Source organism: Cryptomeria japonica, chromosome 9, assembly GCF_030272615.1.
Source record: "Cryptomeria japonica chromosome 9, Sugi_1.0, whole genome shotgun sequence".
In the NCBI taxonomy this organism is placed as follows: domain Eukaryota; kingdom Viridiplantae; phylum Streptophyta; class Pinopsida; order Cupressales; family Cupressaceae; genus Cryptomeria; species Cryptomeria japonica.
This window is the reverse complement of record NC_081413.1, coordinates 112571750-112643838: the sequence shown is the minus strand read 5'-3', so window position 1 is coordinate 112643838 and position 72089 is coordinate 112571750. Positions and strand designations below refer to the sequence as shown.

At 37.1% G+C, this 72089-nt stretch overlaps 1 pseudogene; it reads left to right on the top strand.

Moving 5' to 3' along the window:
* Nucleotides 1-17913: 17913 nt before the first annotated feature.
* LOC131062738 (endoglucanase 25-like) lies at nucleotides 17914-41859 on the top strand (annotated as a pseudogene).
* The last annotated feature ends 30230 nt before the right edge of the window (nucleotides 41860-72089 follow it).

The following is a 72089-nucleotide window of genomic DNA, read 5'->3' as shown; positions in this document are numbered from 1 at the left end:
AAGATTGATTAGATTGATAAGATCAAGATTTAGTCTGGTTTCAGGAATGACACCTCTTGTATAAGACAAAGATGATCAAAGCGTCTGGTTTCAGGAATGATATATCCTGTATAAGACTTGATCAAAATGTCTGGTTCTAGGAAGGATTCATCCTATATAAGACATGATAGAATGGATCAGATGAGATAAAAAACTGACATTTTGTTGATATCCCGTTGCAGGAAGATTTAGATGCTGATGTGGGTTCATATTTGAGGGGGTAGCATAAGATTTGCGTTGGGTCGACAATATTTGGAGAGATGAGAGCCCTTGTTCTGATTGTGCATACACATATGATGATACATTGATGATTCTTGCGATAGATTTGGCCTTGGATAAGATGAGCTTTTGTGATCCCATGCAAGAATGAAATGCAAGCTAAATGCAAATGCAAAAAAAGAAATGCAATGCAGTGATCGGATCGGTCATGAAGTCATTGCTTTGTTTCATCATTGAGCATTTAAAATGTGGGAAGTGGGTGCAAATATCAATGGTATAATTGAACCATGATGACCTGAGCACTACTTTCCTGGGTTTTGATATTGCAAGTTAGCACAAGCATCGAGGTATAATTGAACCAAGATGACCAGAGTGTTGTTTGCATAAAACAGGTAGTATTAACCATTTCTATATGAAAGTCCGAAATGTCTTTGATGATATTCTGATGATCATTTCCTTAGACAACTTTGCACATATTAATGATTAATTTACAGATAGTAGACAAGAAAAATATCATGTTCCTTCCTCGTTCCTCTAGTCAAAGACATCCTGGAGTTACTCAGAAATCATGATAGCGAAAATCCAAATAAAATAGTTGAAACATTATTGCCAAAGTGTTAAAATCATGAGTCAAGATATATCATCCATTGATATGTGTTTTGTCATGTTTAGATTAATATCTGATATTTAATGGTTGACAATGCGATCTTATGTTCAATGTTGGATGTGTCTCAGTTTTTCGCTTGACAAGTGTTGTCTAACTGTTGTTCTACCTATTTGATTAAGCTCAAAATGATCTAAAGTTTTTGCCCCCAGCCTAGAAACAACCTTTATTATGATATATACAATGATCAAACCATGACAAGAAATCACCTGGGATGCCTGCGTATGTACAAAAGGCTTTATGATGAATATGAACAACGCTGATGGAAATGAATGCAAGCGGAAGAAAGCGAGAACCAATAGATGGAAGAGCTATCCGACAGATAGCGCCTGTTTGCCAGGTTTTCACCATCTGTTTTTATTGCACTTTTTCTCATATTTGATTTTTTTTTATTTTGCTTTTTTCACCGTTTTTTGGATTTTTCTGCTTTTTCACTGTTTTTGGATTTTTCTGCTTTTTCACTGTTTTTTGGATTTTTCAAACATAAAACTTCTTTAGATGCATGCTATTGATAGGTTCCTCGAGTTGATCACCGTCTTGTGTTGATAACTGATATGCTCCTGATCCAAATACTGTTGTGACCACAAATGGACCCAACCAGTTTGGTTCAAATTTTCGTTTCTTTTCTCGATCTGCCTGGTTGCGTGGATTTTCCTTTAGCACTAGTTCTCCAACTTGAAATATTCTTGGTTTAACCTTGTGATTATAACTTCGACACATTCTTTGCTGATATACCTTTAAATGGTCAAAGGCATTTTGTCTTTGTTCCTGGATCAGTTCTAACTCTTGTAGTCTAGACAGTCTTTGTTCTTCATCTGGGATGAGACCTTTTAGTGATACACGTAGAGAGGGAATCTCTACTTCAATAGGCAATATGGCTTCTAATCCATATACAAGAGAGAAAGGTGTGGCACTTGTTGGTGTGTGGATACTAGTGCGGTAGGCCCAGAGAGCAGGGTTTAGTTGAATATGCCAATCTTTCCCAGCATCGTTCACTATCTTTTTGAGGATTTTCAGAATAGTTTTGTTAGATGCTTCTGCTTGCCCATTCCCTTGTGGATAATAGGGTGTGGAGAATCTGTGCTAGATCTTAAATTTCTCACATAGCTCTTGTACATCCTGATTCTTGAATGGTCGCCCATTATCAGTGATAATGGTCATTAGTATTCCATAGCGACAGATGATGTAATTCAAGATGAATGCAACAATTTGTTTTCCTGTGATATTTGTGAGAGGTACTGCCTCGATCCATTTTGTAAAATATTTTGTAGCTACAAGGATGAATTTGTGACCATTTGATGAAGAAGGATTTATTTTTCCTACTAGATCAAGACCCCATTGATAGAAAGGCCAAGATGTTGCCAAAGCATGAAGTTCTTGTGTTGGTGCATGGATCAAGTTTCCATGGATCTGACATTGTTTGCACGTTCTGGCTACCTAAAAAGACTCTTGTTCCATAGTTGGCCAATAATAGCCCAAGCTTATGAGTTTTTTTGAAAGGGTAAGACCACTTGAATGAGTGCCACAAATGCCATTATGGACTTCATTTAAGGCCTTCTCAGATTCTTCTTGTTCGAGACATCTTAAGAGAGTACCGTCTAGACCTCGTTTAAATAGGGTATCCACGATGAGAGTATAATGGGAGGATTGGCAAATGGAGTTTCTCTTTTGGTTCTTTGATAGGTCAAGAGGTAAGGTGTTATCTTTCAGGTATGTGTAATTTTGGCCATAGCAGGAGGAATCATGTCCAATAAGTTGGCAGATGGTTTGGGAATCCGGACAATTATGAGAAGGGTATGACAACTCTTCAACCGGGAATTCATAACGCTCTTGATTTTCCTGTGTTTGTAATAAAGAAGCAAGTTTTTCTATGGCATCTGCTGCTTTGTTATCATTTCTTGGAATTTGTTCAAAAGTGATTTCAACAAAATATTTCTTGAAGTCATCCACCATCTTTTTGTAAAGCATCAACTTTTCATCTTTTGTTTGATAGTCATCATTGATTTGATTAATGACAAGTTGAGAGTCTCCAAAGACTTGAAGTTGTTTAATGTTCCATTTTGTAGCCATTTTGATAAATAGAATGCCTGCTCCTGATTTATGTTTTGTTCCTCTATTGATGTCTGCTCTTGATCCATGATGTGTTCCTCTATTGATGTCTGCTCTTGATCCATGTTGTGTTCCATTAGTGATGTTTGCTCTTGATCCATGCTGTGTTTCATTATTGATGTTTGCTCCTGGATTGATATTTGGGTGATGTATTATAAGATCTGGATTGAACCCTGGAATGTCTGCATATGACCAGGTAAAATTGATTTGCCATCTTTTGAAGGATTTCAAATATCTTTTCCTTGCTGGTTCTAATAAAGAGATTGTTACTGGATGTAGATCGATTGTGTCAATGATAACTGTTGGTTCTATTAGGATAGATGACTTCTCTTGATAGTATACAGGTAAGGTGTCAAATCTCTCATCTTTTGGCACCTTGAGGAGGTTTTCACCGATAGATGTGTCCTTTATTTTTACTTTTTCATGGTCTAATGTTGCCAATAAATGGTTTTTGGCATTATACCTGAAATTGTTTTCTTTATTTTCATTTTTGCGACTAGGAGATTTGACACCCACTTGACTTGAAGATACGTTAGCGGAATCCTTGGTGAAAGTTGTTGTAGGTTTGATTTCATTAAGATATAAGGATATGGCATGGTCATTAGGTAAGGTATCAATGTCATTATGTCCTTCATTTTCCTAATCCATAGGTTCAGGATAGCTTAAGGATAAAGGATCTCCAGGTTGATATGTTTCAGAGATATTGGGAGTCATGATAGAGATGTTAGAGCTTTCAGTAGGTATTTCCATGTCTAGGATGATACTCTCATCAGAATGACCTTGTACAAGAAAATCCTGATCGTCCTCGGTTAAGTCCATGTTAGCTGTATGTGATTCTGATTCAAGTAGGCTAGTTCCTAACATTTGTTCTGCATACGTGTGAACTACATCAACACCTACATCTACTTCTTCCCTTTCAATTTCAAGTTGCTCTTGTTTGTTGTTCCATGATAATGAATATTCTTTGTTCCCTTGATCTTTTAGCTGCATTTGTTCTTCCATGTTTGACAAAATTGATGCAAATGATTGTTCCTTGGATTGTGTGCTTGAATATGCTTCCTCTGTATTATGTGAAACAATGATCTCTCGAGCTGATTTCAGATTGCTCCAACACTGCAATGGATTTGAGTCTGCTAAGATAGTGATTTCCTCCCCATTGTAGGGAAACTTTAGGTACTGATGACATGTTGATGGAATAGCTTGCATATCATGTATCCATGGTTTTCCCAAGAGTGTGTTGTATGGTAATTCCATGTCTAGAACTTGGCATGATGCATCTTTCTGCAAAGGACCCACTCTGATGGGTAATACCACAACTCCTTTAGAGGAATTCTCTTCTTCATTATGTGCTTTGATTTTGATCTTTTTCAGGGGATCAACTGCATCTTCTAAATAACCTAGAGCACAGACAAGACTCAATGAGCAAATGTTTAAGCTAGCTCCCCCATCTATTAGGACACATTTAACTAGCATTTTATGAATGAGGACTTCAATTTGCAAGGAAGTGTTATGGGGATGTTGCAAGGAATCAATGCTTGGATATGAAGTGGATGGGTTTTGAATAGGATCCTCTGAAATAGGTTTGATGGCCATTATGGATATCCCTTGGGGAACATCATCTTTGGGTGTATTGTCTGGTGAGGATGTTATGGAAGGTTTTTGCACTTTTTTAAGAAGTATAAGAATAGATGCCTTTAGAGAGTTAATTTGCTTATGGGGGGATGAACCATTGCTAGATATAGGTGCATGATTGTGATCTTTCTCATCCAAATCTTTTAGGGATCTCTTTAAGAGGTGCATAAAAGAACCACCTTTCTTTGGATATGTATTTGAATCCCTGTTAAGTTTTGACATGGTTGGATTTTGATTCTGGATTTGTTTGATTTCTCCAATATGTTGGCTTGTTATGTGTTCTTGTCTTTTACTTTGGTATGCCATGTTTCTATGATCTTTAGGTATTTCCAATGTTTCAGTGATCTTATGTCTCTGCGCTGCAATTAAAATGGGCATTGTGTTTTGAATGTTTTTGTGATTAAATCTTGCTTAATGTGCTGCAATAAGTGATCAATTGTTGAGGAAATGATTTTTTTTTTAAGTATTTGCTTGTTTGCAAGTTTTTTGATCTTAGTTTTGGAGTACAAATTTTGTGAATTTTTGATATGACCAAGTTCAAATAGGAATGATATATCCTATGATAAAGAACGAGGTTATTCTGATCAAGCGTTGTAGTTTCATGATTAAAGGATGATAGATCCTGATGAGAAACTATGTTTGAACGATCAGTTTATCAAAGACAATGTGATGTTGCACTTTAAGGTGTTTGATCTTTAACTTGTTTGAGGTGAATACTTGAGACCTTTGTGTGTCTTGTTCTTGAGTCTTGTGTGAAGATAACCTGATTGAATGACCCAACAATATGACCTACGCTCTATGTTTGACTATTTGAGAAATGGGTTGTTTTGGTTTTCTGATTTTGATGCAGTTTACTGGAAATGCTGACAAAATGACCAGGAACTCTGCTATACTGACCAGAAACGCTGACAAACTTACCAGAAACACTGCTATACTGACCAGAAATGCTGGCAGATAAACCAGAAATGCTGCTATACTGACCAGAAACGCTATTGTTTGGACCAGAAACGTTGTTGTTTGGACCAAAAACACTACTGTTTGTACCAGAAACGCTGATGTTTGGACCAAAAACGCTGATGTTTGGACAAAAAATGCTATTGTTTGGACCAGAAACTCTGACAGACTTACCAAAAATGCTACTATACTTACCAGAAACACTAACATACAGACCAGGAACTCTGTTCTGCAATACAATGACTCTAAAGTTCAAATAATGATATGTAGGTTTAACAAATTGAGTATTTGAACTTAGGAGATTGCAATTTTGATCTAGCTTTGAGATTTTCAGACTCAGACAATGGGTATTAAGACCTAATAAGTACAAATTAGGAGATTTAATGTTGCAATATGAGCAATTTGATATGCAACTCATAAGAGTTGTTGATTAGACCAAAGGAGCTGACCTTTAGACCAAGAGAGCTATTGTTTAGACTAAGAACTTGTTGTTTAGACCAGAAACTCTAATTGTGCTCAACCTTGGAGAGTTTATGTGGAAAAATGAGAACGTTAACATTCACACCAAGAGAGATGATGTTTGGACTGAAAATGCGACTGTTTGGACCGTAGGTGTGACTATTTGGACTGTAGGTGCGAATGTTTGGACCGTAGGTGCGACTGTTTGGACCGTATGTGCGACCGTTTGGACCGTATGTGCGACCGTTTGGACCGTATGTGAGACCGTTTGGACTGTATGTGCAACTGTTTGGACCGTATGTGCGACCATTTGGACCGTATGTGCAACTGTTTGAACCAAAAGAGCTAATCTGTAGGTGCGACTATTTGAACCGTATGTGCGACTGTTTGGACCGTATGTGCGACCGTTTGCACCGTATGTGTGACCGTTTGGACCGTATGTGTGACCGTTTGAACCAAAAGAGCTAATCTGTAGGTGTGACTATTTGGACCATATGTGGGACTATTTGGACCGTATGTGCGACTGTTTGGACCGTATGTGCGACCGTTTGAACCGTATGTGCGACCGTTTGGACCGTATGTGCGATTGTTTGAACCAAAAGAGCTAATCTGTAGGTGTGACTATTTGGACCGTATGTGAGACTGTTTGGACCGTATGTGTGACTGTTTGGACTGTATGTGCGACCGTTTGGATTGAAAGAGCTAATCTGCTGTGAAACTTGTAAATTTGACAATGGATTATATCTTGACTTGACTTACAAACACAGAATTCAGATTGTATTTTTGTCTCAAAGGTTTTTAACAATTAAAAACACATCAATCAGTCTATCCTAAGGAGATTGACTGAGAATGAAAACCTTTGCTTGCTGACTTAGGTACACACCCAATAGCTAATCAAAATACGGTCGCTGAGTCTCACGCAATATTTTCTCAACGCTGTATTATCCGACTCCAAACACTAATGGGGGCATGATATGGCAAGTGTCTTGGGAGAGTTACTATCTCTCTTGCACAAAAATTATCACCCTTTCGGAGGTGAATCAGGTAGCTTCTATTTTTATGATTCTTAGTCAGGAATTCCATTTGAAATTACCCCTTGAAGTCACGCAAGCATGATTGAGACCTATAGCCCGACAAGGTACCGAAACAAACTGTAGTCATGTAAACGTGATTGAGACCGCGAGGCCCTACAAAATGCCTGATATGAGAGATATCAAAGAGAAAACTCAAATAATCCCATCCTCTAAGACTTTAATCATTAGAGGCCTATTTATTATAGTGAGTTGGAATGCTCAGGTCAAGCTGTACTCACTTGGGTCGTTCTCACAGGGTGATTACTTTTTCCCACTGTGATAGGCCCTCTAAAGATATGCAATTGAAAGCAAAGGATGAGTCTAGCTTTCTGATCACCTAAGAAAGGTGAGAGCATACTCGCCTATCATCAAGACACGTAAGACATGTTTGTTCATTTCCATTGTAATTAGTCTATGTGCCTAATTTAACAAATATAAGTGCAAAATCTTGCAGCTGCAAACAAAGTTAGTAGTTTATATTGCATTCTTTGGTGGTGAAATAGTTTATGACTCCAGTCTTTCACAGCGAAATAAGTACCTGCAAAACCAACAATCTGCAAATTAGGTTTGGGAAAATGACAGTCCAAAAGTAGAAATGAGGAATGCAACATACAATATTTGCAAAATTAAAAAAACAACTGAAAACACCATCAAATTGACCAAGAATGCTGCTCTGCACACTAGAAACGTTGCTCTGCACACCAGAAACACTATTCTGCAAACTAGAAATGCTGTTCTGTAAACCAAAAATGCTGTTAAACAGACCGAAAACACTGACAAATTTGCCAAAAACGCCACCATACACACCAAAAATGCTAAAGTACAAACTGAAAGTGCTAAAGTACATAAAAACTTAAAAATAGAGTTGAGGAATTTCCCATAAATGTCATTTGAGGTGTCGGAATGCCACAAAAGAGGCTAAGAACGTGATTCGGGAGACCAAGAAAGCTAATCTGCACTTCGAAAGAGCTAATCAACCTGTCAATGAAATTTCTTGCAAGCAAACTTGTTAAAGATCAAAGGGGCTTGGCCCCACGGAGGGTGCCAATCAATGTGATGCTAAAAATGTGGTTAGTATAAGAGGCATACACATATAATGAGACAATAAAAACATAATTGAAAGCTTAATTGAAAACTAAATGAAAGATGTAAACCATAAGACTTCCTTGAAATGTCCCATTTTCCTCTATTCATGAGGACCTTGAAGGTGTTGGATTGATGGGCTCTCAGCGGAGCAATGACCCCCAAAATGACAACTCAAGAGTTGAGTAGCTAATTGATCATGATTAACTATGGAGATGATATGAAATGCATGATTTAAGAACCTAGATGAACATGCTATGATAAATCCAAAGCTAATTACTAGATAAGTGAAATGCAAATGCCTATAGTAACAATGCCTAAATTGATATGAGATGGGATTGATATGCCTATAATAACAATGCATAAATTGATATGAGATCGGATCCTTATTGCTCCAAAATGAGGGGTATTTATAAGATTTCCAAGGCCAAAGCTGAGGTGAAAAGAATCGACAGTCCAGATTTGATTTGAAGATATCAAGGGCCAAGATTGAGGAAGTTGGAGAAGAGGTTGGAGGAAGGGACACTTGTCATCTCTATGGTGACAAGTGTCAAGGAGCCTTGCTCATGAAAGGGTAAGTATCCAAGGGAGGAGACATGTGGCAAAAGTGCCATGTGTCTCTAGGAGAGAATATCCACACCATGAGAGGTTAGGATAAGGAGGTTAGAATGTGCAAGATAGGATAGGGTTAGTTAGACCCAAGATTAGATTGAATGGGTTAGGTTAGGGGATGGTTAGGTTGGGTGGTTATAGTTAGGAGCCATGTGCTCATTTGAATTTAGAAATTCAAATAATAGAAAAATGGTAATTAATTTCAACAAACTTGAGTTTGTTAATCTTAATTAGGGATTAGAAGAATTGATTAGTATGGGGAGACATTAATTAATTGAGAATTAATTAATCAAAGGGGGATGTGAGATGAACTATATAAATAAATCATTTAGATTTATTTACTAGTAGATGAATAGAGAAATTAATTAAATTGCTTGTGAATTCAATTAATTGGGAAGGGGAATTAATCAAATAACTGTGTATTTAATTAACTATCTTCAGACCATTTTTAGGTGTATACAATAACTCCATCAAAGATGGACCTACCAGGAACAAACCCTAATTGTTCCTCCAAAATAATCCTTGGAAGAAAAGGCTTTAATCGGTTGGCTAAAGCTTTTGAGAAGTTCTTATAGATAGTATTGTAGAGTGAAATAGGCCTAAGGTCATTCATACTATCCACATTCTCCTTTTTGGGAATGAGAGCTAAGAAGGTGTGGTTAATTTCCTTAAGAAATCTACTCGATCATCTTGCTCCTTCCAAAGTGTCTACCAAATCATCACCTATAATATGCCAACAAGTCTAAAAGAAGAAAGCATGGAATCCATCTGGACCAGGGGCCTTATCCATATGGAGTTGAAATAGAGCCTCTTTTATCTCCAAATTTGTAAAATTTTGATTTAAAAGTAGATTTTGACTATCATTGATAATTTTGGGAATGTTGTTAATCAAACTAGTTTGAGCTGTCAGATCAGAGAGAATTTATTTACTTAGTAAATTGTGAAAGGACATCGTTTCTTATACTATACTTTTAGGGTCATCTAGAATCATGCCTGATTCACTTCCAATGTGGGTTAATTTGTTGATCCTATTTTTGGTTTTTGTTGTAGCATGGAAGAATTTAGTATTTTGGTCTCCTTCAAAGATCCAAGTCGCCCTAGACTTTTTCCTCCAAAAGCATTCCTCCTTTGTTAGAATATCTTCATACTTACAGAGTAACTCTTTTTATAACAAGAAGCTATTTTGGTTCATAAGGTTTCCTTAATGAATTTATCATTTAGTTTGGCTAAGGTTGCTTCTATGTCCCTCTTAGAAGCAAAGATATCCCCAAACTTATCCTTGTTCCATTGGAGAAGTTTACTCTTAACATATTTGATTTTAGCAACAAAATAGTATTATTTTGACCCCAAAACATCTACCTCTTTCTACCATTTTTCAACATTTTCCAAGGACTCATTTTTATCCACATTTTCTCAAACTTGAAAGGACACTTCTTAGGTTTAAAATCCCCCTCAATGGTTAGCTGGACTGGAAAGTGGTCTAACCCTAAAATGGGAAGGATGGAAGCCCTGAAAAGGTAGTTGAAGGCCAAGATATTTCCTTGAAATAGAAACTTATCCAGTCTTTCCATGATATTGCTAAAGCTCCACTTTCTATTATTCTAAGGTACCATTATCGGTTCTGATATCTATCATGTTGTGAATATTGATCCGATTTCTAAAATCTAGCAAAGCTTGGGGTTCTCTTCTTAGACCACTCGCTTTTTTTGAGAGATCTAAGATGGCATTGAAATCCCCTCCTAAAAAGAAGTTCCACTCCAGATGGGATGTTAACACCAGTCCCACTTCATGACACACAACTGCCTTCTCATGTGTCTGTATGGGACCATAAATATTGAAGAGAACAAAACTTAAGTTACAACTTAGATGCTTGACAAAGACACACATCCAGAACTTGTTATGACAATCAGATTGATTACAATCCATCTAGGGTCCTAGATAATGCCCAAACTCTCTGAGGTGCCTTTCGTAGGTATCACTTCCCACTCTAAACAACCTAATTTGTTTTTGAAAATGCCAATCTCAAATTGATTGAGTTTGGTCTCTTGGATTAAGGTTAGCTCTTTTTTTGAGGCGAGGATGCAATGCTTTATTATGTGTTGCTTGTTAGGGGAGTTTAGGTCCCTAACATTCCACATGAGGACCTTCATGGCTGGGTGGGAAGGAACTTCCCCTTCCCTACATTCATAATCGAGGTTATTTTAGCCTTCCCCGTAGCTTCCCTATCCATATTTCTAAGCTCATCTATGGATTTCCTACCTCTCTTTTTCTAGATTGTACCACAATCTAGTTTGGTCTTCCCTCCTAGACAAAAACCCAGCCCTAGCTTGCTCTCACCTAAGGATCCACCTTCAGCCTCAAGGGTTTGAATCCCTAACAAAACTGCTTCACCTTTGTCCAAAGATGTAAATTGGTCAAAGAGACAATCAGCCCTGAAGGTAGGATCATCCAACTCATTCATAACCAGGTTGTTAACAGTATTCTTGTTTATCTCTATCTGTTGTTCCAGTAAATCCAGTTGTTCTTATACATCCGTTTGGAACTCCTCTGCTCCTATTAACAAATTTTGTAATTCTACTTTATTATTAAGATATATTATCCTCTTATCCCTATTCTTAGTAGAGTTTAGGCTTTTGCTTGTGCTACAAGCTCCGCCACCAGAGTTTTCTTGATCTGGATCCCTACCTATTAGGGAGGGTGATTAAGCTAGTAGAAGAGAGGGTTTATTATTAGGATTCTTAGCTGAAGCTTTCTTGGTCTGTGAACTTCTTGAATTCCTTTTTCAAGACTTACTTTAATTCTCTACTACCTTATCAACTTTTGAAGGAGCCCTAAGGGGAGACTTAACATCTACAAGATTCAAGAGTGACTTTCCTTTCTTGTTTGGGATATTTGCATTTGAAAAAGAGAGTCCGTTATTAGAGACCTATTCATCCTCAAGGGAGTTGCATAGAAAAATATTAGAGGCATTGATTTCTCCCTCATCAAAGGAGGGATTTAGAGTCCACCTGCCCACTTCTGTAATTAACTCAATTGGGCCCAGAAGTGGGTTTTGAGTGTCAAATTGTATAAGAAGCTTAATTTATTTTGCCAGGTGTTTATACAGACCTTCAACCCCTATAAAGACTCCTAATTGCAAGCCTAAAAACTTCATGATTGTAGGGAAATGGAATTACACCGGTAGAGGACATATGTTGATCCATCTAATAATTTTCTTGGGTTGAAAATTTTTAGGGTTAAAATTTGGCATCCATTCAAAACACTGAAATACATAACCTTCAGTCAATTTCACTTCGTGTTTCAAAATTTCTTTTGTAATTTCATTATTATCATAGGTAATGAGGAAGTAATTCGAGCCTAGGTTATTCATCCATACCCAATTAGGAAATTCCTCTTTCCACCATTCTTTCATGTCATCAAAAACTCGATGTTGCCCGTTCCATAATACAATGATGCCCTTATTGTAGAAATAATCACAATATTCAAGCAAATGATCTGAGGGCATCCTGATGCTCTTCTTGTTTGATAGATTGTCATGAAGAACTTCATGATCAAAGATTCTTTCCTTTAGAGGCGTTGGATTATTTTTTGTTATAAATGGTTGAGTAGGAAGGGCTTTTCTACGAGGGTTGGAGAAAACCCTAGGGCTATTATGATTGCCCTGCAAATATCTATATGCCTACCAATGAGGGCTTGGCTGGCACATGGAAAAGGCAACATTTTCTGACCTTAACCACCTATCATTCAAGATCTTTCTATAATTTCAGGCGTTCCTCATAGAGATATTGACAATGCTAGATGAGTTGGGGAGAGATGACATGAAACACGTATATTTGGTGCCATGTAGGAGAGGACCGCCTAAAGAGGGGAAAAATATGGAAGAAGGGACAAAGGAGGTTATGATGCAAAGTTATCAAACAAGACAAAACACGAGTGCAAACAACCAAATTTATACCTTGTCTTTCACCTCTCCCTCAGATTGAGCTTGATGAAGTGGAAGATGCGCCCTTGTGATGCTCCACTTGATGTGCTCCTTGCTTGATCAAATGGATGTGGATTTCTCTCCTTTGCTCAACGAGATTGAGATATTGATTTGAGTTTGGGATTATAGTGGATTGGATAGATTTAGATTGATGGATTGAAGGATTATGAAGAAATGATGAGGATATGATAGAAGAGAATAGAAGAGAGAATTGACATCATGAGAATGATATAGAGGAAGTGGATCCCTTTGTGAGGAAATGATCCTCCAATTTATAGATTGGAGGAGGCCAATGAAGGGTCAAGATTGATTTGGTTATGGAGGGGTGAGATTGATTTAAGATGGAAGGCATGGATCAAGGGTGCCTTGGGAAAATAAACAAGAATATTAAATTCCTTGAGAAGAGGGGGGAAAGGAAATTTGAATTTCAAAATGAGAATGCATAGGGGGATTCAAAGATATTTGAATTTCTTTGAGAGGTTCAAGATTGATGTGACATGAGTGGGAATTTAAAATTGGAGGATAATAATAACTGGGATTAAGTGAGATTCTAGAAGAATTAATTAGGTTGAGTGGGATTAGGAAAAGTGATTTGTAGGAATCATATGACTAGGTTAATTAATTAGAATTCATTGACTGAGTGGGTTTAGAGGAAATAATTATTGGAGGGAATTTAGAAGAATAGGGGATTAATTAATTAATTATTGGACAATAGTGATAGGATTAATTAAATTAGATTTAATTAATACTGGGAGGAATAAGGATAACACAATTAAATCAATTAATTATGTTGACAAGCTTAAATTAATTAAATATTAATTTTAGGTGTCTACATTTTGCCCCTCTTTGATATAGCGTTGTGAAATGATGTTATATCAAAAAAGAATATAACATAGTGTAAGAAAAGGATAAGGACTAGTGGCATGATGCCCCAGTCATAAGATGAGGAAGAACAATGAGGAGGAGGGATGACGTAGAAGCAGTTGTATGCCCCCTCGATAGGACATGCAGGTTCTAAGAACACGAGTGTGCTCTCAAAATGGATGAGAAGACTAGGTGATGAAAGTGTTGGCATGTTTGATATTTATGTTGTGATTGTCATTGATGGACACACACTTGCTTTGGGAGCACTTTTTGTATGTATGAGTTATGCTCAACCGGTATTTTGTTCCAAAATAGTATTATGTATTATAGCCTTTAGGCTATCAGTTTTTGAAGAAATTGTCTACCGATACCAAGCGGTATGAAGATCTCAAGCGGTTCAAGAATCTCAAGTGGTACGAAGGAACTGAAGCAACAATTATCATTTTTCCAGTCTTCATTTTTGACAACCGATAATCGATTTAATGTTTGAACCAGTAATACTCTGTGATAAGTTACCAAGTGGTATTTTTGTGATGAGTTACCATCCACTGACACTTTGATGGTGATTTTGTGTCGTGTTATCAAATGTGTCTAGATACAATGAACCTAGGAACTTGCAATGTAATCCTATTGGACCGACATAAAATTAGATTCCTTTTTTTAAGGACATCATGTCTAGGGTTTTAAAAGAAAGAGTAGCTGTTAGGGTTTCTCGTGGTTGATGAGTTTTTGTATGTGCGATCTTAGGAGAGAAGATCAAGTTTGTGTGTTGTAACAGAGTGTGGATTTACTGAAAACTGAAGTAATATTGAAATGCATTAGAAATGAGCTATCATGGATCTAACCAAGCAGACTGTGCTATTTGCTAGATCATTCACTTGTTGATTACTCACATCTTCGACAAGTCTGAAACCCTTAACCGGGTAGGCCCAGAAAAGCCTTTGTAAATCCTCTAACAAGGTGGTTCACATCTATGGATCTGAAATCCTCTCACAAGGTAGTCTTTAATCAGACTTATCTCCTAACAGAGATTGAGATTCTTAACAGGATCTGTTCTGGTGAAGAACATTGTATGACCTTAACCAGTTTGGTTACTATTCTGCAGATAGTTACTTGTGAGTTTCATCTCACCGTGGTTTTTCCCATTTGGGTTTCTATGTCAAAACCTCTTGTGTTATGGTGATTGTGCTTCTGTGGGTGAATGCCTTTTTTGCTGTTTGGTTTGCATTTGTGTTAACAGATTTGTTAGTAAAACTGTTATACCGGTTTACTGCTAAACTGTTTAAGTGTTTAAGTTTAGTATTCTTTGGTATACTAATTCACCCCCCTCTTAGTATTCATCAATTGGTATTAGAGCCAACCTTTCTATAAGTTTAACCACTTGGAAAGAGATATGGGGGAATACACTGTGAGGGAACTTACTCATCGACTCACTCAAACTGAGAAAGCCTATGATGAACTCAAAGTCAAGTATAAGGCCTCTTTGGCAAAAAGGAGAGAGCATGCTGAGAAATTGATGGAGCTAACTGAAAATAGTTCCTCTGATGAAGCGAACATGGAAGCCCTAGTTGAAGAAGTTGAAAAACTGAATAAGTCTAATGCTAACCTAAGAAGGGAACTTGAAGGACTAACTATTAGGATGTGTCAAGAGCTTGAGAACTGGATAAAAGTTGAAGATCTGGTAAAAGACAAAGATCATGAGATCTCCATGCTAAAGCAAGAAATTAGTGCACTTACAGCTCATCTCCAAGAGAGTAAAGTGGAAAAAGAGGAAATGCAAGGTGAACTAAACATGGCTATTTCTAAGAATGCAACCTTGAAGGAATCCAACGTTGCTATTACAAAAGAACTCATCGAGTCAAAGGAAATACTTGCCAAATTCAATAAGAGCACTGTTAAGCTAGAACAAAAGCTTGAATCAGCAAGACCGGTGAAGAATACCATTGGACTTGGTTTTTCTAGTTATGAGGAAGGTGAGATCTCTAGAACAAAAGATGTAGCATCAAAGAAGCAACCGACATCAAAGGATAAAGGTAAGAAAATGTTCAAACTTGTTTTCTTTAATTATCTCAAAGAAGGACATACTGCTAATGTATGTAGAAATAAGGCTTACAATAACTTTCCTTACTTTCTAAACAATAAGCCTAGATCCAATAGATTCAATGGAAATTGCTATGCATGCAACAAGTTTGGGCATAGAGCATTTGAATACAGGTTTGTCATGCATGACACCGAAAGGTATCCTCAAAGGAGACAAGGTGTCTTTCCTAAACCCTCTGGGAACTGGAATCCAAACTGGTTTAATACCATAATCATCAGTTAGGAAGCGATTACTATCAAGCGGCAACCGGATGGAGAGAAACCTATTTGATGTGTCATGGTAGTGGTCACATAGCTACAACATGCAGAAGGAAGAATGGAAACATGAATAATGGACCTTGGAGAGCACCTGGAATGGTTTTCTATCATTGCAACAAACCGGGTCATACAACAAGATTCTACAGAATGAGAAAAAATATATTAGATGATATACCGGTCACTCCGAAAGAAAAGATTGATGTTGAAACTGTTCAAGAAGATATGAAGAAAACCTGGAAAAAGAAGCCAGAAGAAGTGTCTCTAGAAGAACCGATTTCTGCACCTAGTGTGGAAATCTCTAAACCGGCAAACTAAGCTACAGGAAAGCTTAGGGGGAAACAAATCGGTAAAATGTTTTGAACCCCCAGTTTACACCAGTAAAAGACCTTAACCAGTATGTGATACCTGTCAACTGGTGGAAGACTGGAAATAATAAAAGGAAAATTAGGGTTTATGCCCTAATGGTGGAGCATTTATAATGGTAGGTGGAGAATTCATTTAAAAGGGATTTTCAAGTCATTTTCACTTATCAAATTTTTGAGCAAAGAAGTTTTCAAGTGCAAAGCGACAAAAGACGATCTGTCTTGCAATTTAGAGAGATTTCAAAACCTTGAAGAAGAATCTAAAGATAACATCAATCGGTCAAGTGTAGAACTCAAAGAGGTAACCCAACAACTAAAGTAGTGAGTGGCAAAGCGAAATATGCAAGCCCTAAATCTCGACTTTTGAAGGTATTTTTTGAGTTTCTCTGTTTATCATGGCTTCAACATCACACTCTAGTTCTAGTGCACCCATTGATTCAGTAGGTTTCATCCAACAGAAGCCAAAATATAATGAACTATCCCAAATACCCGCTAGTGTTATAGTTGAGGAAGGTATTTCAGATTACATTGACTGTAAAATTGAAGACCTAGGATCTCTAGTGATCCATTCTCAGTTAAGTTTGTTCTACGAAAAGGACAAGAAGATCAAACCGGAATTCAGCATCTTGGAAAAGAAGAAGCTTCACAATGCGGTCTATTTCCTTGAAGAATTTACTGATGATCACATCCGCATTAAGAAGAGTGCACGGTGAAAAAATGTACTTAGAGCGGACACATGAGATCACACCGGAAGCAATTCATGTCGTGATTGGTTTCTGTAACGTTAGAGAAGTGCCAGCCCTAAGGAAGATCAACAAGACCGAAATGACCAAGCTCATTGGTTCTATGAGCGACCAATGGGGAATGACCATCAATACCATCAAGGACGATCTGGTCAAGTATACCTGAATGGTGATAGGTTACCAGACATTCCATGCTAGTAGAATTAACTTTGTCTCTACTGCAGTGGTAAATGCTGGCTATAGGATGATCATGGAAGATGCCTCGTTTGATTTATGCACCTGTATGCAAAGGCAACTACTAGTGAACCTGAAGTCAATCAAACAGGACAATGCCTTGAGATTTAAATTCAGACAACTATTGGTCGGATTGTTCTTCTACTTCCAAGGCTACTTTCCAGGAGTCGGTGATATTCAATGGTCTGTTGACCAGCTGGTTACAAAGAAAATCAGGGAAAGTCTTCAAGCAGTTGGAACCGGTTACCTTGAAGTCCTGAACAAATACTTTGATGAGTTCAGATGCAAGATGAGCCAAAGGGTGATAATATCTGGTGATATTGTTAAGAAATATGAAGAGGACATCTGCTTTATCATCCAAGTAGATGAGTGCTTAAAGGAGGCTGTTGAGCCCAGAAAGGAAGAAGTGGAGGCTATGGGTTATGAGGTGATGTATGACATGCTAGATGGGTATGCTTCTACCCTACTTGCCTCACTGCTTGATCCTAAGAAGAAAAGAACCGACACCTATCTAGAAAAAGTTACAATGGTTGAAGAGCCCTCTATGAAGAAAGGAAAGGAAGTGCCATCTGTATCAGCACCAGTTACTTCAGTGAGTCCTAAAGTGACCAAGTGGTCACCGACAAATAAGAAACCGGAAGTTGCACTCGCCAAAGTATTTGAGATAAAGCGGAAGACAAAGGGCAACACACCAGACTCAGACGATACAGAATCTGAAGAAAAACCTAAGAAGACAAGGAAAACAAGAAAGAAGACAAAGACAACCAGCAATGAATTGACATCATCAACACTGGTAAATATTGATATTTCCTCTTACAAACCTTTGACACATTGTCAAAGAACTATTAAGAATATTAGGAGAAAAGTGCTGAGTGATTTGGCAGACTATTTTGATGATTTCAATGATAATGAGAAGGAGGAAGTAGAACAAGAAGTCATTCAATATTTATGTATTAATGATCGGTCGCCATCAGAAATTAAATCTGTGACACCCGATTCTTTATATAATTCTTTAGACAATAGATGGCGCATTGCCATAGAAAAGGAACAGGAGATAAGAGAGGAAATATTTGCTCAATATTTTCCTGATGTGTCTAATTCCAAACTTTATGAAGTTATGGAAAAATATAAAGGCCTCTTCTTTATGCGAAGAAGGAGACTCTTGTTGCTAGAAGGGAAAGTCCTTGAGGTGGTAAAAGATACCCACTCTCATGCCCAGGTAGTCATTCAATATTTATGTATTAATGACCGGTCGCCATCAGAAATTAAATCTGTGACACCAGATTCTTTATATAATTCTTTAGACAACAGATGGTGCATTGCCATAGAAAAGGAATAGGAGATAAGAGAGGAAATATTTGCTCAATATTTTCCTGATGTGTCTAATTCTGAACTTTATGAAGTTATGGAAAAATATAAAGGCCTCTTCTTTATGTGAAGAAGGAGACTCTTGTTGCTAGAAGGGAAAGTCCCTGAGGTGGTAAAAGATACCCACTCTCATGCCCAGGCAACTCTGAGATTGCACCAAGTGTCCGAAGCCAACAAAAAGGCTGATCAAGAACAGGAAATAGAAAAACCGAATGAGGTGTATAATAGTGAAGGAGAACAGGTCACTGAACAAATGGACCCTATTGATGTTGATGCTTTGGATGGTGAAGATGTTACTCTAGAAACACCAACAAAAATGATAGGATAGGAGAAATGGGATGAGGAAAAGAGAAAGGAGGAAGTGAAGAGGAAACATGTAGAAGAAGAGGAGAAGCAAAAGGAAGAGGAAAAGAGAAATCAAGAAGAGAAGAGAAAAGAGGAAGAGAAGAAAAATGAAGAGGAGAAGAGAAAAGAGGAAGAGAGGAGAAAAGAAGAGGAGAAGAGAAAACAAGAAGATGAGAAGAAGAAGAAGGAAGAAGACAAGAAACATGAAGAGGAGAAGAAGAAGGAAGAAGACAAGAAACAAGAAGAGGAGAAGAAGAAGAAGGAAGAGGAGAAGAAACAGGAAGAGGAGAAGAAGAAGAAGGAAGAGGAGAGGTAAAAAGAAGAGAAGTGGAAAGAAGAAGAAAGGAAGAAGGAAGAAGGAAGAAGAGAAAAGGAAAAAGAAGCTAAGGAGTAGAAGAAGGCAGAAGAAGGTAAGCAAAACACCAAGGAAAAGGAGGAAGCGACAAAGAGTGTACATGTAGAGACCCCAAAGGCAACTGGTGGTAAAGCCAAACCGATTGACATCGTCAGTCCCATTGACCTCTAGTCTGCAAATGAAACGAAGCTATTGCAAAGTATCAAGCTTGCTCAAGAGCGACTGGAAGCACTAAGGAGGAAAAAGGAGGAGGATGTGATTCAAACTGTGGTGGAAACTCTCACCAGTTTGATTCCCGGTACCAATCTCCCAAGTACCGATTCCTCTCTAGCTCAATTGAAGCTCCTATGCATAGTTGTAGAGGACCAAGTGCAATGTCTGGAAGATGTTGCTGAAGCCAATGCAAAAAAGAAGCATCAAAAGGCTCTGAACACTACTTTGGTAAAGAAGTTAAATGAGCTCCGGTCCAATCTACAGAAAGCACAGACGGACATAAAAGATATTCTGGATGAGGGGAATCTACTGCTTAGTAAGATATGTCAACCCCATCTATTCTATGATGATGTGCTTGCTCAGAAAGACAAACTGCGAATTGATGTGCAGACATTCATAAGCACCTTCAAGATGCCCTATGATTCCTTCATCTCTTATGGGAAAACCGTTCACCGGTTTCAACTTTAGGCTGCAAGAATAGAACTAGAGATCAGCAACCAGACCAGAGATTTGTAGGAACTTCAATTGGTTTAACTACCACGACTGCAAATACTTCAGAAATGCAATCTCAATCTGGATGCCTTAACGGTCAATCAAGAGATGAGTACCTTAGACGCCATGGAGGAACATGTATTTCAGATGCAAACAGAGAGTGAGGTTGCTACCTCATTGCTTGAATCATGGTCTATATCCATGAAAACATTTATGCAAGACTTTAAATCAGTTTTTGACAAGTTTAACTCTTTATTGTCATAAACACTTATTATTTTAATAATAATGAAACAGGGGTTATTCAACTGTACTTTGTCATTGTTGGCAAAGGGGGAGTAGTATTTTGTATTTAAAATTTTGATGTATGTTATGTATACTTTCATGTTTATCTCTGTAAGGGAGTAGTATACATTGTATTTTCTGCAAAAAGGGTAGTGTATATACTTAGGGGGAGTACTTTTGATTATGGCATATTTTTGTTGTAAAGCACTTAGATGTCAAAAATTTTCCTAAGTGTTGCCATCAATGCCAAAGGGGGAGATTGTTGGCATGTTTGATATTTATGTTGTGATTGTCATTGATGGACACACACTTTCTTTGGGAACACTTTTTGTATGTATGAGTTATGCTCAACCGGTATTTTGTTCCAAACCGGTATTATGTATTATAGCCTTTAGGCTATCGGTTTTTACAGAAAGTGTCTACCGATCCCAAGCGGTATGAAGACCTCAAGCGGTTTGAGGATCTCAAGCAGTACGAAGGAACTGAAGTGGCAGTTATCATTTTTCTCATTCTTCATTTTTTACAACTGGTAATCAATTTAATGTTTGAATCGGTAATACTCTGTGATGAGTTACCAACCGGTATTTTTGTGATGAGTTACCATCCACCGACACTTTGACAATGATTTTGTGCCGTGTTATCAAATGTGTCTAGATACAATGAACCTAGGAACTTGCAATATAATCCTATTGGACTAACATGAAATTAGATTCCTTTTTTTAAGGACATCATGTCTAGGGTTTTAAAAGAAAGGGTAGCTGTTAGGGTTTTTGGTGGTTGATGAGTTTTTGTATGTGTGATCTTAGGAGAGAAGATCAAGTTTGTGTGTTGTAACAGAGTGTGGATTTACTAAAGACTAAAGTAATGCTGAAATGCATTAGTAATGAGCTATCATGGATCTAACCAAGTAGACTGTGCTATTTGCTAGATCATTCACTTGTTGATTACTCACATCTTCGACAAGTCTGAAACCCTCAACCGGGTAGGCCCAGAAAAGCCTTTGTAAATCCTCTAACAACGTGGTTCACATCTGTGGATCTGAAATCCTCTCACAAGGTAGTCTTTAATCAGACTTATCTCCTAATATAGATTGAGATTCCTAACAGGATCTGTTTTGGTGAAGAACATTGTATGACCTTAACAGGTTTGGTTACTATTCTGCAGATAGTTACTTGTGAGTTTCATCTCACCATGGTTTTTCCCATTTGGGTTTCCAGGTCAAAACCTCTTGTGTTATGGTGATTGTGCTTCTGTGGGTGAATGCCTTTTTTGCTATTTGGTTTGCATTTGTGTTAATTGGTTTGTTAGTAAAACTGTTATACTGGTTTACTGCTAAACTGTTTAAGTGTTTAAGTTCAGTATTCTTTGGTATACTAATTCACCCCCCTCTTAGTATTCATCAGAAAGGATGAAGATGATGAAAGAGGGAATAAATGAATGGATTGGAGTCTTGTGCATGAAATGAGAAAAAGGAATGATAAATGGGCAGGTTTTCTTATTGAGCAAGTATAGAGAGAAAACCTAGTTTGATATTGCCATGGATAGTCTACACCACTGATTATAAGAACCATGATGATATGAAGATCCGAGGTGTGGACTAACGCTTAGAAAAACAAGAATCTCTTACATACAACCATGCAAGTGTTGATAAAAACTAATTCAGGGTTGCCGGTTCATACAAGAAAGACCCTCAAAGACGCCATGCCATGAAAACTATGCCCCATTATACCCAAGCTAAGACATACCAAGATATAGGATGATCAAGGCAGTCCTGAACAACTATAGTCCTGGGACACAAGATGAAAATCAAAGCGAAGAGCTCAATCATGCAAATGACATGCACATGACTGACTGACATCTCTTGCCAAGAGTAGAACATGGATTTGGATAAAGTTCCTGACTAGGGAAGGATGCATCCCGATGGGCAGGTAGTGGATTTGGATGAACTGCCAGACATGGGAAGGATTCATACCGATGAGCAGGGTGTGGATAGATTGATGGATGACAAAAGAAAAGTTGGATGTGCAAGGTATATAGATGAGAGGATTTCCACTTGGATTTGATTAGCATAGGTGCTTGGATTAGGCACAAGTTAGTGTAAGCTCAGGTAGATGGGAAAAGCTCAATTTGATGGACTGGATAGAATGGAAGAAGGATAAATGATTAAAAAGGATGAAAAAAAGGGGATGGATGATTGAGTAGGATTGGATTGGGGATGGGATTAATGATTGAATTGGAAGATATGGAGAATACGATTGGATGCGATAGGATTGGATTATAAATTGGATAGGATGGGGTGGATTGGTGGATAGGATTTGATTGAATTGAACCAATGAAAAGGGAGAACCAAGGATTGGTAAAGGGATGGATGGATGGATGGATGGATGGAGGGAGATATTTTTTGGATAGGAGACAGATGGATCAAGTGGATGGGATATGGAGGAATAAAGGATGGAGGGTAGGATGATGGAGACACAAGGACTATATTGCAAAGGAGGAAAATGCCCCACTAAGGGTAGTGGAATGAAGGATAGGAAATATGGTGGATAATATTGTGTGAGGTGGAAAGATAATGTGTAATGGATATGGATGGTAGAGGTATTAAGGCTTGTCTTTTCCAAAGCATGCATGCATATACAATATTTTGCCTCTATATGATCAAGAACAAAGATAAAAATGGAGGATTCATTTTGATAAGATGAGGGATATGAGATGGAGGATATGGATAGGATAGTCAAGATCAAAGATAGGAAAGGAGGATGGACTTAGATAGGATGCAGATAGGATAAGGAATGTGGATGGCAGGATTGCATGGATGAATCTTGCCCCCAATTGTAGAGTGCAAGATGATGAGGGGATTACACATGACACTTGTTTACCAATTTTTCATCATGGTACTTACCCAAGGTGCCACAAGAAGTGGTTTTCACCATTGGATGAAATGATTTTTCTTTACTTTTTCTGCCTTTTTTTGTATTTTTCTTGATTTTTTGATTTTTTTTCTTTTTGAATTTTTGGAATAGTTTGGATGGATAAGGATGAGGATGAGTGGATATGGAAGATAGTGAATGCATGAAGGAGAAAGGGAGGACTCAAGCATCTAGTTCCATGGATGGTATCCCTTAGTATTTCTTTGAACTGGAGCTATGCTCATAGATGTTGGTAACCATAATTGAGGATATGAAATGGATAGGAGATGTAAGATGAAAATTTGCAAAGGATTGGACTAACGGAATGGGATTGTGAAAAATGGATAGGGTTTTGAAAAATTTGTGGAAGATCAACATTGGTACAGACCTTGAGGGGTGGTGGTTTAGTGGAGGAGAGTGTTTTGAATTAGATAGAGGATAAAGTGTGGATTTTGGGACATGAAGACCCAAAATAGAAGAAGGGGATGATGGAGTTGGGATGGTGGATTTTGGGACATAAGGACCCAAAATGGATTTTGAATATGGAGGAGTATTAGATGGTTGATTGGAGGACTTATGAATGGATGGAGCTTTTGGATTAGCAAGTTTGGATGCCAATTTTGATTTTACTTTGAGATGCATTGCTTCTTTGAGTAGTTTGGGAATCCACATAGTTTTATATTTTTTATTTTAGGGCCTTTGCGGCCTTTTTGATTTTTCCTTCTTTTGGATCATATATTTTTTTCAGCATGTCATTTTGAGGGGATGTGTTGATCCTTTGATTTTTGTGGATTTTGAGCTTTATGCCTTTTAGATTGGGCATCTAAATTGCTTCCAATAGCAATGGGATAGGTGTATGAGGATGAAGGGTTGATGGATTTTAAGGATTATGGGATGATGTAGGGAGGATGTTGGAGGCGGTTCAAGAATGTATGCCTTTGTTGATCTTGCTTAGGGATTATTTGCGGTGATGGGGTGGTGGATGGAGGGATGTAAAGACCCAAAATGGATGGAAAGAATGGAGGATTTAGCTTTGGAATATAGGGTCCCAAAATGGATATGGATGATGGGGGATGACATGATTTTGATTTGAATGAAGGATTTTTGGATTTAGGAGGAATAGAGGATGTATTGACATCTTGAGCATTAGCTTTAGGACCCTTATTATTTTGGAAATAAGATGCGAGTCTATTTTGAGGGGGATGACATGTGGAAGGAAGATTAAGATCTTTACATGGATTGGGATCATGACATGGAGATGAAGGGATACTTTGATATTGACTAGGGAGGGTATCATGAGATGGAAGAGGATCATGTGATGGAGGGAGAGGGTTGGATAGAGGAATCATATGATCAATGAGAGGAAGTGGAGGGGATGGGATCATTAAATGGAGTGGAGGGAGATGCATCATGAGACAAAGAGGATTCTATGCTAGCATTATTTCGAACAAGCTTTTGGCATGTTTGGAGTTGTGGGGATTGTGTGATGGAGGAGGATACAGAAGCTTCGATGTGAGTAGATGGAGGAATTGGGGTATCATGAAGTGTGGGGGATTGGGATTTGTTTTGAGGTGGAGGTGATTGAGGTGGTTGGAGGACTTGAGGAGACAAGGCAACTTTATTTCGAGGTGGGGATTTTGTCTACTTTTCTAGCATGTCTTGGATAAGATTATGGATGATGGACTTGGAAGATGTGGATAATATGGATTTTGGAGGATTGGGATGATTGGGGAATTAGGATTAATGCTTGGAGGATTATGGAGTATAGGATTTGGATGGGGAGTAGAGGTAATGAATGTGTGGATGAGGTAATGGATGGGGATTGTGATATGGATGGGAGGGGAGATGGAGGTATATATGTGGATGAGGGATAATATGGAGATACAGATGGGGAATAAGATGGATTTCCCTTGTCAAAGGTAGAGGAAGGGTAAGAGATATGATATAGATTGGGATTGGATATAGTGTGTTGAGATGAAATGGATGGGGATATGATAGATGGATGGGATGTTATGGGATTGACTTGGTAGGCAGGTTGAGGTGTTTCATGAACTTCCATGAGCATCTACTCATACCAAGCTTTGAAATTTTGGGTAGCCATGTTGAGAATGAAGGATTATATTGGAATTGGATGAATATATTTTGGAGGAGAAATATGATGAAGATGATGTTAAATGAAGATGAGAATTAGGACTTGGCTTCAAATGATGATGGATTGGATTTGATTAGATTTGGTTTGGATTTGATTTGATTGGATTGGTCCTTGGATTAGGAGTTGATTTGATTTGATTGGATTGGATTGGATTGAATTGGATTGGATTGAATTGGTCCTTGGATTAGGACAAGGTTGATTTGGATTAGGAGGACACCTTAGCCTTTAGATTAGGACTTAGATAGGAATTGATGGTGGATTGGATTTTATTGGATTAAAGGATTGGGTGATTGATTGGTTAGGGATTGGATAACCAGATTAGAAAGATGGATTGAATGATTGATTGGAATTTTGGAGATTTGATTGGATTAGAAGAAGAATGATTATGGAAGAATGGATAGATAATAGGAAGAATAAAGGGGGAGGCTACCCAAAGTCAAATGAATGATTTGGATAAAAATATTGGTTGAGGAAGGATTATTGCTTGACTAGATGAAAGTGGATTGGGGATTGGAGAATTACTTGGATAGATTGATTGGGGATTGTTTTGATGATTGAAAGAGGAAAGGTTGATTAGTTTGAGGAAGGATGGACTTGGCAAGAGATATCAAACAATGAATACATGTTGACCATACAATGCGCTATCCTAGGAAGTTGGATGAGGAGGAAAACCTTTGCTTGCTGACTTGGGTACACACCCAATAGCTAATCAGAATACGATCGCTGACTCTCATGCAATAGATTCTCAACGTCGTATTAGCCGACTCCAAATGCTAATGGGGACACGATATGGCAAGTCTCTTGGGGGAGTTACTATCTCCCTTGCACAAAGATTATCCACCTTTCAGAGGTGAACTAGGTGGCTTCTATTCCTAGGGTTCTTAGTATGGATTTCCATTCGAAGACTACTCCTTATAGTTGCGCAAGTGTGATTGAGGCCTATAGCCCTACAAAGTACCAAGCAAGATGTAGTCATGCAAGTTTGATTGAGACCTCAAGGTTCCCTACAAAGTTCTTGATATGAGAATGAAATCTCAAATAGCTCTGTCCTCCAAGATTTTCATCTCAAAAGGCCTATTTATTATAGTGAGTTGGAATGCTTGGGTTTTAGCCATACTCACTCGGGTTGTTCCCCTCTCACCAAATCAGGAGGGCAGGCCCGCTAAGGGTAAAAGCATGCAAGCAAACAAGAAAAGTTTCAAGGGTTTGGATCTCTGATTGTCTATTAGACAAGAGCATACTCTCCTACCTCTACACTTTCCTCAAATACAAAAAATAATTTGTTCTTTTACCCCTAATTAGATCTAGGTGCCTAGAATAAAAAGATTAAGAAAAACACAATTTTTGGTTGGATTTTCTTAGGCAACCTGCAAAATATCAGATTAGTAGTTTTTATTATGTCTTGGATCACTCAGGTAAGACCTGTAAAACTAAAAAATCAGATGAATAAACAAAATTCTGTAGAAATAGTGTTCGCATTGTTCTGCAGACACCCGCCTTGAAGCACCTGCATAGGCACTAAAATGCCTACGTATGCGTTGTAGTGGGGCCTGAAAAGAGAAAATGGGAAAATGCAGAAAAGTACAAAATTTGAAAAATGCAGAATATACCTGAGGCAAACGTGTTGTTCTGATGCAAGTTGCACCGAAATGTGTGCGCTCACGCAGAAGCAGGTTAGTACAACAAAAATTTCAAATTTCAAAAATTTAAAAATGGGTCAGATTCTGCCAGAGAGCTTGCTTTATTCACAAAGTGCTCATGCTAAAGTGAGACTTCAAACATAAAAGTATAATTAGACACAAAACTAACTAATTTTTATTTTTTAAAAAAGTTTTTTGCCTTTTTAGTGTGTTTTTTATCAATAATTATGGAACAAAATAGAATGTGGAAGAATAGGAGAGAGGAGAATGGATGAGATGATGTTGTAGGCAGACACACTGTTCTCGCAATGCTCATGCTAATTGGAAGGCTTGCAGAAAAGGTAGGTTAGAATTTTCAAATTCAAATCCTACGCACTAAAGCATGTGCACACACGACAAAGTAGGTAACGCTTGCGTTGATCTTGTGGTAGTCGCACTAGTTTGTAGTCGCTCGCACTGTTCTGACACCTACGACTAAAAATTCACAAAAACTCCACAAAATGTTAAATTTAGGGACGTGGGTCCCACAAGGCGTGCCAGAATGAAGAGGGGAAAAAGACAGAAGAAGGGACAAATGAGGTTAGGATGCAAAGAGGTCAAACAAGAGAAAACACAAGTGCAAACAACCAAATTTATACCTTGTCTTTCACCTCTCCCTTAGTTTAAGCTTGATGAAGTGGAAGATGCGCCCTTGTGATGCTCCACTTGATGTGCTCCTTGCTTGATGTGGATGTGGATTGCTCTCCTTTGCTCAATTAGATTGGGATATGGATTTGAGTTTGAGATTATAATAGATTGGATAGATTTGGATTGATGGATTATGAGGACATGATGAGGATATGATAGAAGAGAATAGAAGAGAGAATTGGCAACATGAGAATGCTATAGAGGAAGTGGATCCCTTTGTGAGGTAATGATCCTCCCATTTATAGATTGGAGGAGGTCAATGAAGGGCCAAGATTGATTTGGTTATGGAGGGATGAGATTGATTTAAGATGGAAGGCATGGATCAAGGGTCTCTTGGGAAATAAAAAGGAATATAAAATTCCTTGAGAAGAGGGGGGAAAGGAAATTTGAATTTCAAAATGAGGATGCATAGGGGGATTCAAAGAAATTTGAATTTCTTTGAGAGGTTCAAGATTGATGTGACATGAGTGAGAATTTAAAATTGGAGAATAATGATAAGTGGGATTAAGAGAGATTCTAGAAGAATTAATTAGGTTGAGTGGGATTAGGAAAAGTGATTTGTAGGAATCACATGACTAGGTTAATTGATTAGAATTAATTAACTAAGTGGGTTTAGAGGAAATAATTATTGGAGGGACTTTAGAAGAATAGGGGAATAATTAATTTATTTGATAAATTAATTATTGGGAAATAGTGATAGGATTAATTAAATTAGATTTAATTAACACTAGGAGGAATAAGGATAACACAATTAAATCAATTATTTATGTTGACAAGCTTAAATTAATTAAATATTAATTTTAGGTGTCTACACTGCCCATGTTTGCATTCACAACATCCAGATGGCCCCTTTGTGAATTCAATCTCCTCTTGTCTTTTTTCCCCAAGACAACCCGCCACTCTCCTTCCTCATCGCTCTGCATCGGAGAATATTTGATAGCAGGAAAAGTCGAGATTCACATGCTTGCTTGAATTTTTTCGCTAAGAAAATGAAGCTGTTATATTAACTTAATTATTAATTATTAGTTGAAGATTATATATATTTTAATTATACTTATGTAATATTAATTATAACTCTTAATAAAATAACTATTAATAATCATAATATTTTTTTTAGGCAAAAGGCAAAAGCACACACACAGACACATACACAGACACAGACACAGACACACACACAGACACACACACACACATTATAAAATTAATTACAATAAGTTTAAAAAGTCTCTAAACAGTCAGATATGTATCATGAAAATACATGAACCAGATGCAAATATGCATCAGGTCATCCCTTGCTTCTCCTATACTGACTACCCATTTTCAGAAGCCAAAATTACCATATTATGTGACTATGAAACTCTCTTTACAAAATATTTGATAAAACTTAAGATAATTACATTTTCATTCTTCCAATCCATCCCCTTGAATTATATTTTCTCTCTGCATATCCTGATGATCAACTGAAGCATTTTGAAGAGAGGCTGGAATGTTCAAATTTGGTATCTTGACCTGCAAACGCTAAAGAGATGAATTAGCATTGTCTGGGATATTCCCCCGAGGAGCAACTGGATTACAATTACATGCTTAAGACCTTCAATGCCTCTGCTACCAAAAAAATAGATTTCATTTACTCATAGGTGGGGCATGCAATCAATGGATCAAAAAATCTAGATGATCATTATTGTTGGACGAGGCCTAAAGACATGAACTACCCACACCCTGTAATTCAAAACACCACTAGACCCAGCTTGACAACTGAGATGGTTGTTGTACTAGCTACAACATCTATTGTATTCAATGATGATAGGGCCTACTCAAAGAAGTTGGTGAGAGGTGTAAATATTTTGTACCAATTCACAAGGGATCGTTGCAGGAGGAGCGTAATACAACTTTGAAAAAATCTAAAATTGCATAATTTTATAATTCATCTATGTACTTTGATGAGTATATAAGGGGTGTTGCATGGATGCATTTTGCCACAGGGAATTTATCTTACCTTCAGCTGGCTACTCTTAAGTCAATAGCCAAATATGCATGAGCTTTTTCAGGTGGGTCATATTATAGTGTGTTCAGTTGGGATAACAAGCAACTAGGTGCTTAGGTTTTACTGATGAGGTTGAGGATTTTCCTAAGTCTAGGCTACCCATTTGAGTACATGTTGGCAAGCTATCATAACTAGACCAACATTGTAATGTACTCTTACTTGCCCATGATCAATATGTTCAACAAAATAAAAGGTGTTTTGATTCAATTAAATCATGGAAATCCTCAACCCCTTATGTATGTTGCCAATGCTTCTTTTCAAGCATCTGCATACAGTGATTATCTTAATACTATAGATATCCCTAGTTTTTATTGTTGTCCAAACTACTTTTCTAGGGAAGTACTACGTAACTGGTGCAGGAGCACCTAAGGGTTGAAATGCCTTTGACCAGTTTTTACTTTTGAGACCCTCTCGTGGTCATGTAGATATTTGTTTGGTTGTTTTCTTTGCAGTTTTTGAGTTTTTATGCTATCCCACAGACTTGATAGGAAAGTGCTAGCTGATAACAAGTGAGAAAGTCCTGCAGCTTCCAAAAGGATCAGACGATTAGATTGAGAATTCTAGGTGGTTAGAGAGGTCATGCTAATATGTCAGGGTAGAGCCCTTGAAACCAATCAGTGAATTCCACATGGAAAAGAACAAAAGAGAGATCGAGCAGATCAGACGATCGGATTAGCTTTTTGGTTATCTTCCTGAAGACCAATAGAAACACCCAGCAAGTGAAGAAAGGCATTGACTATTGGATGAAGGGATTTCTTGCTATCTCGACGCCCAATGGAGAAAGTGTGAAAGGTGAACATTGTCATTGGTCATCGGAAGTAAAGTTTTGAAGACTTCCTGATGACCCAATAGGAAGTGCAGAGCACAGAAAGTCGACATTGGCAGTTAGAAACCAGGTTTTGTGGCTATGCTGATGGACCGTTTTGTAACTATTTTTTCAATTTGAATCCATCTATGTTTCACGATGGATGGAATGTTTAAAAGACCCAATGGGCATTTTTAAAGGGTGGGATGTTGGTTGTTGAAAGGTTGAAGCACTAAAAGAAATACATACAATCTATTTTTGATCATTGTACTATTTATTTTGATTAAGTTTTTCATTACAGTTCTATAATTAAAGTTCCTTTTTGTTGTTCATTTCTGTTTTGATCTCACTGTGTAAATATGGCTCTATCTTGAACCTCCACCATGGGATCCACACGGCCATTGGAGTTCTTTAGGAAGAGCCAAAAATGTACAGTAGAAGTAGAGTAGTAGTAGTAGGAAGCCAGGAAATGGCAATCACCATTTCTATATACTGAACCTAGGCGAGCTTGATGGTAGTCCGACTAGGTATCAATAATTGATTGAGATAACTTGCAAGGGAAGGAAATTGATGAGAACTAGAAGAAGATCCAGAAAGCTACAAGCCTGAGATTGAAACATTGAGTAATCAAGAGGAAAGTTTACTAAGCCAAACAAGATGGGTGGTTTTGCAAAGAGTCAAGAATAAGTGTGTCCTTCACCCTTGCAAGGATATAGTGAGTGAGCTTATATGGTGCAGGAGCACCTAAGGGTTGAAATGACCTTGACCAATTTTGACTTTTGAGACCCTCTCGTGGTCATGTAGATATTTGTTTGGTTGTTTTATTTGCAGTTTTTGAGTTTTTATGCTATCCCGCGGACCCGATAGGAAAGTGCTAGCCGATAACAAGTGAGCAAATCTTGTGGCTTCCAAAAGGATTAGATGATCGGATTCTTACTACTTATCAAGTTGCCATTAGTTTTATGTTCAAAGTTATTCTATATACTCTAGTCGGTTATCTCTACCAAAATATTCAATCGGTATGCATAGTCTAGTCGGTAATAGAAGAAATTAGTCTCAGAGCGTAGTATACACCGAGATGTCTATCGAGTATCATTCAATGTCTACCGAGCAGAAAAGATGACACACCGAGTGAAACGTGTTACAAGATTCATTGAACCTGGACATACATATGGAAACATGTTACAAGATCAAGGAGCATAGAACCATTATTACATTGGAAATTGCACTTAAAGATTGTGTATGATTTTGAGGTCATTTAACCAATGAAATATTTTGCATGGTTATTCATTCGATAAAACATGTTTGTAAGATCAAAACAATGAATGGATCACTTACATAAGAGATCTATTTGTACAACATGGATTAAGATCACACATATACATGTAGCATGACAGAAAAGAAGATATAGAAATATATGAAGCAAGACATGTGAAAGCACTAAGTGTTATGACTGTTACAGAGACACAGAGGTCACCGAGAAGGATTTTAGAGAATAGTCAAAGAATAGAGTAAATAGAAGGGTTTACCGAGTTACTATATGGGTTACCGAGGTATGCTATAAGCAAGGTAATCTTATTCTGAGCACATAGAATCTGATATAACATTCCAGATGTAAAGTTGTAGATATTTGTAATGATTTTATTGTAATATTTTGAAGTTGTAAGAGAAACCTTTAATAGGGTAAAAGACTCTAATCAAGTTTATAAATTGTAAAGCCTCTAACTAGGTGCATCATTTAGATAAAGTGTTGTAAAATCCTTTAGCAAGGTAGATCTAACAGATCTTGATACTCCTAACAGGGTAAGCTATCAGAAATAGCTAAACATGTAGCTCTAACCGAGCAACCTTTATTATTGCAGTAGTGAAGTTGTGGGTGCCATCCCCACCGCAATTTTTCTCTCTAACCAAGAGTTTCTACATAATCAAAATATATGTGTTATGGAGCGAATCATGTATGATTGTTATTTATTTGTTTTAGCATTATATTATGTTACTGCACTATTCAGTTTATGCATAATAGTAAAGATATTGTTAAGAAAAAGATTTGAAGTACTGATTCACCCCTCCCCTCTCAGTACATTAGCTTTCCATATTGGGCCTAACAGGGATTGAGCATTCCGAGCGGATAGAGAGGCCATGCTAAGATGTTAGGGTAGATCCCCTAGAACCAATCAGTGAATGCCAAGTGGCGAAGCACAAAAGAGAGATCAAGCATATCGGATGATCAAATTAGCTTTTTGGTTATCTTCTTGAAGATCGATAGAAACACCCAGCAAGTGGAGAAAGGCATTGACTATTGGATGAAGGGATTTCTTGCTATCCCGACGCCCGATGGAGATAGTGCGAAAGGTGAACATTATCATCGATCATCAGAAGTAAAGTTTTGAAGACTTCCCGATGACCCGATAGGAAGTGCGGAGCATTGAAAGTCGACATTGGCAGTTGGAAGCCAAGTTCTGTGGCTACGCCGATGGACCATTTTGTAACTATTTTTTAGTTTGAAACCGTCTGTGTTTCATGATGGATGAAATGTTTAAAAGACCCAATGGGCATTTGTAAAGGGTGGGATGTTGGTTATTGAAAGGTTGATGCACTAAAATAAATACATACAGTCTATTTTCTGGTTTTCTATCGTTGTTCTATTTATTTTGATTAAGTTTTTCATTACAGTTATGTAATTAAAGTTCCTTTTTGTTGTTCATTTCTGTTTTGATCTCACTGTGTAAATATGGCTCTTGATAGTTCTGATACTAATTGTTTAGTACAGATACCAAGCTAACAAGATGAGGAGGGGGGGGGTGAATCATACAAACCTAAACTTCCATGAAATCAACAGATTCAACCTTGGTAGCTTTAAAAGATATATGTAACCAAAACTGTAAAACATGCAAACTCATAAACAGATAACATCACAACACATTCAACACTAGATTTAATGTGGAAACCCAAAAAGGGAAAAACCACTGTGGGATTTCGGACCCACTAAGAAATATACTCTTCTAGAGTATGCTCGGTTAAAAGCAAATCCTGTTAAAGATTACAAACACATTGCTAGATGTGACCTGGTTAAGGGATTTCCCTCAGATCTATTAGGATCTTCACCTTGTTAGAAGTGACCTTGTTAAAGGGTTTCAAACACTCAATCAGAATGTCACCTTGCTAGAGGATTTACAAATAAGACTGTTAAGTCCACTTGGTTAAGAGATTTTCTATCACTTACAAATAAACAACAGTAATGAGTATGTCTGTAACTTTGCATCTAAAATGCTAAAGCAGATTCTTATTTTCTCAATATAATCTAGTCATAGGACTTATCTTGTCCCTCTATTGGGCTCCTTACTCTGTTATTCAAATAGGTCTTCAAGCTTCTATGCTCGGTATTCACTATGTAGCATCCCTATGCTTACACTTGCCCACATGCATTGTTTATCAACAGTTCCTTATTTATAAACAATTTGCTAACCACTTAATCTCTTTGATCACATTTCCCATGATCAATCATAGCCATTAGATCTTAAATCTTGACCAGGTTCAATGTATCCTTTGATTTGAAAATGTTTTACCTCACCTTGGAACTTGCATACATTTCTTGGAACTTGTGCTAGGGTATTGCGGTTCAATCTGAGCTGTAGATCTTCCTGCCGATCTTCCATTACCATAGATCCTTAACAAACTTCATACACGTTGTATCAATCATTTAATCATATCGAGCTCATCAAATTCCATCATTAAATAACCAATGTATACATCCAATGCATTCTGTTATTACTCAGTTGCAACTCGATAAATACTAAACTTCACTCGGTAGACATTCTGCCTTCATTAATGGATAGCGATAACCTTAGGGTTTACCGAGTAGGTTCCTTAGGGTTTACCGAATAGGTTCCTTGCTTAGTAACATAGTATAGTATTAACCTTACAAACAATAGCATATATAGGATATCAAAACAATCAAAACAACATGATCTCATCATTGTCTAACTCGGTAATAGTTGCCCATTAAATAAATTATTCCTCCCCTTATTCATCACATTCTTTCTGTGTCTTTTACCGACATCTTAATTCTGTTCAAAACATACTTCTTAAGATATGGCAACATCCTACTAAATCAGAAAATCAATTTCTTGACATCAATGACAAAATAATATTGTGAAGACAGTAAACATCCTAATTCAGTTATATCCATAATAATCAACAACCTTCTCAATATCCTAATTGAAATGCCAAAAATCTCTTAATGTCTGTTATATTGCCAACAATCTCCCCCTTTGGCATTGATGGTAAAACCAATTGATTTGACCTAAAAGATTCAAATTCAGATTGTTGTGATTGTGATTGCTTAGATTGCTGAAATGCTCTCCCCTTGTCATTAGTCTTCTCCCCCTTTGACAACAATGCCAAAAGAAAACTAATACATAATTTCTTCCCATGTGAAGTAATTCCTTTGCTATTCGGTATCAACTCAGTCTTGGTTAGAGCATTTTATCTTCAATTCCCGTTCCCTATTTTTGTTTCCTGTACACCTTTAGAAAACATCCTAAAGTGTGTAAATTAGCATCAACTCCTAAAAGATATTCTTTAGAGTCATCGAATTGATGCTTTCACTGAACTTGGTCAGTGAGTAGAAGATAGGGGTAGGACCCCTAACTTACTTCTGAGATACTCAAAAGTGTCCCTTGGCAGTGGCTTGGTGAAAATATCTGCTATTTGTTCCTTTGAACTAACATACTCCAACACCACTTTCTTCTCTTGAGCTTCTTCTCTAAGATAATGATATTTGATAGAGATGTGCTTTGTCTTAGAGTGCATAACAAGATTATTTGAAATGTTAATGGCACTAGTATTATCACAGAATATAGTTACTGGCTCAGTAACTTTCTCATTTATGCCTTCCAACAGTTGTTTGATCCATGCTATATTGGTACAATTTAATGCTGCAACAACATATTCAGCTTTTGCTGTTGACTGTGAAATACATCATTGTTTCTTGCTAAGCCAACTCACTAGTCTTTCTCCTAAAAAGAAAGCTCCACCACTTGTGCTTTTCCTGTCATCTATGTTGCCTACCCAATCAGCATTAGTATAAACTTTTAAATCAAAGCCATTTCCTTTCTGATATAGTAAGCCATAATCCTCAGTAGCTTTCAAGTATCTAAAAATTCTCTTGATTTCTATCATGTGTGCTTCCTTGGGATCTATAGAAAATCTTGCAACTATACCTATTGCTTGTTCTATGCTTGGCCTACTGTGAACAACATATTGCAACTTTCCAATAATAGATTGGTAAAGTGTCTCATCAACAGATGCAGATTCATCATTCTTTGATAGTTTACAGTTGGTAGTCATAGGAGTACTTACTGGTTTTGAATCCTCCATTCCAAATTTCTTCAAGATTTCCTTTATGTACTTGGATTGAGTAATGAAAATCTCATCTTTCATTTGTAGTATCTGTAGACCTATAAAATACTTTATCTCACCGATTAATGACATTTCAAATTCTTTTCTCATTTCATTTCCAAAGTTCTTGCATAAAGAGTCATTTCCACAAAAGATAATATCATCAACAAATATGGTTGAGATCAGTATTCCATTTTCATCATTCTTCATGTACATATTGCTATTTTCACTTGTCCTTATAAAACCAATCTTGATTAAAAAAGAGTGCAATCTTTCATACCATGCTCTAGGTGCTTGTTTCAGACCATATAAAGCTTTGTTCATTTTACATACCTGATCTTTATTCTCTCCTTCAACAAATCCTTCAGGTTGTTCAATAAAAACTTCTTTTTCTAATATACCATTAAAAAATGCAGATTTGACATCCATTTGATATACTTTGAAATTCTTGTAAGCAGCGTATGCCAACAATGTTCTTACTCCTTCAAGTCTTGCCACAGGTGCAAAAGTCTCACCATAATCAATTCCCTCTTCTTGAGCATAACCTTTGCAAACTAGTCTTGCTTTATTTCAAATGACCTCACCTTTTTCATTCAACCTGTTTCTGAAAATCCACTTTGTACCGATTACATTTTTGTCCTTCAGTCTTGGGACCAGTGTCTATGTGTCATTCTTCTTGATTTGATCAATCTCTTCTATCATTGCTTTTATCCAATCTTCACTGTTAAATGCCTCTTTCACTATCCTTGGTTCAAATTCAGATATTAGGCATGTGTTCTGTCTCAGTTTATTCCTTGTCATCACTGGATCATTCTTATCTCCTATAATCTGACTTGATGCATGATTCCTTCTGACATACATGGCTAATATAGGCTCGGTAGACTCTGTATGATCTTCTTCATCACTCGGTAACTGAATATTCTCTTCATTTCTTTTAGCAGTTTTCTCGGTTGAACATATACAAATCCTTCATAATCTTCTGGTTCTTTGGAGTTTCCTTCATCATTTCTTTCTGCAAATTCATCAATTTTCACATTTGCACTTTCTACTATTTTGTTAAAGGATTTGATCTGACATTTAATGCTTTGCTTCTAGAAGAATAACCAAGAAATGTTCCTTCTTCACTTTTCTGATCAAACTTACCATTTTTGTCATCTTTGTGAACATAGCATCTACTTCCAAAGATTTTAAAATAACTTACATTAGGTTTCTTGTCATATCAGGTTTCATATGGTGTCTTCAAGGTCCCTTTCTTTAGTTGTACTTGGTTTAGGGTATAAACTGTCGTGCTTATTGCTTCTCTCCAAAATGTTTGAGCTACCTTCTTTTCTATCATCAAGGTTCTTGCACAATCCACAATTGATCTGTTTCTTCTCTTAGCAATTCCATTTTGTTGTGGAGTTCTCGATGCAGAGACTTGTCTTTTTATACCATGATCATTGCAGAATAAGTTGAACTCATTAGAGGTGAACTCTCCTCCTCTATCAGATCTAAGACATTTTAGTTGTCTTCCTGTTTCATTTTCAACTCTTGCCTTGTACCATTTAAACATTTGAAAAGCTTCTAATTTTTCTTTTAAAAACATTACTGACATCATCCTTGAGTAATCATCCACAAATAATATGAAGTAATTATCACCATAATAACTCTGGACTTTCATAGGACCACAAAGTTAGTGTGCACAAGATCTAAAATTCCCTTAGAAGTGTAGGACTTACTTGTAAAGCTTGATCTTATCATCTTACCCATCTAGTATCCTCGACATATAGCATTCTCAAGTTTCTCAAGACTCGGTAGACCTCTTACTCGGTGCTTCTTACTTATTTTGATCAAATTATCAAAATTTACATGACAAAACCTTTTATGCCATAACCAGGTATCATCTATCTTTGCATATAGACACTTATTCTGAGTTGAGTCAAGGTGAAATGTGTTACCTTTTGTTTGTGTCCCAGTAGCTGCTAACTTCCCATGCTTGTCATGAACTTTGACAATTCCTTTCTGAAACTCTATTTGATATCCTGTATTGTTTAGCTATGCTACACTCAACAAATTGTATTTCAAACCTTCAACCCAATAAACATCATTACATTTAGCATTGTCAGGAAGTGTTATAGATCCTTTACCTCTCACTGGACATGGTGCATCATTACCAAATCTTACATAACCTCCATCATAATCTTCTAACATAACAAACTTGTGTTTATCAGCTGTCATGTGATGTGAGCATCCACTATCTATGATCCAAGAATCATTAGTATTTATGTGTGATATTAAATCTTTTTCTTCATACCTTTCTTCATCTGATCCATCTTTGATAGCCACATAAACAAATTCTTTTGTATCAGTTTCATCTGATTTATCATCATTAGATTCCTCATCAGCTATTAGACATGTCTTTTTATCTCTTCTTCTGAAGTCTTTGTGTCCTCTGTAATGATTATCTTTCTGTCTATCATCTTGGTAATCTCTCTTTTCACTGGATTCTTTGTTAGGACAATTAGAAGCCATATGTCCTATTCTATCACAGTTAAAACATTTCAAAGGCAACTTTCCTTTGTACTTACCTTTTCCTCTCGGTAGCCTTCTAGCTAATAGTGCTTCAAACTCTTCTTGCTTTCTCATTTCTTCATAAAGTTTGTGTATCTCCTCCATGTTTTTGTGAAATCTTTCACTTTCTCCACTATGATTCCCTTTAGAGTACTTATACTTTCTATCATTGTAATCATCAAGATGAAAAGAACTAAATGCAGACTCAATTTTATTTACCGAAGATCCACTGTTATCATAGTTACTTAACTCAAATACATGTAGCTTACCAATAGTAGCATCCAAAGAAACTGGCATATTGGGTACAAACCTCAATTCATTGATTGTAGAGACTTGGATTGCATAAGCAGGTATAAGGGTTCTTAATAACTTACTTGTGACATCCTTCTCTTCAATGGTTCCTCCTACTCCTTTGATTTGATTGACAATCTCTTTTAACCTTGTACTATACTGGCTTATGTTCTCACCTTCATTCATTCTCATCAATTCAAGTTGTCCTCTTAGACTGTCCACTTTTTCTCTTTGAACATGTTCATCACCACCATACATAGATATGAGCTTGTCCCACATTGTCTTGGCATCATTCCAGCCTTCTAGATCATTAAACTCTGAGTCGATCAATGCAGATGTTATTTCAATCATTGCTTGAATATGTTCTTTCTTTGTCTTTATCTCTTCCATTGTCAATGGATAGGTGCTAGGTGTAATGAAATCATTCTCTAGATAATGTAGAACATATTCTCCAACTCCTGATAGGTGCAGTTTTATCCTTTTCTGCCATGCAGAGAAACTTGACTTATTCAGCTTCGGTGCATCCCTCTTATACATCTTTGGATATTTTCCTCAAGTACCTTTAAACTTTTCTTCTAGAGTCCAAAGCTCTGATACCAATCAATAGTTCTGATACTAATTGTTAAGTACAGATGCCAAGCTAACAATATGAGAGCGGGGGGGGGGGGAGGGGTTAATCATACAAACTTAAACTTCCATGAAATCAATAGATTCAACCTCGGTAACTTTAACAGATATATGTAACCAAAACTGTAAAACATGCAAACTCATAAATAGATAACATCACAACACATTCAACACCAGGTTTAACGTGGAAACCCAAAAAGGGAAAAACCACTATGGGATTTCGGACCCACTAAGAAATATACTCTTGTAGAGAATGCTTGGTTAAAAGCAAATCCTGTTAAAGATTGCAAACACATTGCTAGATGTGACCCAGTTAAGGGATTTTCCTCAGATCTATTAGGATCTTCAGCTTGTTAGAAGTGACCTTGTTAAAGGGTTTCAAACACTCAATCAGAATGTCACCTTGCTAGAGGATTTACAAATAAGACTGTTAAGTCCACTCGATTAAGAGATTTTCTGTCACTTACAAATAAACAACAGTAATTAGTATGTCTGCAACTTTGTATCTAAAATGCTAAAGCAGATTCTTATTTGCTCAATACAATCTATTCATAGGACTTATCTTGTCCCTCTGCTGGGCTCCTTACTCTATTATTCAAACAGGTCTTCAAGCTTCTATGCTCGGTAATCATTATGTAGCATCCCTGTGCTTACACTTGCCCGCATGCATTGTTTATCAATAGTTCCTTATTTATAAACAATTTGCTAACCGCTTAATCTCTTTGATCATATTTCCCATGATCAATCATAGCCATCAGATCTTCAATCTTGACTAGGTTCAATGTATCCTTCGATCTAAAAACATTTTACCTTGCCTTGGAACTTGCATACATTTCTTGGAACTTGTGCTAGTGTATTGTGGTTCAATCTATGTTGTAGATCTTCCTGCCGATCTTCCATTGCCATAGATCCTTTACAAACTTCATACACATTGTATCAATCATTTAATCATATCCAACTCATCAGCTTCCATCATTAAATAATGCATGTATACATCCAATGCATTCTATTATTACTCGGTTGCAACTCGGTAAATACTAAACTTCACTTGGTAGACATTTTGCCTTCATTAACCGATAGCGATAACCTTAGGGTTTACCGACTAGGTTCCTTGCTCCGTAACATAGTATAGTATTAACCTTACAAACAATATCATATGTAGGATATCAAAACAATCTAAACAACATGATCTCATCATTGTCTAACTCGGTAATAGTTGCCCATTAAATAACTTATTCCTCCCCTTATTCATCACATTCTTTCTGTGTCTTTTACCGACATCTTAATTCTCTTCAAGACATACTTCTTAAGATATGGCGACATCCTACTAAATCAAAAAATCAATTTCTTGACATCAATGACAAAATAATATTGTGAAGACAGTAAACATCCTAAATTAGTTATATCCATAATTATCAACAACCTTCTCAATATCCTAATTGAAATGCCAACAATCTCTTAATGTCTGTTATAATGCCAACAAGTCTGTCTTGAACCTCCACCATGGGATCCACGTGACCATTGGAGTTCTTCAAGAAGAGCTAAAAATGTATAGTAGAAGTAGAGTAGTAGTAGGAGGAACCCAGGAAATGGCAATCACCATTTCTGCATACTGAACCTAGGCGAGCTTGATAGTAGTCCAGCTAGGTATTAGTAATTGATTGAGATAACTTGTAGGAGAAGGAAATTGCTGAGAACTGGAAGAAGATCTAGAAGGCTACAATCCTAAGATTGAAACATTGAGTAATCAAGAGGAAAGTTTGCTAAACCAAACAAGATGGGTGGTTTTGCAAAGAGTCAAGAATGAGTGTGTCCTTCACCCCTGGAAGGATATAGTGAGTGATCTTACTTTGAGAGATTGAGGTTGGTGTTAAGAAAACAATTGGTAGGGAAGCACCTAGAAGTCTAGAAGAGTAGACTCAGAACATGGGAAAGGATAGAAACAAACCGTCAATAAATTTAAATGATGGTTAAATAGGTAGCCTCCCCATCAGTAACTTTACAAGATACTAGATGGACTACATTTTAGGTGAAATTTCTCAGAAAATGAGTTATGTTGTGGGTAATGGGAACTATTACCCAAAGCATGTGCATCATCGTGCAACATCTATTCCTAAAAATAATGTGAATTATTCCTATACAGAAGGGTACAAATGGCGAGACAACTCAAAGCCCAATTCACATGTGATAACAACTACAACAAGAATGAACCCACAATTGCAAGCAATGTTAGCTTGGCTGCAGCCTTGGTTGCTTTATCAAGTGGTGATGACATCAAAGTTGATAAGAATACCCTCTTTTCTACAATTTGATCCATGTTTCCTTTATCTCCCCCACCCCCTTTACTATGGAATCGCCAAGCACTGCAAAATGTATGTCTAGAGCATGAATCAAACAATTAAATCAGGTAAAATTAAGGTTGTAAGTATATATATATACGGACTATCGCCAACTTGCAAGCATACAAAGAAATGATTAGGAAAAAAAAATGTGTCTCGATGATGTTAAGAGGTGTCCTTCTTCAGGTTTTGAAAATCCTTCACATGTGCCGCTGAATTCCAATGTTGAGGCCCAAAAGATTTACATATTAAATAAGAATGACACCTGAGTTATTACATCATCATTATTTCCTTTTGATATATCATGATTTATGTCACCCCCTTTCTTTTGGGAGTTAATAGCTAATCCCCACAATAGGTAATTATCACCTTGTCCATCATGCTTTCAAAACCTCGTAGAGTTTTTTCTAATGTGAAATATCTCTTTCCATGTACTGCTATTATTTAAGCTTACTAACTTCCATGTTTGTTATCAGCTCATCTATTATATTTTCTCCACCCGCCCTTTGTAAATGTTGCATCCAACCAATTTAAATTACACTGGTGTATCCTATGACGTTTCTCCCCTCGGGTCGTATGAATCCACATTAATCTTGATCAAGTATCTGTGAACCAGGATCCCTTCACTTTGGTTGAATTAAAGTTTTATTAGCTACAATATCTACTATATTTGGGAATTTGACTAACTGAGCCCTATCATTTGAAATAACCACTTCTTCCTTATTGCAACCCATGTTTGCTAAGCAATTTGCTAGATTGTTCCCTTCCCTATAAGTGTGTCAAATACTAAATGATTCAAACTTATCTAGAAACTCCCAAGCCTTATGAAGCACATAATGGATTTTCCTGTTTTGATATGACCTTTCTTTATAATCATTCACAACTATAAAAGAGTCCCCTTCAACATGAATGTGTGAAACACCAACATTTTTTGCAAGAACAAGACCATGTAAAAGAGCAAATGATTTGACCATATTATTTGTCCCTGGTGGTAGATAAATTGATTTTGTGGCAATTAATGTCCCTAATGAATCACAAATGCACACTCCTGCACTTGACATCCTTGGGTTACCACGTGAGGCACCATCAAAATTCAGTTTGAAGAAAGGCATGACAGGGGGCAACCATTTTATTGTGTTTCTATTGACTTTAGACTTGCGGGGGACCATAAGAGAGCCCTTAAATGGTAGGGAAATACCTTTCCATGTTTTTAGAATTAAATCATCCCATGAAATAAAAACAGATGAACATTTTTTAGAGTTTTGAACATATGCATTCATTGACTCTGAGATTGATTTCTCTACTATTACCTGGACATCTTGGATGGAAGAAGAAACTTTCTTGAAGATGTGTTTGTTGCGTTCCCACCAAATGGACCAGATAACCACAACTGGTATAATGTGCAAAATACATGCAAAGAACAAATCCTTATACAATAGTGGCCATGATTGAAAGAGATCCCACACTGAGTTAGGAAGATGTATGAGATATGGAAGCTTTAATAGCATATGTTGCCAACATTGTTGACAAAAAGAGCATTGAAGAAACAACTGTATTGTATCCTCTAATTTCTCCCCACATATGACACAAGCAAAAGGATTTGTAATTTGCAATCTAGCTAATCTCTCACCTGTAAGGGCTCTGTTCTATAGGAATATCCAAGCAAAACTACCCGCCTTTTGGTGGTATCTATTGGAATCAAGGAACACTAAGAGGGCGGGGGGGGAATTAGTGTTCTACTAGTAAATAAACTTTCAAACTTATTCCTAGATCACCGAAAGCAAATGCAGGAAAGTAAATTGCAGAAACACAAGATAATCAACCATAAAACCATAACACCATAATTTTTATGTGGAAACCCAAAAAGGGAAAAAACCACGGTGGGATTGGAACCCACAATATTCATATATTGTGATCAAAATTACATAAATATTACATGAGGGGAATATACTTGCATTCAAGAACACTGCCTAGAACCAAAGGTTCAATTACAATATGGAAGTCTCACTGACTTACATATTAATTATAATGATAACTACAATTATTAAACTCCAAAATAGCATCAAAAAATGCCTAGAAGAGTTCCAGTTAAGTGAAAAAAGTTTGATTGCAACACCTTTGCAACTTTGCTCTGTTCCGCTTCTGAGTCAGCTACCGGATCAAGAATGCGCACATGAAACTACACCAAAAGGATTTCTTGATCACAACTCACTCATATTATCATACAAAAACATCTTCTACATCGGTTATGTATATCAGTGACTATAAAATAAACATTTATTAAGTCGGCCAAGCACAATATGCAATGTAACGTGTAACTGGGTGTCGACTCAGACTGGATCACCAAAACACATGTAGATTATCCGAATAACGTCCAAATGATTTCTATATATCAGCCCTATCATCCCATGCCCGAAACTAACCACCGCAATCATCACAACGATTCTAGACTAAAAATGCTCTACTTATCTTGAAATACCGAAGATAGATTACCAGATCACTTCCTCCACCAGTTACCAAAAATCATGATTACCAGATAGGATTTCCATGGAGAGTTTCCATCAATGACAACCCTAATCCATTATCCATGCACTAAAATCCACTAGATGAGTGTCAATTGCCAACAATCCCCCCCTTAGATCAAAAACTCAAAAACCTGTATCAACCCAAAAACTTGAAACCTTCTCTGTACATTTTTCACTCTACTCTCTCCCTTTGACAACAATGCCAAAGATGGGGTACTACTCAAAAAAATAAATATACATGGGTATTGTTGGTGTAAATAATTATTCATCTTGGATATTATTACACTTACTTAAGTTTACTTAGGAAATGCATTTCATAGTAGTTTGGGTATGAGACACTTGGGTGTTTGTGCCACATTGGGATAGTGTGTGTAGGATAATTTCCACCTTTTATGGTGTTGATCTTGTTGTTACACTCCACATTCAGTGGGTGATCCACCTCATGTGGATTATTATATTATTTATCCTACCTACCCACACCTATTTCCTACCTACCCTTGTTTCTTATTGAGCCACATGTCATGTTTGTGTGCTCACATATCCATATAGCCTTGCCTATATAAGCAGGCTTATATTCATTGTATGCAATGCTTAATGATCCACTTGATCATATTTTTCATCTTGATAGAATACAGTTTATTTCTATCATCTATTTTGTTCTCTATTATTTGTGTTTTCCATTGCCTCTTGATCTTGGCAAAATCTCACATGGTATCAGAGTTGGTCCATGTCTCACATGGTATCAGAGCCATTAGAGTGTCATTGGTTTTCCAATTGAGAGAAATTTGATGCTATTTGGGGTTTGAATTTTGGATCTTTCTATTGTAGGTTATTATTGAAGCTTGATGGATCAAATTTGAGGTTACCATTGGATTGAGGAGGTCCGAAAAAGTCAGTTTTGCCTTTTGTTTCATCCAAATCAAACTTCGGAGGTGAAATCTAGAGGCATTTGAAGTTTGAAGCCGCGACGAAAATTTTCCAGAAATTATAATTTTGCAAGCGATTTTCAAATAGTGATATCTCACTCATCCGAACTCCCTTTTTCGAGAAATTTTTTTTGCTTTGGGGTAGAATTTTGGGATCCGTACAATGGTATAAGATTTTTCTATTTCTCGGATACAGGTTTTTCGGAAATCGTGAAATCTCGATTTTTACAACTTTGGAGGCTTCATTTGGGCTCATATGGACTCCTTTTCAGGTGCTATTTTTTTTGAAAATGCATATTTTTTCATCTACTTTCATAATCTTCCATTTGTTTGCAGTAATTTTAAGTAGAAATTGTACTTTCATTATTTGGCCATTTTTGGCATATTTGGTACTTGCATTTTGTTTGGATCTCAGTTTAGATCACTAGCAGTATTTGTTGAAGTCTCTTAGATCTCATTTTGAGAAGTTGTAAATTAAAATCAGAAGTCCACTTAGCCTTGTTTTGCAAGTGGCCTATTGTACACGCACTACATATAAAGTGCCAAAATCATCATTTTTGGGGGGGTACTTTGATTGAGTTAATTTAGGGGGGGGTGTCTCTTGTGCTTTTGTGCTCTTGTGCTCATTCCTTTTTGCTGCTATGGGTTCTTCTAAGTTTCCTCTCTTAACTCCTCATAATTATGCTACTTGGAAAATTGATGCACGGAGTAAACTAATGGAAAAAAGACTAACTCATTACATTGATGGAACTATTGTTGCTCCCGCTGATCCTAAGGCTGATCCAATTGGTCACTTGGATTGGCTCACTAAAAATATCATGGAAATTGGTACCTTAAGAAAGTACATATCAAAGGATCTCATTTTCATATTGAGAAGTGTACTCTAATCAAGGATGCTTGGAAAAAGTTTCAAGACTTGTATGGTCAAGTTGATGAGATTAGGGGATATCAAATTGATAGTGATCTCACCATGTTAGATCCCAAGAACTTTGATACTATACAAGATTATGTCACTAAGGCAAATGAGTTGAGGGCACAACTCAAAGATTGTGGCATTGATAAGAAGGATACTCAATTGATATTCAACTTGATAGGCAAGCTTCCACAAGAATATGCAACATTTGTTTCTAGTTTCCAAACCCATAGGATGACAATGGGTTCAAGCTACACAATGTCTACATTTGATGCTTTCAATGAAATGTTGATGATGGAGCAAACTAAGTTGATAAGCATGGGTATTCTTAAGGCTTCTAAGTCTCAAGCATTAGTGGCAAATCAAGGGAACAAAGGAAATCAAGGAAAGGACAACTCAAACAAGAAGAAATGGCAATCAAAGCCTAAGGAAAAAGCACCATCTTCTCCACAACAAGGAGATTCATCCTCTTCCAAGAGGGATAATTCACCAAAGAGGGAGAGACCTACTCGTGCCTATTGTAAAAAGGTTGGTCACGAGGAGCGTTGTTTCCATTCTAAGAAGATTGATGAGCTCACACATATCATCAAAAAGCATAACGTTGATTTGCCTAATGTCTATAAGAAGGATGATTCATCAACTTCCACTTCCTCACATTCAAAAGGAAAAGGGAAAGCATTCATGGCTTCTACAAGTGGGAAGACTCACTCTTTTGGGACAAGAAAAGGAAAAGCTCTTTGTGCTACTACTAGTCATGATTCAGAGAGATGGCTTCTAGATTCGGGGGCTTCTCATCACATGGCATCTTCGTAGTCTATGTTCTCTACATTTGAGCCTTGCACCATGCCGCAGATTTTGATGGGCAATCATACATACATGGATGTGATTGGGAAAGGATATATTGACATTGGGGATAACTCCTTCAATGATGTGTTGTGTGTACCCCACTTGACAAACAATCTCCTTTCTATCTATCAAATCATACATGGCGCAACTAAGAGTGTTGTAGAGTTCACACCTGAGTCAGTTTTCATTAGAGACTTGGAGAGTAGAGCTATCATTGCAACTGGGGTGGTTGATCACGCATCTCAGTTATACTCCTTTTCAAATTTTGTTGATGATGATGATTTCACATTTGATGATTCTACACATGATGATCACACTTCTTGTGATGGTTCAGATTTTGAGGAGAACTTTGGGCACTTGAACATGGGGATTCTGACATGTGACCCCATTCTTGAGCCTTGTATTCCATCTCCTCATATTGATATCACATCACCTATTGTACCTGATGATGTGGATAGTGCGATTGTTTTTCCTTCATGTGATTGAGTGCAACAGGATATTCATTGTCTTCCAGCTTCAGATCAATGGGATGATTACTTGACAGACATTGCAGGTTTATTTATGGAATCCTACATTGTAGATTTGGGAGACATCATTCATGAAATTCATCTTCTCTTTGATGAAGATGATCCTTCTTTGATTTTTGTGAGGGATAACTTTGACCCTCTTGTGCATTCTCTACATGATCAATCTTTAGAGGTTGACATGATTGCGGATACTTATGTACAACAGTTGGAGGAGGTCTCTTTATTTTTTGAGGAGACATGTGAGTCTTTGGGACATGTTCTACATCCATCTCCACTAGATCTTGGAGTGCCTTTTTCAGTAGTGTGGCATAGTTTACCACCTTTGGAGGGGGTATCTTTCAGCATTGACATGAAGACACTTGAGTAGTTTTTAGAGATTCCTTTCATCATGAGTTTTTTTCATACATCTTGCCTTCATGATTGGGGAGACTTCATGGATACACCTTTGGTTTTGTTTCTTCCTAAGGGGAGGAATGTTGTTCGATGATTGTGGAGCAGTTTCTTCATACATCGAGCTTCTATCATTGGTGCAGATTCCACATTGAGGGGGGGCTTCCTAGCTTCTCTTCTTCTCTCATATGGGGGGGACTTTTTCCTCACATGGGGTTTTGTTCCTCACATTCTTCTATGAGAGTTCTCTTGTATGTTTTCATCTCTCTTTTGGGGGAGGGTTTTTTCTTATTAGTTTTTTCTCTCTTTCCCCACTTTGTAAGAGATTTCATTGCATTGGTTTTCATGCATTTGAATTTGTACATGGGTACCTAACATGGCCTAGTAGCCGGGACCCATCTTGCATTGCTTAGTTGCATTGTAGACTTAAGTGCATTCCCATAAGTTGCACTTAAGGGGGGTGTTGGTGTAAATAATTATTCATCTTGGATATTATTACACTTACTTAAGTTTACTTAGGAAATGCATTTCATAGTAGTTTGGGTATGAGACACTTGGGTGTTTGTGCCACATTGGGATAGTGTGTGTAGGATAATTTCCACCTTTTATGGTGTTGATCTTGTTGTTACACTCCACATTCAGTGGGTGATCCACCTCATGTGGACTATTATATTATTTCTCCTACCTACCCACACCTATTTCCTACCTACCGTTGTTTCTGATTGAGCCACATGTCATGTTTGTGTGCTCACATATCCATATAGCCTTGCCTATATAAGCAGGCTTATATTCATTGTATGCAATACTTAATGATCCACTTGATCATATTTTTCATCTTGATAGAATACAGTTTATTTCTATCATCTATTTTGTTCTCTCTTATTTGTGTTTTCCATTGCCTCTTGATCTTGGCAAAATCTCACATGGTATCAGAGCTGGTCCATGTCTCACAGTATATACCAAATATTCTATACATACTTGAAGATATCTACAAAAATGGTCTTCAAAAATCCTAAATGGGTATCCCATCCATTTTTCAAGTTATCCAAAACTGTAATGAATGCACTAAAAACATAGGCATAAATATCCACATCCTTCAATTTAGATGAAACAGGTTGAGCCATTATCTTCAAGCAATCAATTTTATTGCTCAACATGGTGTCCATCTAGGGAGCAATAAGGTTCTGAAGCTCACCAAATCACCTCAGTATTCTCTCCTTTTCTGAATTAAGGCTCGAGATTTGATCAGTAAGAGCCATCACCTAACCTTCTATACTGCTAGCAAGGGCAACATTTTAATCAAATGACTGAGCTATACTATCAAGTTTGCACTGGCAAACACTAACCTTCATATCTATATCTAAGGTGAATTTGGGCAGTGAAAGGCATGACTTGTATATCTTCTGGCCTTCACTCAATGCCTCAGAGATAGTCTATAGTCCTTTATTTAATCTAACTCTATTGTCTTCAATCATTTTTCAGAAGGTATACATTCTCATCTCCTTGAATCTATCCAATACCTTCTTGGTGGTTGCCTTCTCCAGTGATTCAAAATTGGTATTGATATTGTTATTTAACTGTAAGAGCTTACTAAAGGAGTTAGAATTTGGATCTAGCTGTACTTCCAGTGCCGCCTTTTGTAAAACACCTACTGATATCTCAATCAACTTCTTGTCCTCATTCTTTGATTTCACTAAGTCCTGACTAGCTTGAGCCTGGACTGCTACAACGACCATTGGCCTTTCTATCAGGGACATTTGCCTAATGTCAATAGTTTTATCAAAATTAATGGAGATCTGGAGGAGTATTATTTTCCCCTTGTCCTTAGGAGTTTCAATTGCCATGACTATCGAGACATTGTCATTTTTCTGCTCTCCCTTATCGATCTCTTCTTCCTTATCGTGTACTTTATCTTTCTTTGCCTTTTCTCTTTCTACAACCTTTCCTTCTTTATCCTTTTCATTTTCTTCAACCTGTGCACCAATGTCACCGCTTGGTGTAGTAACATCTTTAGGTGTCTCTAGGGCTACTTCACCTTTCGTTTCCACTGACTCTGGATGATCAACCGAAGGATTTTGGTTTTCTGCTGCATCAAGGGTTACATTGGCCTGGTCTTTCGGATGCGAAGTGTCTTCCTTTTGAGGTTCATCATCATACTTAGGTTTGCTTGGAAATCGATTGTCCTTTAGGAATATTTTCCATGTTTCTTCGATCTCTTTTCTTACTTTTTCAAACCTGCCAACCACGAGCCTATTTACTCTAATTTTGGTTCTGAATTCCTTTCAATTGGTCAGCTCCATGAGATTATCAACTTCTTCTTGAGATATGCAAGCATTTATATTTATCAATTCACACTCTTTCATTTCCTTATCTAATATGCTTGCAGTTAGGCTTCTAGCATCAAGAATATTATACAAATATTTCGAAATGCTATGTTCTAACTCAATTAATGACTTTATGAAGTTATGAAAATGCAACACAACAACTTCCTCAACTTCCCTTTTCTCATCAAAATCATCATAGTATACATTGATATTCTTAAGATTACCATCCTTAACTATTTCATTAGTTAGTTCTTTTGCGGTTAATGGAGGAATAAAGGTATATTTACCTTCCACCTTGCTGGATTTAAGGTCCTTATCAAATTATGTCCTTACCCTTTTTCCTCTTTTAGGCCTGCCAGTTAGAGAGAGTTCAGATTGTGCCTTCTTGCTTGATTGACCACCGCTAAACCATGGTTTCCTAATCACTTTGATAAATTCTCCTTTCTTCTTTTCTTTCTCTTCTTCCTCATATGACTCGATCTTAGAGGCAATAGGAGATATAGCTACATAAGTTCTTTTAGGATTTTTCTTCTAGTTCAATACTCCTTTTCTGAGTGAGCTTTGAGATGTAGATGAATTCACTGGAGTAGAGGAAGACTTAGTCTCCTTAGGCTTTAACTGGGAGGGAACTAGTTCAATCTTAGGCTTCTTAGATTCAATCTTTTCTTTCTCCTTACACTTCTTAATAGATTCTTTGTTAAAACCCTTCTGTTCTGCTACAACCTCAACCATCTTTGTTACTTTTCTCTTCCTTTCTAGTTGCGTGAACTTCTTGTGCAATTCCATGTCTTTCTCTTTGAATGTACCAAATTTTTCTTCAAAAGGGTCAACTGGTTTTCTCAAAAGGTGTTGTGCATATCCTTCAAGAGTTTGAGCATCTACCTCATAACCCATCGGCATTATCCATACTTTTCTAGGCTCTACTGCCTCTATATGGCATTGGTCCTTATCCAACATGAAAGAGAAAGATTCTGCATATTGTCTACTACCTCCTTAAGGATCCTTACTCTATTCTTCATTCTGCCTTGGAAGGTTTTGAAGAAGCTCCATAGGGAAGCTGCCTGATTCTCTCTATTTCCCAATCTCTATAGACCTTGTTTGATTTGAGAGGCCACAATTAAGTTATAAGTCGATTGGACTCTGCCTATCCTGAGGATCTCATTCATGAAATACATGGCTAGACAAACAATTAGTGAACCAAATTTGAAGACATTCTTCTTGTTAGTTTTTTATTTTCTTTAAGTTGCTCAGGAGCTCTTCAAGAAGAACTATTCTCAAATCATACTGCATATCCTCTTTTACCATTTGACAAGCTGCATATATCATTGTACCAGAGACAAAATTAAATCTGCTAGACTGATAAACTTTGTATCCAATAATCATAGAAAAAAATTTGACATCATATTCCAAGATATCATCAATTGTCATTGACCTTTTGTCAAATCAAGCACCAATTAGATTTGTGATGGTAGGGTTTGTCACCTTTCTCAAGTTAGGTTTCCCATTGGTTTGATTAAGGCATGTGACTGCATGGATTGCCTTCTTGGTTATCTTGTAGGGTTTTTCCAACCATATGAATTCACCATGGACACAACTTAGAATACACCTCACCCATTCATCCTTATTGAATGTTGGAAAGTGGACAAACTACGTGAAACCCTTCCTCTGAAACTATGCATATTCCGGTTTGGGATTTCCAACTTTATCCATTATCTGCTTAGTATACAAGGTTAAGATGTCCTTATTTCTAGTCTCCTCAATTGTGCAATAAATGTATGCTCTCACATCATCAACATGCAAAAATCCATAGGGAATAGATGAAAAAGCACCATTGGGATCATCCTCAATAGACTTAAATGGGTATCTTTTGAATTGCAGCCTTGCTTGATCAGGAAATTCTACTACCAGAGGAGTGTCAACAAAAGAAGATGCCATTTCAAGAAATTTAGGTTTCAAATGCTTTGGTAAATACCTCTTTCTTATGTTGGATCCACAAAAAGTCCTTGTCAGATCACTTCAAGCCTTCTGATCGCCTTAGAAACTAGTTCACCTCATTGTGCAGCTTCAAAAGTTTGTTTGCAATGTGAGAAATGATTCACATTTCGCTCTTTTTAACTTCACAAACCATAAATTTAAGTTAAAATAAATGCCACTGTAAAGTTCAACCAAATGTCTTGTTTAGCATAATCCATTCTACCTGATTCCAATATCGGCAAGAAGAATTCCAGATAATCATCACAATCAACCTTGATTGATCACATATCTCTCCAGGGGGTTCTGCAAGATTTATCATGAAGATGCCACCACCTAAGGCCAAAAGCCTTAGTTGCCGGATGAAGCACCTGCACCAAATTCAGGTGCAGATCCATTGTCTACCTCAGATTTGTCTTTTCTAACCCACATATTCTCATGCTTGTTCTTGTTCTCTTCTACTTTTGCTTTGCCTTTCTCATCTGATTTACCTTTGTTTACCAAAGCATTATTCTTGCTTCTACTATACTTTGCAATGTGACCAGTTTTGTTGCATGCATGACAAACAATATTTTTCTGCATAGGTCTGAAATTAATCTGATTTGGTCTCACCTTGCATTCGTTAGAGATATGTCCAAACATTCCACGAGCATAACATCTCTTGTTCTTAAAATTGTTCATTATTGCTCTGCACATGTTTGACTTGTGACCAAAATTATTGCAAATGAAACACTGACCGGTAAAGGTAGGACCATTGATCATATTAATCATTCCATTATTCATCCTACTTCTGCATAGATTTGCCATATGACCAAATTTATTGCAATTAAAACATCTACCATTGAATTTATGGGCATTAGACTGTCTTACCAGAGGATTCTTTGTCTTCTTATGATTAGCGTTTGCATTACTTTGTCTAGATCCAGAGGATTCTACTTTCTCAAATCTGAGTGCTTGCATGTCTTTTCCATGCCTCTAACTTTCCAGCATCTCATCAAGCCTTGTTGAGCTATCATTGAATTTTTCTTTGCATTCATTTGCAGTAGTAATTTCATCTCTTAGGGCAACAATATGTCTTTCAAGTTCTTGACCTTTATTCCTTGATTGTGTCAACTCAAGCTTCAACTGATCATTCTCATAGGTGAGCTTGAAGCATTCATCTGATCTATCTTTCAATGATTGAGTCAAACTTTCTTCATTCTTCTTCCGGTCTTCAATCTCCTTAGTGGTGCAGGAGCACCTAAGGGTGAGAAAAGACCCTTTCAAATTTTGGCAATTTTGGCATAAGGACCGGTGTTTGTCCATTAGGTTGTCTATTTGGAGCTTGGAGTGCATTTTGACTTCCTTTGAAAATTTCATGTATCGGCTTACCCATCCCGATAACTTGATGAGGTACCATGGCTATCAGCGGGACTATTTTCTACCTACCCCAATAGGCCGATGAGGTCACAAGCGGAGTGGAGTGAGCGGAGTGAGTCCATTGTGGAGCCATCGGGTATCGACAAGACATGTTTTGGGCTAACTTGATGACCCGATGGGAAAACATGCAGGTTGGAGCGCATCATCGGCCATCAGAAAGACTGTCTCGATGCTAGCCTAATGACTCGATGGAAACTAATGTGGAAGTGTGCAATGTGTGAAATGCCATTGGACATCGGAGTAAGTGTTTTGCGACTACTTCGATGACCCAATAGGTAGACATGTGAGTTGTAAACCACCATGGGACATCCCGATTAGTGTTGCAGTGTGAACCTGATGACCCGATGGAGGTTGAAAGACAATTACAATGAGAAACCAATTGTGTCGAGTTCGATCTTGTCCGTTAGGGATGTTCTCATGATATGTCGCAAAGGATATAAAAGACCCCAATGGGAATTCTATAAGGGGTTAGATTTGGAATTATTGGATGTGATAGTTCCATGAAACAAACATCTTTTGAATAGCTATTTGTAGACCATTTTCTATTTTCCTTTCTTAGAGTTCTGTAAATAATGGCTTAAGCTATAAATGCTCGTGTGATAGAGTAGATGTTTCTTTTCTGTGTTATGTGAGTTCCAATTCTGTGTTCGTGCCAAGCTCAGTTTTGTAAATAAGTTGTCATTTTGTTTCTTGTTTTTTGTTAGTGTCAAGTAGTCATAAACATGGCTCTGTCTTGACTCTCCATCATGGGATCCATACAACCATTGGAAGTTGTCAAGAAGAGCCAGTCATGTACAATAGAGTTCCTTTTGTAGTAAACCTGGGAGTGGCGTCGGTCATTTCAACAAACTAGCCCTAGGTGAGCTTGATAATAGCCCGACTAGGTATTAGTGACCAAAAAGGAAATCACTTGCAGGGTAGACCGGAGTCTAGGCTATCAGCCTAAGACTAGAGGAAGATGGGATCAAAGGGAGAGAAGATCCAAGCATGAGGAGGAAAAAAACTTAGTAAAAGTCTTAGGTATAATCCGTGACTGAGTAAACCCTGCAAGGTGTCTGGTTAGATTCAGTGGGTTAGTGAGTTGGTGGATTTACGAGAGTGAATTCACAAGGAGCAGAGTAACAACCCTCGGTAGTGAGGACCTAGAGTGGATTAGGGGAATAGAGAGAAGTATTCTCAGGTTAGGCTAGGTTTCATTCTTTTAAAGTGTGTAGCTGCAACACAAAACACTCAATAAATCATTACAAGCAATGGTTATAAAATTAATCAACGAAAGATAAAACCATAGCTAATCGATCTATTGCCTCCTAGTAAATGTGAGTATGAATTTTGCTCTCAGATCTGGTTATGCAAATTCCAGTGACTTGAGTACACTTAAATGGAGGATTTAAATGATGAAGATGCATAAGCTAGCAATGATAGCATGATTAAGCTACATGATTTCATGATTATTCTAGAAAATAAGTTAGAATGAAGATGCAATTAAGCTAAAATTGAACATGATAACAATGCTAAGAATGATTTGCTAAGAGCTATATGCCTATAGTAACAATGCTTGAATGCAAATGAGATGGGATGATTCAGGGCCCTTTGAACTCCAAAATGACATCTATTTATAGGATTTCCCAAGGCTAGGGGTGAGGTGGCAGGAATCAACCATCAAGATTGATTTGAAGATATCAATGGTTAAATCGGAGGTGATTGGCAAAGAGGTTGGATTAAAGGGAACATCTGTCATCTCTATGGTGACAAGTGTCAAGAGGCTTCTAAAAGAGGTTGGATGAAAGGGAACACTTAGTGACAAGTGTCACATAGATTCTAGAAGAGGGTAAAGTGTTCAAGGAAAGGGACATGTGGGTAAATGGAATGGGTTAGGTTTAGGAATGGTTAGGTTAGGTGGTTAAAAGTTAGGAGAATTTGTGGGTAATTTGAATTTAGAAATTCAAATAATAGGAAAAGGCTAATTAATTTCAACAACTCATAATTGATTTGTTTTAATTAATTAGAAGATTGGAAGAAATGATTTTGATGGAGAAGAATTAATTAATTAGAGAGGACTATTGAAATGAACCTATTAAATAAATCCTTAGATTTATTAATAAGTAGATGAAAGGGGAGGATTTTAATCAAATTGTTGATGAATTCAATTAAATTGGGGAGGGAGATTAATTAAATAATTGCTTATTCAATTAATTATCTTCAAACCATTTTTAGGTGTATACATTTTGCCCCTGTTTGAAGCGAGGTGTTATGACACGTTGATTCAAAGAATAATCTAATTTTGATGATGATATTGGTTTGATAGGATGCCCCAACTCTTGATTGCTAAATTACAGTATGATGATGCCCCCTAAGGAGATCAATTGAGATAATTGATCTTTGGAGTGTTTTCAACTTTGCGAAATTGATATCCCGATAGATTTGATTTGATTTCTGCAACTGTGGTTGATGAAAATGCGAGTTCTTTGATTAGCCTGATTGATTAGATTGATAAGATCAAGATTCAGTCTGGTTTCAGAAATGACACCTCATGTATAAGACAAAGATGATCAAAGCATCCAGTTTCAGGAAGGATACATCCTGTATAAGACATGATCTGAACATCTAGTTTCAGGAAGGATACATCCTGTATAAGACATGAATTAGATTTTCTGGTTTCAGGAAAGATACATCCTATATAAGACATGATAAAATTGATTAGGTTTGTTTGATTGATTGAATTGATAATGTTGATTAGATAAAGAACTGACAGTTTGTTGATATCAAGTTGTAGAAAGATTCGGATATGCTGATGTTGATTCTGGTGAGAGGGATAGTATAAGATTTTCACTGGGTCGATAATATCTGTAGAGATATAAGTCATTCATTTGATTGTGTATACACTTGTGATGATACTTTGATGATTCCTGTGATAGATTTAACCTTGGATAAAAGGAGCATGCAGAATCCCATGCAAGAATGAAATGCAAGCTAAAATGCAAAGTTTCGACCAGACCAGTCACTGGATTATTGCGCTTTGTCATCATTGAGCTTTTGAAATGTGGGAAGTGAGTGCAAACATTGATTGTATAATTAAACCATGATGACCTGAGCACTTATTTCCTAGATTTTGATATAGCAAGTTAGCATAAGCATCAAGGTGTAATTGAACTGAGATGACCTGAGTGTTGCTTGTGTAAAATAGGCAGTATTAATCATTTCAATACGTAAATTGGAAATGTCTTCAATGATACTCCGATGATAATGTCTCAAGACAAATTTGCACATATTAATGATTAATTTTCAGACAACAGACAAGAAAAGTATCATGTTCCTTCCTTGTTCCTCTAGTCAATGACATCCTGGAGTCACTTAGAAATCATGATAGAGAAAATCAATATAGAAAAGTTAAACAATCATGTTAAATCATTATCCAAAAATATATCATCCACTGAAAGTGTGTGATGTGCTTAGATTTATTTTGTGATAGCTTGATAGTTGATAGTTTGATCTCCTGTTCAATGTTGGATGTGTCTCAGTTTTCACTTGATAAGAGTTGTCTAATTGTTGTTCTACTTGTTTGATTTATCCCAAAATGATCAAGAGTTTGCCCCTAGCTAGGTGTAGGATTTTGCCTCAAGACTAGAAACAAAGTTGTTATGATATATCTAATGATCCAAACCATGGCAAGAAGCCACCTAGGATGTCTGCGTATGTACAAAGGATTTATGATGATCAGCGCTGATGGAAAATGAATGATTGCACTAATAGATGGAAGAGCCAGTGGACAGATAGCGCCTGTTTGCTAGGTTTTCAACATCTATTTTTATTGCACTTAAACTGATTTTTGTTTTTTTAAAAATTAAAATTTTTTTTTTTGCACTATTTTTTGATTTTTCTGCTTTTTCATTGTTTTTGAATTTTTCTTCTTTTTCACTATTTTTGATTTTTTCTTTCTACTTTTTCAGACATAAAACTTCTTCAGATGCATGCTATTGATAGTGTAGATAGGAAATGTGGAAATCATCAAAGCAAATCAATATTAGTCTAGCTCAATCACAAAAGCTCAAATGCAATGATCAATCCTAAACACACTCAATAAAGACATGAAAACAAGACATTCAAGATTGAAAACTAAGCAAACCAAATGCAGACTTGAATGTCTCCTTCATGTGGCTCCATTGTCCTTCTTTCTCCTTCAAATAGCTTTGTTTATGGATCTCACCTACTAGTGCATAAGCATGATGTGAAAGCAAGTAGACAAGATTATAGCGCAAGAATACTCGAAGCGTGATTGATTCGACCAGGTAGGGATCAGGGGTCTTGATTGAAGAAATTCATCCAATTTATAGACAAATTGGAGAAATGATCAAATTAGCATGAAGAGATTCGAATGGAAATTGCAAATCAAGAATGTCAATTATGACAAATTATGACAAATTTGCACTTTCTATGCAAGATTAATTGATTGATAATTATGACAAAATTATGACAAATTTCTATGTCAAAATTGATTGATTATCAATTATGACAAATTATGACAAATTGAAATGTCATTCCCATGAAATTAGGAAAAAATTGAAAATTAGATGAATTAGAAATTAGGAAATTAGGAATTAGAAATTAGGAATTAGAAATTGATGAAAAATTAGGAAATTAGGAATTAGGAGAAATTAGGTAAATCAATTAATAATTCGTCATTTATTAATTAATTCACAAAAAGAGGAATAATTAGTTAGCCAATTAAATAAACATTTAATTGGGACACGAAGACTTAGGATAAATAAATAATTTATTAATCCTAGAGGGGGAAATGACAAATAGGGTTAAATGAATAAAATCATGAAACCCTAAAAGATGAATTAGAAATGCAAGGATGACAATTAGGTCATGACAAAAGATAATTGACGTCGATTCGATTTGATCATGATTTTGACTTGATAAATGACCAATGCTGATAAGTGATTTGATTGATAAATGCGCCAATTGACGAGGAACAATGACTAATTGATCCAAATTGTCATAATTGAGAAAGACGATGATCGATGACAAATCGATCGCAAAATGAAAAGATTGAAAATGACAATGATTGATGACAAATCGATCACAAAGTGACAAGATTGAAAATGTCAATGATCGATGACATATCGATTGCAAGACGACAAGATTGATGACAATTTGATCAGAGGACAAGGATCGATGATGAATCGATTGCAAGATGACAAGATTGAAAAGAGGACAAAACCCTAATTAGGATTGACGATGTCCAAAATGATGACAAATTAACATGCACATTGATGCGATAGGATAAGATCGATCAAAATCATGACTAAAGATTGTTATCGACAAGACCAAATTTGAGAGTGAGACAAATGAAGAAATGCAGAAGAAAGACTCGATGCTCGCAAATGATAAAGACCAAGTGCAAATCATAGGAGAAATGTTAATGCGACGCAAAAACCCTAAAATAAGGCAATGCGCAAATGTTAAAGTACGACTCCGCAAGCATTGACCATTTTTAGACGTCTACATTTTGCCCCTCTTTCAAACAATGCGATTTTAAGTGTTATTTCAAAGAACAATAATGAAAATGCCCCAGACAATAACAATGACATATGCATGCCCCCTCGAGTAATTGGCTGGAAACATCTAGAAAAGAGGCCAATTGATCGATAAGAATGATAGAACATGATAGGAGCAAACAGACTGACAATCGGAGATCGGATGCATATTGAGGGTGTAAAGGACAAGCAATTGAGGGTGCAAAAGACCATGACCAACATAAGATGGAGAGGGTGCACGTCCATCTATGCACTGACAAAGATCTATAAATGAGACAAGGAGAGTGAAAATTGCTCATTTGCACTAGCCAAAGAGGAGGATTTGTTGCTCTGGAAACGGACACTTGCAGAGAGATGGCAAACATTCCAATGGCAGATCACCTTGGAGAACATGTATGCACGTACAGATGACCGAACAACATAGGAGCAATGGTATGTATCTCAAAAACCCATATTTTCAATTTTATGAATTTGACTGGCTTGCGGGACATTGCGGGGCCTGCAGGGAATGCAAAAATTGACTTCTATGCTTGTGTAGGGCGAATCCTGCACTTGTGTAGGGTCTTCTACACTTGTGTAGGGGACACAAGCGCAAGACTGATCACACAGGCACAGTTGTGCATTATGAACCCTAATTTAGTCAAAAATGGCATATGAATGAGCCGAAAAAGGGGGGATAAGGGTAGGATAGGTCAAAAGAGATTAGAAACACCCTGATTTGTGGATGAAATGAGGAAATACAACCCGTAGGAGCAAACCCTAAAACTAACAAAATATGCCCCAATTGTGATGCAGAGTTGACAGTATCCATTGATCACGCGAGAGAACCGACCAGACTGCTTCATGTTACAACATAGACTCAGGAGCACGGACATAGATACATTAGCAGGACTTGGGATATACTATATCACATTCATGCATGAGATTAGGGAAAACACAAGACTGCTTACCGCATTGGTAGAGCGATGGCATTCATAGACTTCCTCTTTCCATCTGGCGACTGGAGAGGCGACTGTGACACTAGAGGATGTATGGCGTATCCTCTGCATTCTGATTCATGGAGAGATGATAGAGTATGACCCAGTGACAGGGAGAGATGCATTATGCAGATTATTTGAGTGCGACATAGATGATCTGGATATCGTAGAGAGGGAGATCGGCTGGGAGACCATGGCATCAGAGTATGATCGACGATATGTGGTGATAGCATGCCTACTAGCAGGGGATAGATGAGGACATGGATTCCCTATTGGATGGGGAAGCGTGCTAGAGTGGATGGCGATAGAGGGGATGGTGTACGCATGGGGACCATGCATGCTTGTTATGCTATATTTTTAGTTGCATCAGATAGCATATCAGGGAGTGCAGACTTTGAGCTGTGGAGTCACACTGTTACAGGTATGGGCATTTGAGCACATAGCCATATGTCAACCGATTGCAAAGAGATAGGTAGTACCACATCGAGCATATGTGTACTGCTATGGGGGAGCACTGAGATAGGGTCCTTTTGGATACATATTGTATTGGTGACACGAGCTAGATAGACTGAGAGAGTTCACATGGAGGCCATATCGTGATTGCCCTGGATGGTCAGATGATAGTGATGAGCTACCGTATTGTAGATAGGAGAGGTAATTGATTAGGCGACCAGTGAATCACCAAAGAGTGATTGAGATGTACCTACCAGAGAGAGTCAGACGACAGTTTGGAGAGAGGCAGGATGTACCTAGGAGGACTGCACACTTTGCCTGATCTCATAGAGAGATGAGTTAGTGGGGGAGTATGATTCAGCCACACATAGCATATGCTGACTTCACATAGCTAAAATAGAGACAGTGGGATTGGAGATCAGATGTGGAGGACGCCGGGATGATAGAGGAGTATGAGAGATGGTTTGCATGACGACAACCAGTGCCATTGACAGATCCTAATATTCCAGTACCGAGGAGATAGGAGGACTTCCCACTCGTAGGAGAGGAGGAGGGAGATGATGAGGATGAGGAGGATGAGGGTGGGGATGAGGATGAGGGGGATGATGAGGATGAAGATGATGAGAGGGATGACGATCATGAGCCAGATTCAGGCGAGCAGGAGTCATTGCAGGATATACCCATAGAGCCGGAGACAGCTAACATAGAGGAGATGGAGATGTGTAGGGCTACCATAGCGAGTCAGCATGATCATATTGCGACATTAGAGAGATAGAATGCTATCTTGAGGATAGAGCAGGATCAGTTCAAAGCAGAGATAGCCAGACTTACAGCGGCTCGAGATACAACAATAGCTCTGGCACATCGAGAAGAACAAAGAGTCATTGAGTATATTGGGTCGATTAGGGATGCCAGTGCACGTGAGATGGCACAGATGTTGGTAGAGATCAGAGAGAAGATATGCCATTGGAGGACACTATATGAGAGTGCAGTCCAACTAGAGCAAAGAGCAGCTTCATATCGAGCACGATCGAGGACAGAGAGTACGGCACGCTCTCGGAGGTCAGTGAGCAGCATGGGGGTGAGTGGACCTATGAGACCACCACAGCCAGGACCAGGAGGGACATCATCCTTGAGACATGGTAGGGATGAGGAGGACAGAGGGAGCACCCAGTGATAGAGGCACATGCTCCTTATGACGGACAGATGTAGTTTGACATTATGTAGTCAGCCTGCGGGCCATACTTAGGACAGACAATCCAATTTTTGTACTCTGATATTATTTGGATATATGATATGATATGCATCGATATGATGGGATGCGATGTGTTATGACGTATGTTATTTTCCATGCACTATTGATGGATTATTGTGGAACATGTATGGATATATTTTTTATGTGTTTATGATGCATTTATAATATGAAATGGATAAAATGCTTGATGTGATGCTTGATGTAATGCAAATGTACTAACCAATGAATGCAAGATGCAACATATGTGTTTGGGGAAATCAGAGCACTAGACCGAACTGACTATCCGAACGAACGGAAGAAATGTTAGTACGAAGAAAATGAGATAGAGGATAGTTAGAGATGAAGAAAAACTTGCTTTCAGTAATGCACTTTGTAGGTGAGAACCTTTATTTTAATGTAGCAAAATGGATGCGTAGCATCATGGCATTGAAGGCCAGAGCTGAAATGCAACCCTTTTTGCAAAAGACAGACACATCACAGACAAACAACAATCACAACAAAAAAGAAAGAGACCATGAACCATCCCAGTAACTCTAAATCACTCAGTGACATCATCGAGCAACATAGGAACATGATCGAAGCCAAAGATAAATCAGTAAAAAGATAAGATGCACAAATTCCAACAAGTCAAACAAGAATCTTGATCTTCATTGTCAAAAGTTGAAAGTGCTGATAGGACGATCATGCTGTCTGGTTTAGGGAATGCGGTACCCCGTCTAAGACAGGACACAGTCTGGTTTCGAGTATACCACACCCTGTATAAGATCCATGATAGTAGTGACAAGGATAGATGATATTGATGTTGATTGATTGATATGACAATTGTGATCAGTTTGAATGTCTGGTTTGAGTGAAAAAGTTCATCTGTTAATGTGTGATTCCATTCAAGCGCAGTGTGTGATTGCATGTTGTTGGAGGGATGCTCAGTGATCTGTCTTATGCACAAAGGGGATATGTTTTTGTTTTTATTTTTCTTTTCGAGTTTTTACAATTTTTTTTGTGTTCATTTTTTCAGGACTTTATTTGACTTTTTAGGGAGTTTTTTCAGGACATTATTTGATTTTTTTTATGATTTTTTCAGGACATTTTTCAATTTTTTTGGATTATTTTAGGACATTTTTCAATTTTTTTGGATTATTTCAGGACATTTTTCATTTTTTTTTTGGATTATTTCAGGACATTTTTCAATTTTTTTGGATTATTTCAAGACATTTTTCGATTTTTATGATTTTTTCAGGACATTTTTCAATTTTTTATGATTTTTTCAGAACATTTTTCAATTATTTTTGTTTTATTTCAGGACATTTTTCAATTTTTTTGAATTATTTCAGGACATTTTTCATTTTTTTTATGATTTTGCCCCCAGTGTCTAGCAAGGCAAGGAATATGACAGGTGAATAAATAGGCTTTCTGAAATGTTGGTGGATAGAGGGAAGACAAAGGCCTTTTATTATGGAGACAATATGGATGCAATTTTCAAGGGATATTGCGTGATGGGACAAGAGACTGGATATGACAATGTAAAGCAGTGACATGGCATGAGGGACATGTCAAGAGGTTTTGGAAACCATGTTTAAATTTTGCATCCTTATGTCAGATCAAGATCAAGGAATGAAACAGAGTGTATGGATAGTGATAAGATATGGATAGGATAAGCAAGACCAAGAATGGATAAGGGACATGGACTAAAGGTCGGGATTGGCTAAGGGATAGTGGTAGAAAGTTGCAATAAGCCAGGGAATATGGATGAAAGGTTGTAATAAGAAAATGGATAAAGACCAAAAGCTATGATGGAATAAAAGCTACAAACAAGATGCATGATGCTCATGACGATCCTCAGCCTTGTCAAGATAAAAGGTGGAAAGGGAAACTAGACATTAGGGACAATAGGATATGAAGGGTATGACATGGTATGATAGGATAATGAAGGGCAATAGGATATGAAGGAGGAAACTTTCCCCCAAGTGTGGTGTGCAAGGAGTTCATAGATTACGCATTACGCCTGTTTGCCAGGTTTTCATCACCTTACTTTCCCAAGGCGCCTGTTTGCCAGGTTTTCACCAGTGGACAAATTATTTTTCTTTACTTTTTTTCTTTTTTTTTTTTTTTTTTTTGTATTTTGACTTTTTTAATAGAGGATGGACACATGATAGGGGATGGAAGAAGGACTCAAACATATTTTTGTTTGGATAGTAGCCTTGAAAAAAATGGACCATGACCTTTAAAAGTATGCTCAAAGACGTTGGTAGGATAAGGACATGGAAAAAGAGATGAAACTAAGGCAAGGATTTAGGCAAAGGATTGGACCAAAGGGATCGAAGGATGGAAAATATGCATTGGATAATGGATAGGGTATTGGAAGAATTGGGCTTCAGTGGATGGAAATGTTGGCAAGATCAACATTGGCACACACCTTGAGGGGTGATGGACTGATGGAGGAAGAGTGGGTTTTGGATATGGAGATTTTGATGAAGGAATAGCTATGGATTTTGGGACATAAGGGCCCAAAATGGATGAAGAAGGTGATGGAGGAACAAATTTGAGAGGGTTGGATGGAGGAATAGCAACTTTGGATGCCACGTTGGATGTTTCTTTAGGCTTTTGTGCTTCAAGGATCCGCTTAGGGATCCACATGGTTTTTGATTTTTCATGCTTTTGTGGTTCCTTGGAGTGCATTGCCAAAACGAGGGATTTAGGAACCCATATATATTTTGAATTTTGTTTTTGAGCAATGGGCCTTTCTGGCCTTTTGGATATTTCTTTTTCTTTATAGATCATATTGTTCTTTGTTTTGACATGTCGATTATATTGGACATGTTGATCCTTGAATACATGTGGATTTTTAGACTTATGACTTTTATACTTGGCATCCAAATTGCTTGGAGGGGGAAAGGAATGCATGGATGGATAGGAATGAAGTGGAATTTTTTTGGATTGATGAAATTTACTCAAGGATGTGTGCCTTTGCTGACCTTGCATAGAGGATGAAGGAATATAAGGACCTAAGATGGATGGAAAGTATGATGGGGAAGGTGTATGTTTTGATCTTGATGGAGGGATACCAACGTTTTGAGAGTGAGCTGTGTAGACATGACCCTTAAGATCTTCTTTGATATGGAGAGATTCTTGCTTATGGAGATCTACTCCTTTGCCTTTATGAATATCTTGACTTGTATGATACTCTTTTCTTTGGGAAGAAGACGCGAGTCCATTATGAGGTGGATATGATATGAGAGAAATAATGAGATCTTGAAGTGGATCAGATTGCACCAAAGTAGAAGAACCCGTTGTTAATGTCAGGGGTTCATGAACATCTTGCACTGACACGTTAGAATCATGAGGGGGACTAGGATTGTGTAGTGGACATGGTTCAATGACAGGCTCTTCAAGAGATGGAATGGGAGAAATAATGGGATCATCAAAAGAAACAAGATCTTGGAGTGTATATGGAGTATTAAGACAAGGAGATGGAGGAACAAAAGGATCTTGTAGATGATCTGAAGGAATGATTTGATCTTGACAAGGAGGAAGATCATTGGAATCCTCTTTAAAGGTGCTTTGCTCTTGACTTTCAATGGGATCATCGAAAAGGATGGAAGGGATATCTTGATCTTTCTTAGGAAGTGGAATGCCAATGGGATTTGAAAGGATATTGTGTTCATGAAATAGAAGGGGATTGTTTGGGATTGGATGGACTGGGATATCTTGATCTTGCTCGGGGAATGGAGTGTCAATAAGGCTTTGGATAGGATGGAAAAGAATAGGGGAATCATCGTGAGTGTCTGGGAACATGGGATCCTGGTCAACAATTGGATGGGATGATAAGGTTTCAAGATCTTGATCTTGATCTGTTTTAAGACACATTTCTTCATGCTCTAAATTATCCTCTTGACATGAGGTTGGACTTTGGATATGCATGGAGGATTCTGACAAGGAATCAATGTTTTGGCATGAAGGAAATGCACTTTGAACATTTGTGATGGATTCTAGCAAGGAATCAATGCTTGAACATGAGGAAGAGGGACTTAGAATGGGGTCCTCTAAAATAGGTAATGGCAATAAAGTGCATGGTAGAATTGGGTCTTGTATTTCTGAAACATGACAAGGATGTGCATCATGAATTGGATTATCTTGGCAATCAAAAATTATGGATAGCCCTTGAATAATGTCATCCTTGGGTGTATTATTTGATGAGGACAATATAGAAGGTTCTTGTGAAACTTCTAAAGGTGTAGGGATAGATGCCACTGGAGAGTCAATTTGTTTGTGGGGGGATGAGGCATTGCTAGACATAAGTGTATTATCTTGATCTTCCTCAATAAACTCACTTGGTAATTTCCTAAAGAGCATTGCAATAAAGCCACCTTTCTTTCGAGGTTTTGACATGGTTGTATCTGGAATTTGAACTTGTTTGGCAAGGAGTTGGTTCTGATCTAATGTCATATTTTGATTTTGAACTTGGTTCAATTGTTCTGACATGTTTGAAACTTGGGTTGGTGCATGTTGCAAGTTTTGTTTTTGAATGTTTGATTGTGGTTGTTGACATTGATATTCCACCATTGGTTGAACCATTTGTGGACATTGTATAGTTGGTTGGACATATTGTTGAAATTGGACCATTGGTTGTATATGTTGAACAACTGGTTGAACCATTGGTTGTACTGGTTGAAAATCTGATTGATAGTAAACACCTTCTTGTTCTTGTTGTGGAGGCACATAATGTTGAAATTGATGTTGTCTCTTTTCTTGAAATTGTTTCATCATCTCTATTTGGGAGAGGAGAGATGGTATGTCTGATCGTTCAAGAAGAGATCTTACATCAATTGGCTCAATCTTTGGATTTCAACCTAGAAATTTTTGAAACATTTTGGACATTTGTGATCTATTCTTCTCAATGTTTTTCACTCTTTGTTCCAATATCTCCTCTTCTTGAGCTAGTTTCTCCTCTAGTTTTTGTATTTGGAGACTTGTTTCATCATAAAAAGTTTGATCAATGTTGCTTTGTTGTTGGGTTGGATAGAATTGTGATTGCATTGTCGGTTGATATGTCAAACTTTGTTGTATCATTGGTGCTTGGAACCTTGTTTCAATAGACATGTCACTATGCAATGTTTTTGGGATTTTTGATTTTAAATGGATGATGTATGATATGCAACTAAATGCAACCTAAATAAATGAAAATGCAATCTATGGCAAGAATGCAACCTATGTTTTTGGTTGTTTTTCAAGATTTTGACAAACTTTTTGAAATGCAAATCTAAAAAGAGAGACCCTTAGGAAATTGAAATGATGTCTAGACCTTAAAGGACAAAAGGACCAAGTGACAAAAGGACAAAATGACAATGTCTCCCTATATGCTTGGATACTAAGCTAGGTTTGACCAAATGACAGTGATGACAAAAAGACAAAAGGTTTGATAAGGTCTAGACTTCCTAACAATAACTTAGGGTTTATCAAAGATTTGGATTACTCAAGTATGACAAAACCTAGTTTTGACACTATTTGAAAAAGGACAATTACTATGCAAATGACCCTAATTATGATATGATAATGACCTAAGCTTGGTGAAGAGACCTAGGGTATGCAAATGTGACCTAATGTTATGAGGACAAAGATGCAAATGCGAATGAATGACAATGTCAACCTAAGGCAAAGCCTAAGGTTGAATTATGAAATGGTGTTACTCTATTGCAAGAGGACACATGCAAATGGATGACCCTTATTGATATGCAAAGGAGTATGACCTAGGTGAAACCTAACCTTGGTAGTTGATAATGAATCTTGCAAAATGCAAAACCTAGGATGAACCTAAATCTAAGTGACATGAATGTTGAGACAAGATTTTGAAAAATGTTTGACAACCATGTTTGAAGGTGTTTTAAACTTTGTTGAATGAAATACTCTTGTGTTTAACCTTGTTTTGAATCAATTTGTATTATTTTTGAAATGAGACACAACTCAACTTTTGACAAGCAAAGAAGACAAGATATTGTAACTTAGACTCAAAACAATCATGCTCATTCACACATTTCTTATGGTAGGTAAGGATAGTAGGTACTTGAGAGGTAGACTCATTATGAGATTCAAGGAGAATACATAGATGCTTGACCCCACGGGCTCCCGTCCACGACACTCACTTCTCAGGGCAGCCAAGCATCAATCCCCATGGAAATCTCCCCATGGCCAACTTAGTATCTCTTCCAAGTATCCGAACTTGTCATTCTCAAGCAACTAGAAGGATTTTTGGCTTCTAAATACAAGGTGTTTAGTAAGGATTTCTGTTAAGCGTTTCTCCTTGTTGTCACGCAAGCATGATTGAGACACTAAGCCCACCAAGATAGCAAACAAATGTAGTCGTGCAAGCATAATTTAGACCATGAGGCCCTACTTAGATGTTGATATGAGAAAGAGTCTAAGGGTCATCACTTCCCAAGTAACTACAATTCCCATGCAACCCTTCCTTCAAAGCTTTCGCCCATCAGGTATTTATTTATAGTGAGTTAGAATGCCAAGGTATTCTAGCTGTACTCACTTTGGGTTGTTCCCTTCTCACGATTATCACTTGCTTGCAAAAGAAAGCAAATGGTCGGGAAGGCAGGCCCTCTAAAGGAAACAAACAATCCGAGCCATGAGAATGGTATCGAAGATCTAGATTTCTGATCACCCTAAGAAGGATGAGAGCATACTCTCCTACTCCAATGTCAAACTCGACAAACAAAGCGAACAGATGTTCATTCCATCCTACTTAGCAAACATACTAGGTGCCTAATTAAAAATCACAAACACAAAGTTTGGTTGGAATATAAGGCAACTTGCAAAATCACTAATTTAGGAGTTTGATTTGTTTGGTCTTTGACTAGCGAACCTGCAAACAATTCATTAGTAGTTTGTGAAATAATTCTTTGTCAAGCGTTTCGCCACAAAGCTACCAACAATGTTAGAGAATCAAGAGAAATGAATCACCATCAAAATTAATCCATAAAAGTTGTGATTCTTTGTCCTCTTAGATTAATATATGTGAAATTTATCAAATTTACCACCCTAGATTAATCTAGATAAAATTTGCATGAATGCATGATTAATTTGCCAAGCTAAATTAATCTAGATGAAGGTTGCATGATTTTGTTTTTGAAAATTTTGACCATTTACAGCAGCATAATTAAAAATGTCATAACTTCCTCAATATTTATCCAAATCACAAACTGTAAGATGATCTAGAAAGGTAAAAATGTGATCTAATATACCCAGAAATCATTTATTTTAATTCTGCATGAAATTTTTTATGTGATCAATTGATTATGACTATTTTTTTTAGAATAAAAATCTGCAATTTCTCCACAAAAAAAATCTGCAACTTCACAAAACATTCAAAAAAAATATTAGATCAAAAATATTAATGTAGATAGGAAATGTGGAAATCATCAAAGAAAATCAATATTAGTCTAGCTCAATCACGAAAGCTCAAATGCAATGATCAATCCTAAACACACTCAATAAAGACATGAAAACAAGACATTCAAGATTGAAAACTAAGCAAACCAAATGTAGACTTGAATGTCTCCTTCATGTGGCTCCATTGTCCTTATTTCTCCTTCAAATAGCTTTGTTTGTGGATCTCACCTACTAGTGCATAAGCATGATGTGAAAGCAAGTAGACAAGATTGTAGCGCAAGAATACTCGAAGCGTGATTGATTCAACCAGGTAGGGATCAGGGGCCTTGATTGAAGAAATTCATCCAATTTATAGACAAATTGGAGAAATGATCAAATTAGCATGAAGAGATTCAAATGGAAATTGCAAATCAAGAATATCAATTATGATAAATTATGACAAATTTGCACTTTCTATGCAAGATTAATTAATTGATAATTATGACAAAATTATGACAAATTTCTATGTCAAAATTGATTGATTGTCAATTATGACAAATTATGACAAATTGAAATATCATTCCCATGAAATTAGGAAAAAATTGAAAATTAGATGAATTAGAAATTAGGAAATTAGGAATTAGAAATTGATGAAAAATTAGGAAATTAGGAATTAGGAGAAATTAGGTAAATCAATTAATAATTTGTCATTTATTAATTAATTCACAAAAAGAGGAATAAGTAGTTAGCCAATTAAATAAACATTTAATTGTGACACGAAGACTTAGGATAAATAAATAATTTATTAATCCTAGAGGGGGAAATGACAAACAGGGTTAAATGAATAAAATCATGAAACCCTAAAAGATGAATTAGAAATGCAAGGATGACAATTAGGTCCTGACAAAAGATAATTGACGTCGATTCGATTTGATCATGATTTTGACTTGATAAATGACCAATGCTGATAAGTGATTTGATTGATAAATGTGCCAATTGACGAGGAACAATGACTAATTGATCCAAATTGTCATAATTGAGAAAGACGACGATTGATGACAAATTGATCGCAAAATGACAAGATTGAAAATGACAATGATTGACGAAAAATCGATTGCAAAGCGACAAGATTGAAAATGTTAATGATCGATGACATATCGATTGCAAGACGACAAGATTGATGACAATTTGATCAGAGGACAAGGATCAATGACGAATCGATCGCAAGATGACAAGATTGAAAAGAGGACAAAACCCTAATTAGGATTGACGATGTCCAAAATGATGACAAATTAACACGCACATTGATGCGACAGGATAAGATCGATCAAAATCATGACTAAAGATTGTTATCGACAAGACCAAATTTGAGAGCGAGACAAATGAAGAAATGCAGAAGAAAGACTCGATGCTCACAAATGATAAAGACCAAGTGCGAATCATAGGAGAAATGTGAATGCGACACAAAAACCCTAAAATAAGGCAATGCACAAATGTTAAAGTACGACTCCGCAAGCATTGACCATTTTTAGACGTCTACAGATAGATTCCTTGAGCTGATCCCCATCTTATGTTGATAGCTGATATGCTCCTGACCCAAATACTGCTATGACCACAAATGGACCTAACCAGCTTGTTTCAAACTTTCCTTTCTTTTCTCGATCTGCCTAGTTGCGTGGATTTTCCTTTAGCACTAGTTCTCCAACTTGAAAGACTCATGGTTTAACCTTATGATTATAACTCCAACATATTCTTTGCTGATATAATTTAGATGATCAAAGGCATTTTGTCTTCATTCATGGATCAGTTCTAACTCTTGTAGTCTAGATACTTGTTGTTCTTCATCTGGGATCAGACCTTTTAGTGATACACGTAGATAGGGCATCTCTACTTCGATTGGCAATATGGCTTCTGATCTATATACAAGAGAGAAAGGTGTGGAACTTGTTAGTGTGTGGATACTGGTACGGTAGGCCCATAGAGCAGGGTTTAGTCGAATATGCCAATCTCTTCTAGCATCGTTCACTATCTTAATGAGGATTCTCAGAATAGTTTTGTTAGATGCTTCTACCTGCCCATTTCCCCATGGATAATATGGTGTGGAGAATCTGTGTTGGATTTTGAACTTCTCACATAACTCTTGTACATCCTAGTTCTTGAATGGTCACCCATTATCTGTGATAGTGGTCATTGGTATTCCATAGCGATAGATGATGTAATTCAAGATAAATGCAACAATTTGTTTTCCTATGATGTTTGTGAGAGGTACAACCTCAATCCATTTTGTAAAATATTCTATAGCTACCAGGATGAATTTGTGACCATTAGATGAAGAAGGATTTATCTTTCATACTAGATCAAGACCCCATTGACAAAAAGGCCAAGATGTTGCTACAACATGAAGTTATCGTGTTGGTGCATGAATCAAATTCCCATGGATCTGACATTGTTTGCATGTTCTCACTATCTGAAAAGAATCTCGTTCCATAGTCAGCCAATAATTGCCCAAGCGTATGAGTTTTTTCGAAAGGGTAAGACCACTTGAATGAGTGCCACAAATGCCGTTATGGAATTCTTGTAAGGCCTTCTCAGATTCTTCTTGTTCGAGACATCTTAAAAGAGTACCATCTAGACCTCGATTAAACAGGATAGCTGGGATGAGAGTAAAATGGGAGGATTGGCGAATAAAGTTTCTCCTTTGATTTTTTGATAGGTTAGGAGGTAAGGTGTTATATTTCAGGTATGTGTAAGTTTGGCCATAGTGGG